We start from the raw sequence: 72089 nt of genomic DNA on the forward strand, positions 1-72089 counted from the left end.
TGTTTGTTATGTTTTCTAACTCTAAGGAGTCTATCTGAAACCTGATCTCTTTCTTTTCTTCTACTCAGCTTCCAAATGGAAGCTTAAGAAGGATAACATATACACTCAGCCATTTTGTCTCCCCCACCGCTCATAATCCCTTTTATTGTTTCAGGAATTCAAAATAAACCATTCTTTGAGAAACATATTCAACGAAGATGACGCTTCCAGAATGGCCTTCATTATTTCAGAAATGCATGCATGCTGTCATAAGACTTACCCTTCACAGTTTTATTTTTCTTGGAAAAGTGTTTTGAATGTGTGATAGGGAGCATTAAAATGTCCTTGGAAAACTTGAGGAATTTAAGCTTTCCCTATTCTGATAAAACACATTTTTATAAGTCTAAAATTTGATAATTAAATATACCAGGTGAATTTGTTTCTCTATTTAAAAGTAAGTAATTACTTTAGATTAAGCAAAGCGCTCTCTGTCCTCTCCTCTCCTCTCCTCTCCTCTCCTCTCCTCTCCTCTCCTCTCCTCTCCTCTCCTCTCCTCTCCCTCTCCCTCTCCCTCTCCCTCTCCCTCTCCCTCTCCCTCTCCCTCTCCCTCTCCCTCTCCCTCTCCCTCTCCCTCTCCCTCTCCCTCTCCCTCTCCCTCTCCCTCTCCCTCTCCCTCTCCCTCTCCCTCTCCCTCTCCCTCTCCCTCTCTCTCTCTCTCTCTCTCCCTTGCTGTTTGTGTGTATCTGTGCATGGGTGACTTCCTTCCCACACCCATACAAGCATATACTTACCCTCTCTCTACTGCAAACAACTAGCTATTTATGTTCTAGTGAGTATTTCTTGCAGTAAGATAGATGGCTCAGTTTAGAGTATGCTCTTTCAGAAGACCCCAATCAGCACTTTGAAATCATCTGAAGCTTTCTTCTTGTCTTTGCCGCCATCATGCATATCAGGCAAAATCTTCATATACACAGGTAAAAATAAGTAAATAATGTTTAGGTGATAGTTTTTTTTTTTCTTCAGTTCATAACCACCACTTTGGGTTTTTTTTAATTTTTATAATTAGATATTTTATTTATTTACATTTCACATGTTATCCCCTTTCCCAGTTTTTCCCTCTGCAAATGTCCTATCCCATCCCCCCTTACCCTGCTTCTATGAGGGTGCAACCCAACCCATCCACCCACTCCCACCTCACTACCTTAGCATTCCCCTTCACTGGGGCATCAAGCCTTCACAGAACCAAGGGCTTACCCTCCAATTGATGCCTGATAATGCCCTTTCAGCTCCTTTAGTCCTCCCACTAACTCCTCCATTGGGGTCCCTGTGCTCAGTCTGATGATTGGCGGTGAGCATCCACATCTGTATTGGTCAGGCTCTGGCAGAGCCTCTCAGGAGAGACCTGTATCAGGTTCCTGTTAACAAGCACTTCTTGGCATCTGCAATAGTGTCTGGATTTGGGGTCTGCATGTAGGATGGATCCCCATGTGGGGCAGTCTCTGGATGGCCTTTTCTTCAGTCTCTGCTCCATTGTTTGTCACTATACTTCCTTTAGACAGGAGCAATTCTGGAGTAAAATTTTGGAGATGGGTGGGTGGCACAATTCCTCAACTAGGGGGGCCATGCCTAACCTCTGGATAGGGTCTCAACAGGTTCTCTTTCCCTTTTTGTGGGATATTTCAACTAATCCACATGGGGCCTTGGGAGGCTCTTGTTTTCCTGGTATCTGGGACTTTCTGGTTGCTACCCCCAGTTCCCTATCTCCCACTGCTATACACCTCTGTTAAATTTCCTAACCCTCTGCACATCTCTTCCATCTCCTCCCATACTTGTTCTCCCAATATAATAGTGCCACCCAATGGAGTTCTTTTTACCTATACCATTTTCAATGATGTGTGTTGTTACTTAAGTCAAAATTGTGATGTTTTCTACATTGTGTACTGCAGTGTCTCACAAATAGTAATATATGTGAATGTATTTATTATAAGGATGCGTGAGTTTTGCTCACTCATCTAAACTGTCTTAGTGCCTTACCATCTTTGCATGAACAAAGGCTTATAGCCTTGTAAGTGTTCCCACAGATGTTGAAGCAAGTGCTGTAGAAATATCCCATGAAAGGAAGATTTATAACTGCTTTTCATTTCTTCTTTTGTTTGAGTGCCCTACTTAGGGAAGAATAATATAGTTCAAAGGGGCGTGAGACACCAGAGCATGGTAATGGAGAGTTGGAGCTTCATCAAAATAAAATGTTTACCTCATATGCTTTGTACAACAAAAATGAAATGATGCATGTAAAATCCTTAGCAAAGGACAAGCATATAATAAGAAGGCTGGATGCCAGAATGCTAATGAAGAACTTTCTTTTCTAATAAAGAAAGGCTTCCCTTGGCAAAGCAGCCTGAGAGTTATTTCTACTCTTACAGTAAATGACTTTAGGACACCTTCTACTTGAGACTGGTTTACACCCGTGGCCATTACATAATTGTTACTAGTAGGCCTTTGTAGCCTGAAAGGCTTCTAGTTTGAAACATAATTATAGGATCACCTTACTCACAGTCATTCTTCATGCCACTGTCACTGTTTAAATGTGCCATGGCAGCATCTGCAAACCATAGAGCTGTCTAGTTACTGCAATTCTAATAAACAGATGGATAAAACATTTTTTTCTCTTTAGGAAGAATATGCCTGAAGATTCACACTGGTGTATAGGAAAACACTTTGGTATATCCTAGAAATAATTTCATGAAAGTAAGAAATAATACTAGAAATAATTTCAAGTTTGCAAGAAATTTTAAATTCAAAGACAAGATTGTAAGCTTCTTACTAGCAAAAAATGAATTTTAAAATATGGGTTTCCATGGCTGTGAAATGAAAAAAAAATATTATTTTGTGTGTAGAAACTGCCAGTCTTTTTTTTTTTGAGCTAAAGTAGGTATTAATAGTCAAACAAACACAACCACAACGAAACAGTAATATAGCTATAAAATTTGTCCCCAAATAACTACTAAGAATATTCTTCAGGAATGTGGGGTGTTTTTAAATCTCACATAGTAGAAGTAGAAGCCTACCATAACTACTAATCGTTCTTTTCAATTGAAGCTTGGTGATGCACTTTTAAAAAGCCATTTTTTTGAGTTATTCTGACAGGTAAAATTAGGAAGAACGTAAAATCATATATTTACATATTTACACAACAATAATGGTCATTACATCAGGGCTTTATTTGAGATAGCTCAGGGACTCTAGAACTCAATAACCCATGAACTCTACGAGTAAGAAGGCCTTTCCCAGTACTTATTCTTTCTTTAATTAGAAATGGATTAGGCTCTATTTGTTTATTACATGATAGCTCATTTGCTTGTCCTATTGTTCCAAAGCAATGTACCAATATTTATTCACCTGCATTGAAAAATTGGGGTGTTAAAACAAAATGAAATGAAATTCAATGGATATTCTGTAGGGCAATACTTTAGTGTTGAGGGCAAAGGCTACTCCTTAACACTATGCTAACTGTAATCAGCTTGCAGTTTTATTGACTTTTAAAGCTGGCAATTAGGAAAAAATAATTATTTTCCATTTTGGTTTTCAATACTTCAGAGTTTTGGAGTACAGTGCTTCTAAATTTCTGTAAATTTGACAGTGGAAAGACTATAATCACAATCTATAATTTTATTCATTTAAAAATATATATGTAAAACAATGAAACACATTATCTTTCTATCTCTTCAGTTTGCTTCCACTGAAATTTTATGGTTTCCCTATATGCAATGAACCAATATTTCTTTGAAGCAATTGTTTCTAGATAGAGGAAATTTTGTGTTGTTTTGTTTTGTTTTTTTTTGTTGTTTGGTTTTTCAAGATAAGATTTCTCTGAATAGCCCTGGCTGTCCTGGAACTCACTTTGTAGACCAGGCTTGCCTTGAACTCAGAAATCCGCCTGCCTCTGCCTCCCAAGTGCTGGGATTAAAGACATGCACCACAGCCCAGCCAAGTTCTACTTTTAAAAGTTGGAAATTTTGGGCTATAAAGTGAGATGCATCAGTGAGTAAAAGTGATTGCCACACACATATGATGACTTGAGTTTCATGTCTAAAACACATGGTGAAGAGAGAGTCACCCACTTCTCAACATTGCCTTGCATATGTATCCTGTTCCATGCCTACACTAAGAAATACCCAGACATACAAGAATAATAAATAAAAATAATTTAATATTTTAAAGTTGAATATTGTTTAGAATGCCAACTTAAATTCAACAAAACAAAACAAAAACAAAATAAACAAAGAAAAATAATAACTTCATTTGTCTAGTATTTTAACTTTCTTACACCGAAGTATTTTCTTTTCCATTCACTGAATGATTGTTTTTGCCTCAAAGAAACGTATTACATATCCTGCAAATGTCATTTATTTTTAGTTTATTAATTGTTTAGGTATCATTTGTTCGCCTGATATAATTGTCATGTCTGAGGCTTACTGCCTCTGTCTGCTAAGCTAGGCATAGTCCTAAAAGTTTCCAGCCTCCATAGAATCTTATCTAGGCCTAGAATGTTTTCAGCCTTTGAGAATTACTGCTGAATAAACTCATCCTTTCTTGTTTTTTCTGAACACTGAATGGATGTTACAAGTCAGTTATTCTGGCTGAATCTCCTCCCGAAGCTAAATTCAATCTACCTTCTCTTTCAAACCCTGTCTATTTACTCTCGTTGGCTTCAAACTAACTCTGGTGTCAATCTGTTCTAACTTCTGGTTCCTTCTCTTTCCTGTCTTCACCTGTGTCTAGCTTGCTCTCTTTGAACCTCATCTCTGTAAAGCTCTCCCTGTAAAACTGCCTACTTCCTTTCTTTGACCCCCAATTAGCTTTCCTTTCCCCTCCCTTCTTGTGAGAGTTGAACATATCCTATTCTGTTGAACCTTTCCTTGATTTTGTCACTTTGTCACTTTATTAGACATCACTTTCAAACATGGGGGCTTCCTTCTACAATCTAACTTTACCTTCATTGCTTGCAATTCAAGTTGTGCACTAAGGGTGAACCACACCACAATTAGAAACAGGGTTTTCTAGTGAAGAACACAATCTTGGGGTTAACAGTGTGATTAAATATACTGCAAGAAATAATTAACTACTTTTATAGCAATATTCTATATTGCTATAAAATACTTAGCACAATTAATTTACAATAACCTCTCCATCTCTCTCTTCTTCTCTCTCTCCCTCTCTCTCTCTCTCTCTCTCTCTCTCTCTCTCTCTCTCTCTCTCTCGCTCTTTCTGTTGAATATTCATAATTGCAGGACATTATTAAACATCATTTTACAACACAACTGATAACTTTCATGGATTTGGGACCCAATATATTTAGTTAACCCAGGAAAGAAACAAGCGAACAAAAAGACTTCTTACCAGGAATGAAGAAAGTAGTGAAAAAAGACATTTTACCACAGTGTGCCTCTGGTAATGTAATACCACCCAGGCTTACAAAAACTTTTGGAGCAAATTACTTGCTCCTGGAAATAAATGCTAATGTATTCAAGTTAGCATTTTTCAAATTTTAAAAGATGAGATGATAGTGAGTCACATAATAAATCAATTTGGTTAAGACAATATAGACTTAAAATGGAATAAAATATTTTTATTGTATATGGTAAATACAATTTGGTAGAATTTCTGTATTCACTAGAAATATAAATTTTGAATAACATTTCTTTCTAAATGTGAATTTAAAGTACAAGAATAGACTTTAAGCTACACTGAGTGATGGTAGGGACAAATGGCAGTATGGCTATTATAACATATACCATGTACTTTGCTCAAAAACAAACAAGTAAACAAGAATCCAACTAGGAAGCCGAGCATGGTGGCACACGCCTTTAATCCCAGCACTTGAGATGCAGAGGCAGGCAGATTTCTGAGTTCACTTTCTGACCAGGCCAGTCTGGTCTACAAAGTGAGTTCCAGGGCAGCTAGGGCTATACAGAGAAACCCTGTCTTGAAAAACAAAAAACAACCAACAAAACAAAAAGAATCCAACTAGGTAAGAACCCATAAAGTTCATTCTCAAATATGTACCTAAAAGATATAAATTATATATATTAAAAATATATTCATATATCCAATAGAGCTTTTCACAATTGTCAAAATATGGAATCAACCCAAATGTACTTCAGGAAATGAAGAAATAGAAAAGCTGTACTGTATGTATATATGTATGCATAATTCATATATATGTATAATAGAATGTTATTCAACCATAGAAACAATAAAATGTTCTTACTTAAAGTAATTTGAAAAAGTGGAAATATTATGTTGTGCAATATAAGATCAACACAGAAAGATATATACTACACATTCTCATACATACAAGGAAATAATAAATCAGTCTTCTCACTTATGGAACTAAATGATGATCATTAGCAAAGATAAAGCGATGGGAAAGAGAAATGAAGATTAAGAGGGACAATGCCCAACAGAGAACTCTGAGCAATCGGGAATTGGGAAAGTGAAAGGAGAAAGAGGGGAGATAGACATAATTACTGTACAATGAATCCAAAGGCTGGAGTAAAGTCAATAAATATTAAGATTGCCATTGTAACATGTTAACATAATACACTATGGAAACTATTTCTCATTACACTTAATTTGATGCTTGAGGGCACTGAACCTTAAGTTGACCCTTGATCAACTTGGAATATAAGTTATATACTCTTATGAGAACATGCATGTTTTTATGGGAAGGTTAAAAAGGCTTTTATTTGTGTTTTTAACTAATTGTTTCTACTCACTTGTACATGGTTATAGATTCTAAGTTTTCAGAGATATAACGGGAATACTACTCGAAGTCTGATAAGGGCAGAGGGATCTGACGAGAAACCCCTGTGTTCCTAATGTCTCCATTATGCACTTGAACTTTGAAATGCTCTTCCACTAACTTTCTAGTTAATTGATGCAATGGCTTAATTGCTGAAACCATTTTACATTAGGTGTTTTAGGTTTAGAGTAAAAATTATTATGAAGACTACAGGTAATGCTATGAGAAAGCCCTAAACTCATCCTCTTTCTTCTTCAAGAGTTATTGTCAGGGTTTGTAATACTAAGAACTGAGAAAAGAGAGAGACAGATTAAGGAGTGCTGACCACTTACAATTATTTCACCACAAATTGAATGTACTTTCAATTTTTTTATTTCAACCTTTTCCTTTGGTCCCTGAAATCATAACTATTTTAACACATTCCACTTTTCTCATTCTCACAATGTACCTGTGCAAACTTCGACTACAACTTACAACACATATTTATTTTTATAGTAAATAGAGTCAAGGTAGGATTTAGTAAACTCTGCTGTAATAAATAGTTGCTGCACCACAAGAGCACACACAACATCTGCATACCAGCTGTGTCTCAAGCCATCTGACTGTTGTGAAATCCTGCTGCAAAAAAAATAAAGCAGATACACTCTTGAAAGCTGTGATGAACTTTGTAAATCTTCAGAACAGGTCTTTTATACTCGTTATTAGCTAAAAGACAAAAATAATCCAGACTCTTTAGAGGCTCATTTACTTCACTTTGAGACCCTGCCAAAAATTTAGTTCTCTGTCAACAGATGGAGGTATTGCCACCTTGGAAGGCTTTGGTCCTAATACAATGCCTTCAACAGATAACCAGAGGCTTATCTTGTTTGCATGCACATATCTAAAATTAGGATTTAAATAATGGAATATAAACTCTGATAAAATTATGGAAGTAATCCTACTGACTCAAGAGGTATGTTACTCAGATAATTAGAATTCTTCCTATCAGAAAAGCTTTAATAGAGAAACATCATCATCTCCATCATGTAGTCAAGGATCATGAAGGATAATTTTTTGTAATTTGGTACTCAATTAATGTATTATTATTTTTAAGGTGTTACAGTTCTATGAGCACAAGAGAAATGTTTGTCTCAAATTAGGTAGGAGACGATCTAATTGTTGAACGGGAAGCCTTTCTTAGACTTTCCCAGAGGCAAGTAGTGTTTTTTTGTTTTTGTTTTTGTTTTTGTTTTTTTATTTGCAATGAATTTCTCACATTTTCATGCACGACATGCTGCCTTAAAACTGTATTAAACCTAAGGAAAAGCATATAAAGATATGCATAAACTGTTCAATAAGTTTAATATAAAAAATTTGAAGGAGACAGATGGAGTGCATATGTATAACCTTTGTCATAAGAATTCAGAGCTATGTTTTAATGATGTGAGTTAAGTGAGACTGTAGTGCTCAGGTAAGAGAGAAAGTAGAGAATTTTACGGAAGATGATGGCTAGGAAGGTGAGCCTGAGGAATGTGGATAAAATAGATAATGTTTTGGATTCAATTTCTATGCAAGTTGATTATTTCCTTTTAGACATTTAATCACTTGTAAATTATATACATATTTGTTCATTAAGTGTGTGTGTGTGTCTGTGTGTGTGTGTGTGTGTGTATGTAGGATGCGTTTGTTTGTTTGTGTGTGTGTGTGTTGAATTAGAACTTCATGAATGCTAAGTAATTGCTCTATTTTTAAGCAATGTTCTAAGCCTTTTTTTTTATTGTATCATTAAGTTGTCAAGGTCGGTGTTGAACTTGACTTTCCAGGCCAGCAAGGCCTTGAACCCGTAATCCACATGTCTAAGCTTCCTGAATCTGTACGACTGAGCCACCAGGCTTGGAACTATTTTATTTTTTTATCATGAGCTATTCATCTTTTATTGGATATTATTTATATTCAGGAATAGAAAATATTCAGCCTTATTTAAGTTCTTTATGGACCACTGGAGGACAGCCAGTGATGTTCAGAAATACAGTGCCCTCCATAATTAGCCTTTTTCACCTGTACTTACATCACAGCTCACGTTCAACTTCCTTGTGAGGAATGAAGTATCTGAAAAATGCATGAGCTGCCCACACAGTGCTAGGTCCCATCTGGCTCACTTTTCTCAGGTTGACACACTTACTGTAATAATAATCATAACCTTTGGCAAATGCATCATTAATGCCTTTGAAGGTTAAACTCAATATCAGTACCAAGCTTTGTAACTCTGCTAGGTTAATGTCCACGAGTTTCTTCCTCGTTTGAGTCACACTTCATTGTAGTTCTTATGTCCACAGAGCAAAGTCTGTGTCAAGGCACATTTTTCCTAATAAGCATACAAAACAATAGGTTTCGTGTAACTGTATCTTCTTATATAACACCTCTGTATTCTGCATATGAGAGAAAAGCTGCATTATTTCATTTCAGGGATTATGATGGTATCTAAAAACATGAAAGCTGTTCTGGTAAAGTAGAATATGAGCACATGCTACAAGAAGTTGAATGCAAATGAGTTTAAAATTAATAACTATTATTAAATTTATGAACATAATTTTAGCTTACTAAAATTCATAAGAATAATATTTATAAATTGTTCAAGAAACCAATGTTTCTATATATTAGTATAACAGAACCCCAGACATTAGTAGGCCCCCAGAACTTAGCACAACTGACCCCATGATATAAATACCATTTAGAACATAAAACTCAGCATGTAGGCAGAAGCACCTGCCAAGCCTAAAACAAAGACCTAATCAATCAAAGTCCATAGTCCTGGGAAAGTCTCTAAATGTACTAGCCTTGCATTTTGGTGTCTATAGTTCTGCTTCTGGTTAACTGATCTTGTTACTTGAAATATGTCAACCTAGGACCTTGGATTTTTTGGTTTTTTGTTTGTTTTTTTGTTTGGTTTTTTATTTAGATTCTCATCCATAAAAAAGTCCATTGTACACTGAAATCTCAAACATAATGTATAGCCACCACTAGTTAATAAAGACTTTCTAGTGGCTTAAACTAGTACACATTTCTGGAGATTCCATTGGGATCTCCAGTGACCAGAGTGTGAGATCCCAGAGTCTCAGGTCCTCTAGGAGTGGGAAAGACTGTGGTGGTTAAGGAGCTCCTAGGAGGTGACTAACCTAAGTTTCAGGTTCTCAAGACCCCCTTTGATAAATTGCTGCCTAACACTTCAGGGAGATCTGAATCCTTCACCCCTAAAGGTAATAAATTAAACAGTTTTCCAAGTGTGTCACCTCTATGATATGTCAGAGGCAACTGTTGATCCAATGTCCTGAATCTGTGTGGGATGTCATCAGATTGCACATGTTATGTTATATAAATTGATGGCCACCCCTAGTTCTTTGTGTGTGTGTGTGTGTGTGTGTGTGTGTCTGTGTCTGTGTGTCTGTGTCTGAGTATTTTTCTATGTTTTAGTCAGTGTTGTGTTGTTTTCTTGACTTTCTCTGATATAAGACTGCCCTTACGACTCAAGCCCCCTCTTGTCAGAGGCCTCAATCTGTTTGGTTCAGCTAGATTTCTCAGAGAAACCAGAAAAACCTCTGCTGTTCTAATCCTCTAGTGCTCCCATTTTTCAACATGTAACTCTTGTTCATGGGGGTTGTGCTGGGTGAGTCTTGGCCCATGTGTATTGTCTGCTGAAGAGGGCCCAGGCCTCTCATTCAGGCCCCATGAACACAGAAAGGAGGAAAGAGTTCCCTTCAATGTGCATTTCCTTCTTCTCCTGCCTGCACTAAACAGTCCTGGAGAAGAAAAATATGTTTTACTCCTTCTGCCATGATTTAGGTCTTCTTTGCAACCAATGATGCTTATAATTGGAAAACTCAAAGTCCACCATTCTCTTAAAAAAAAAAAAAAGAATATCTGCCCACAAGTTGGGCGGGGTAGATGCTGCAGAACAAAGCATCCTGAATGGAACAAATTGTCTCTTCTCTCTAACACTGACCAAGGAAACGGTAAGCAATTTTCATGAGGTCATTTTTAGAATAATTAAATATAGCTGCTGAAAGATTTACTTTCTCACCCTGTCTGCCCCAGATATTAAAAAGAAATTACAAAGTTTTAAATAACTTAATGGTATAGGTAGGTCCCAGATGTGGAAGTTAGCTCAAAGGGTGGGTACTACAGAAACCCGATTAGGAAAAGACCTTTTGCATACACTGAAAGTCACCATCATTTCTCATCATCTGATGATGAGATACAGTTTTATTATAGATAACCAAAAAAATGTTGGTGTCTTAACTTCTGTTGGAGGAATATCTTAGCTCAAAGTTCTATCTCTAATGAAAAGATGCAGTTGGACTACCTTGCAGATTGAGAACAAAGTTTCTAAGAAGTATGAACAGCAAATAACAGCTCAGGACTGTCCAAACACCAAGTCCCTATAATGGTTTAAGTAATAAGTTCAGATACTCTTGTTCAGACTAAAATATGGCCAATGACCCTAGAATCAAAAGGGAAATGGCTGTCCATGTTTCCTAGTTGAAGAGACAGGCATCCTATTGCCCTGTCACTTACTCTGGAATATACTTCACCTGTCTATGAAGAAACCTGAAACATCTTGAGTCTCATGAGAGTGATTCTTCCAGAAAATTAGGTATACACTGTACTGGATTTGAAAGGTGCATTCATTAACCTCCATGAGGTAAGAAGCTGAGGAAGTCAACCCCTCTGCAGACCCCTCTGGGTCTGTTTGTCTTCTCAATGGACAGACCCAGAGGAAGGATACAGCAAGTAACTACCTGCATCAGGTTACCCTGAAGATTTACAAATTCTCCAACCCTGTTTGATAAGACACTAAATTCTGAACTCTTGTTCTTCTTTCAGAGAATTCCCAGGAAAATAGATTGTAAAAAGGGCCACCGAGGAACTCCTGCAAAAGTAAAAACCTTGAGATATTGACTGTCAGTGAAAAAAAAAAAAAAAGAAGCCCCACTTTGTACATCATAGGCTACCTATCTCGGCTACCAGCTGACAGGATGACAGGAGACAGAAGAACCCTGTCTTAGACTATGATTGCTGCCATCCTTCAGTTCCCACTTCCAGAGATTAAGAGACAGGTTCAAGAGTTCTTAGGTATAGTTAGATATTGCTGCCTCTAGATACCAAAAACCCTATATATCAGTGCAACAGTGAGCATAGCATCTCAACAGTAGACTGAGACTAAACAAAAGGTATTTGAGTCTTTAAAAATAACTTGGGTTTTCGCTCCAGTCTTACAACTTCCAGATGTCTCAAAATATTTTTTTTTCTGTTTTTCCATAAAACAAAAGACAAAAAGGGTTTTAACTCGAACTTTGAGGCCATGGAAATTCCTTGTGAAATAACTGTCCAAATGAGTAGAGCATGTAGCCACAGAATGGACCACCTCTTTCAGAGCTGTGATGGGCACTGCCAGTTTAAAGAAAGAAAGCAAACAAATAAATTCTGGGTTAGGATCTTATAACCGCAACACCCCACACCAATGATATTCTCCTATAAGGCACCCCAGAATGCTAGTTCTCTAAATTGATGCCTATGTGACTAATACTAGTCCACACTCTAGGCTGACCTGTGAGTCTACTTTAATAAACCCATCACTACAAATCCTGATACCCTCTTTTCTGATGCAAAGTCATGTACCAGAAAGCATAACTAATCAATCTGACCCATGCTTTCATATGAAAAAAAGAAAAGTCCACCACTGCATACATCCTCCACTGCTGTAATATATATATATATATATATAGATAGATAGATAGATAGATAGAGAGAGAGAGAGAGAGAGAGAGAGAGAGAGAGAGAGTTCCCTGGGGCAAGGAATTACCAGGATGCTGACCTGGCTGTCTGACAAATGGTCCTATGACCAGTAGGACCCACTGATATTCTGATGACATACTGTGTCCCAGTGTTGCCTGAGACTCCAAGGTACAAGTAAGAAGAAAAAGATGATGCAAAGAGAGAAATAATCAGCTTGAGCCCACAGATGGGTTGGTGGAGGATATCAGAGGGAAAAATCCTTCTTCTAGAAACAGTCAGAAAGAATTTGGTGGTTGACCTTCACCAGGCTACTTATCTGGGGTCCACAAAACTTTGTGAATTGCTCGGACCAAGACTTGTTATATCTAAACTGGATTGCCTGGCTTAACATGTCTCATACAGATGCCATTTTTGTGTTGTGCTCAAGTAAATCCTAAAAAGAGAGCCCTTATTCACAGAGGAATCCAAACGAGAAGTGAACACTCCAGCAAAAACCGAGAAACCTGACTTCACAGAGAAAATAAAAGTACTTGCTAGTTTTTATAGATACATTTACTAGGTTGGTAAAAGTGTTTTTCACCTGCACTGAAACTTCTCAAATAGCTTAAAAGCTCCTCTAGGAAGTGGTTCCTGATTTGAACCAGCTCTCTGCAGCGGGGTCTGAAAAGTACCTAGCTTTCATGGCCAATCTTAAAAATAGCTAACACTTTCAGCACAGATTAAAACCATCATTGTGTGCATAGACCTCAGAGTTCTGAGCTGGCATAAAGAGTAAACATAATGTTAAAGAAACTCCAACAAAACTCTCAATAGAGTCCAGTGCATGGTAGATAGACCTCCTTACTTGGTTTAGCATTTGACCCACTATACTCCATATAGTGAGGGATTTATTCCCTATGAAATTATGTTGGAAAGACCTCCCTCACTGATCTCTAAGCCCAGAGACCAGAAGTTAGCCAAATTTTCTTGCCTTTCTTTTCTAAATAACCCCTCCAGTCCTTCATATAGGCGATGTACTGAGACACTTCTGAGTCCTAGAATAGTTTTCTACTTGTTCAGGTCTAATGATTCCATCTGGGTCAAGCAGATAAACAAAGAAGCACTGGGATAAATTTGAAATGGGTCCTACATGGAGATTCTCTAGATCCCTATAGCTGTAAAGGGAGCTGGCATTACATCATGGATCTAGCACATCCAAGTTAAAAAGGCAGAGGCCATGGGTGTTACTGCCAAGTAGACTTTCTCCTGAATATGAACCCATTAAAATTAAGGTTTCATTGGTCCCTAGGCCTTTTCACTCACTCTATCCTTCTACCTTCTGATTCTTGTTCTTTGTCCTATGGGAATGAGTATAGTGTCATGGTCCAATTCCCACCACCTTCAGGCCGGGACCTGGGAACTGAAGAAAACAGATACAGGGGTTGAGGTTATAGTTCATGTAGGTATAGACCAGAAACCCATATTACTCTTTTGACCTTTGCTCCTTAAGGCCCATTTTAAGTGTCTGGTTATATTGGTGGGAGTAAAGATATAGGAGTACAGAGTACAATTCTATGCATGCCCTACAAATGGGACTCCTAATTCTCAGGAATGAGGGAGTTTCAAATGAAAAAAAATTGGTGCTGGAAAACTGAGAGACAATGTCATTAATCAGATAACTGGTACCAGTCTCTGTTCTCTTGGTCCCTCTGGCTAACTACTCTGCAATCAGCACTGGTTAGATACTTACTTTTCATTCTGATTAGATTAATGACAGGGCTATATATATATTCAAATATGTAGCCAATTATGTATCAGTTCAGTAAAGCTAATGGTCACTGGGGCCAACTACAATTCACTATAGAGTGAGTTCATCATATGACTCACTCTCTAAGACTGGTGGAGAATGTAATAGGTAGACTCTCATACCTCAGCACAACTGACTCCATGATGGAAATACCATATACAATGTAAAACGCAGCATGTAGACAGCAACTACCTGCCAAAACTAAAACGAAGACCTAATCCATCAAAGTCTATAGTTCTTAGGAAGTGTCTAAATGTACTAACCTTGCCTTGGTGATTTCTCTAGTTCTGCTTCTGGATAAGTTCTCTTGTTTACTGAAAACAAGTATGTGAGCCCAGAACATTGTTTTTAAAAGGATTGATGCTACACTAGAATCTGGAATACCCTGTGTAGTTGCAAACTAGTGAATAGAGGTTTTTATATTTGTTTAAACCGATGTCTGATTGCTATTCTCTAGTGAATATCCCAACACAGTGATCAATTATGTGCACCTCTGTTAAAATGCTTAGATGTTTAATTATATAGTGGTTATTATGACCACATATGTATATGTTCTTAAACCAGTTCGGAAACACAGTCATATCTTTTTAAATAGTTCTCTTGATAATAGGCACAAGGACCAGTGAATGCACATTTAGTGAACAAATAGGTTATTAAATCAATTTATTTAATAATGTAAAATTGTTTAAGACATATATATTCATTAATAATCATAGTTGATAACATTTTAAAGTGCCTTTAATTTTATTAAATGTGAACATAGCTAGTATTCTATGGGTAGAATGGGTAACTTTTGAAGATACTAGATGTGGTAACTTAGCATACCATAGCAATATTTGTATTAATTATGTATATAACTTACATCCTATGTCATCTAACATAAATCTATAATGTAATTTATTTATTTAAAATATAAAATAAGAAAAGACTCAACTCTTATCTGAGAGATTCTACTTACAGTTGATGGTAATTAAAATGGAGACCCACAAACTGGTCAAGGTGTAGACATTATATATATATATATATTCATATTCACAGAGCTCCCCCACTCAAGGCCCACAGATAGAGAAAGGAGGTAAATAATTGTAAGAGTTACAGGAAGTGCTTGACGACAAGGAAGCACTTTTTTTTTTCCTAGAAAGTGCAAGGCAGTTACACATATTAATTCAGAGTATTTGATACATCATGCACAAGGCCTGAAGGAGACATAGGCACAAAATCCCATACCTATCAGAAGAGCTATCAGCAAATGACAGCTTTTGGGAGATGAGAGTCAGTTTTCCTTAAGGATAGAGTCCTTGTTAGGTCACCCATGCTGCAGTGGAAGGCCACAGAAGCAGTTACATAAGGGCAGTAAAAACTAAACTTGGGTGTAAAAAAATCTGAGAACAAATAGTTGCATGGGAAAGGAAGAGGGGTTGGTCTGGGAAGAGTTTGGGAACATGGGATACATGATCAATACCAATTATGTAAAATAATCAAAGAACTAATATAATATTTTTTAGGTGGAGCTGGCAAGAATCTCAACATCTTAATAAATATGGACTCTTGCTGAGCCTGAAGACATTAATTTAATCCCCAGGACCTACATGACAAAGGAGAAAACTAATTCTTACAAGTTGTCCTCTCACATCCATACATAACTTATTACTACTCTATAAATGTTAGTAAAATTCATTTTAAAAAATATTAACTGATTTAGACAATCTCACTTTTAACTTGATTTTTGTTTTTACATGAAATCGTACTTTGGTGCTCACAGATGTAAACAGTAAAAGAATTCTTTACAGATTCTATACTTCAATATCTTTTGAATAACATAAAACTATATAATTATAAGTATTACAAAATTAATATTTCATTGCTCAGTCTATTTAAAGGCAATAAGTTACTCAAACAATGCTACTCATAAATAATAATACTTAGTAGTATTATAGTACTTAATTAAAATAGTATCTGAAACTGAAATATCTCAATAAGATTATATAATTGTGAACTACTTTTTAATTTAAGAGCTTATCTAAGTTCATTTATTTTTTCTGAACATTACAGCCCCTGGCTAAAGTTGTTTATTGCTTCCAAAATAAAATATTGCACCACCATCAATAACTGTGAAAGATGTGATGTGTTAGCAATGAACTCAATGAGAAGGATATTGGAATAAAAGTGAAAAACATTACAAACATGAAATTGCACACAACTTCAAAAATGAGTTTTGTATTTTGTAAATCTATTCTCTGAAGATTTGAAATTCAGCAGTGAATACAAAGTATTCCCCCTAATAAGCTTTCAGTGCTACCTGTCCTAGCAGAAGCTTTCCTGCTAATAGCGACACCGTCGAAAAGCAATTTGTTTTGTGGAATAAAAGGGAATCAGCAAAAGCCAGACAGAGAAATCCAATTTTATCCTCAGACAGGCACATGGCTATATGCGTTCCATTTTAATGACTGACAGCTTCTATTTCTTGATAGTAAATTCGTGAGAGAAATGAACACACTACCAGTAGTGTCAAGGTCCTCTCCGAAAAGATCCTGAGCATCTTTTATGTGGGCATCCTCACAAGGCACAAAGTGCATCCCAACACAGACAGAATGTGATACGATCAAACTCCACACAGAATTTCTTTACAATTAATTAATTTATTCATTTAACATCTGATAACAGCACCTCCTCTCTTCCCAGTCCTCTCCTCACATAGCCACTCCTCCTGTACCCCATTACCTTCTCGTCTGGGAAGTGATACCAATCAACCCTGACACTAAAGTCACTGCAGGACTAGCTGCATCCTGCCCTTCTGAGGCCAGACAAATAAGCCAAGTTGTGGGAATGGGATGTTCAAGCAGGCAGCAGAGTCAAGCAAGGAGTGACCCTGGTTTGGGTGGAGCAGAATGAAAACCAAACTGCACATCTGAGGCCTGTGTGAGAGGAACAGGGAAAGGGGTGTGGGTGGTGTTGTTCCAGCCTGTTCTAGCTCTGGTGGTTCAGACTCTGAAAGCCTCAAGAGTCTAGATTAATTGACTCTGTTGGACTTCCTGTGGAGTTGCTGTCCTCGTTGGGTCCCTCAACCCCTCCCCAAACTCTTCATCAAGAATCCCAGTGCTTTTTTTTTAGTGTTTGCCTGTGGATCTCTGTATGTGTTTGTGTAAGGTGCGGCATGGAGCCTCCAGAGAACAGTAATGCTAATCTCCTGTCTCCACACAGAATTTCAAAACACAAAACAAACCAAAAAACCAGCAAGAACTAAAAAGGAAACAACAAAGTGTTGTGATAAAGCTTTGCACCAAGAAGTATGTCTAAGTGGGAAAATAAAATGAGAGAGAGAGAGAGAAAGAGAGAGAGAGAGAGAGAGAGAGCACAAAACAGATAGTCAAAGAAGACTAAGAGGGTAAAGAGATGCAGAAAGCAAAGGATGATTGACTGAGTGCAGGTTCTACACTGACGATCCTTAGTTAAATGGACAGAACTGGACCATATTAGGTAAAGTAAATCAGACCACCACATATCACAGATTTTCTTTTATCGGTGGTTCTTTATTTCACATACACATTTTTTTTTAAGTAACAAACCTTATGTGCATGCCTATAATACATGAACACTGGAATTGAGACTGTGGGAAGTGAAATGGAACAAGAGACAAGGAAGTGGGAAGAGATGGAAACATGCATGCATAATTGGTCAAATTGTGTTGACATGTTTGAATTGAAATGTCCTTAGGAAAAAGGTCAGTATGTATGATAAACGTTTGCAAAATTAATCTAAGCATTTGATGAAGACTTTCCCGATGAAGATACTGATCAGTTCTGTGACCTGAGAAGGTATTTACAATAGAAAGGGCAGCATATGCAAACAGGGAAGAAGTATGATGAGGGGAGGCCATGGTGAGAGGCATGCTGAAATAATTACTAGGAATTGAAGAAATCCTCAAGATGAATTAGAAGTGAGAATTGGAACAAAATTAAGCTTCATGAGTCTCAGACCTATTTGAAGGAGCTACTGTAAATGAGAACACATCCCTCTATCTGATACCTCAGTTTTGGTATAATTTCATTAGCTTCATTCATAAGACATAGAGTTGTAGTTATAAATTCATGAAGTTAAAATATTTAGTTGCCAGCTCCTTCACATGTGTTGTTCTATTAGTCTTTTTTGTCTGTTTGTCTGTTTGTTTGTTTTTTGTTTTGTTTTGTTTTTCGAGGCAGGGTTTCTCTGGGTAGCCCTGGCTGTCCTGCAACTCACTCTGTAGACCAGGCTGTCCTTGAACTCAGAAATCTGCTTGCCTCTGTGTCCCGAGTGCTGGGATTAAAGGCGTGTGCCACCATGCCGGGCTCTATTAGTCTTCCTAGACAATACTTGACAGAGTCCCAGCATTTTGTAAAGGGGCATATTAACAAATGAGTGTTTGAAGTTATGAATCCCACATTACTGAGTTTAGAAATAAAGTAGTAGTAGATTTTGTTTTAAAGAGACTAGGTACACATCTAGAATGTGGCTCAAGTTTCTCTCTCTGTTCAGAAACAATTCTGGTGGCTAAATACATTGATTTTTTTTTTTTTTTTTGCCAATGGTCCAACTTTGGATAATACACTGCCTTTTATACTCTTTGGTTGTTTTGTTTTTGTTTTTATTTTTGGCTTTGTATTTTTTTTCAGGTCTGTCCTAGGGTTTCTCTTGCTGTGATAAAATATTATGACCAAAAGCAACCTGAGGAGGAATGGACTTAGTTCAGCTTACAGTTCCAGAGCACATTACATCACTGGAGGAACTCAGGGCAGGGATCTGAAGGTAGGAGCTGATGCAAAGGCCACAGTGGAGAGTCAGTTATTGACTTGTTCCTCATGGCTTGCTCAACCTTCTTTGTATAACATCCAAGAATGCCAATACAGGGATGTGGCACTGCCCCTACTACCCCAGTGATCTGGGCTTGAACAAAACAATCACCAATCAACACGTGTGTGTGTGTGTTTGTGTGTGTGTGTTTGTGTGTGTGTTTGTGTGTGTGTATGTGTGTGTGTGTGTGTGTGTGTGTGTATGTTCTCTTCTCTGATTCCTATATTTATGGATGTATATTTTTAAACTCATATCTTAGCTAGTGTGAATCAGGATAAAATAAACATAAGAATGCTCACAACTGTTGTATGTGCTGACTTTCTCCTCTTTGTACTCAAAGCCAACAGTTAGATCACTGGTTATTTACAATGTTAGTACTATGCTTATGTTTCGAGACTGCAATGCTCTTTTTCCATAGTAACCAAGGTGTAGTACTTCTTCCTTTCTCTTCAGTTCCTCACTAGCAATTGATATCACCCATTTTTTATGGCAATAGCTATTCTAATGGGTGCGAGAACATAGCTCTTTGATTACTGAAGTAGTAATAGATCAGTGGTTACACAGGGCTGGGTTTAAAGATTTAGAAGATTCGAATGCTACTACATCAATGGTGCCTCTGCAGTATAAAGAAAACTCAGTGGCTCTCAAAAACAAAACAAGACAAGGGGGTTGAAGAGAAGGCTCATGCCCAACCTAAGTTCAGGCCCTCAGAAACACGTGGTGGAAGGAGAGACCTGACTCCTGTAATTCATGCTCTGAGCACTACCTATGTGCTGTTGCATGCATGTTCCCACACATGTAACACACACCTGACCTCCATACACGTGCAGTGGTATCAACATTGGTATTACCTACACTAAATAATTTAAAATATTACAAATATTGTTTTATAAACTATAATAACAGTCATGAATGTGGGAAGAGGGCTTTGAGGAGAGAAAGGGAAACAAATGGGAGAAGGACCTGGAGGAGAGCAGTGATCTGAATGCACCTTGTACATCTATGAACCTTTCAAAGAACAAACTCAATACAAGGTTTTAGAAAGAAAACTTTAAAAAAAATCACCAAGAAGTGAAGAGATGGCTCCAAGTTTACAAGTGCTCACTGGTCTTGCAGAGGACTTAGGTTCAGTTCCCAGCACCCACATGATGCTCAAACCCGTAACTCCAGTTCCAGAGTCCCCAACAATCTTTTTGTGACCTCCAAGGACACAGTGCACATACATGGTACACATACATACACACAGGCAGATAGACAGACAGACACACCCTTACATATAACAATTTAAAAATAGATCTAAAATTATTTAAGTAAAAAACTTAAAAAAAAGCGAATAAAATGAAAACTCCAGGAACTACATTATTTAGAAAGAATATAAGAGCCAAAGTCTAGATGTATAAAATATAGTCACTTAGAAATGATTTTCTTTCTAGGGATTGGTTTCTTTTAAACTAGTGTATTGAGTTCAGTTTTAATTATTCCTTTTCCTGTAGATACTTCTGGAGTGTTTTCAGTCATCTGTTCCTGTTCAAGTGTTTGTCAGACATTAAATATGTGTTTTATGATTCAACAGTTTTCCCATTAAAGCATGATATCATCTATTGTTGAGGCTGAAGTACAACTTCATACACACCACTTGGAGTAAAAACATTAGTGCATTTGATCGTTGGAAATGCCTGTACTACTCTGAGAGTGAGTTGCCCTACGGGAGTATTAGTTATTCAGGGACAGACATGAAGCTGACGTCAGTATGGGGATACTGCCAGCAGATATTTGGAGTGTCAAATGTTAAATAATTTTATTGTAATGTCTGCTTACAATCTCTGATTTTTTTTCCTACTCTACAGAATATATGAAAAGTATAAGGTGAAGAAAGGATTATTGAGCTTCAAAAATATTTTCAAGCATAATTAAGGATCTAGCCTGAGAATGTTCATTTTCTAGGATAAATATTCCCATTCCAGAACTCATACAGGTTTCTCTAAAATGCAGAATCTAGAAAATAACTGTAAAGAGAAATTTGCATTAGGAAAGTGGGGACCTGTTGGATGGTGAAACAATGCCAGGAAACTGGGTAAGGTAGAGCTGTTGAAACCTGGAGACTCGGTGGGCAAAAACCTAAGACTTAGGTGACTCCCTCCTCCTCGCCAGATTCCTAGCCTGGAACATGATCCACTCTTCTCACATAAGGAAACGTGACCTGTGGTCATATAAGCCCAGAACCCAGTCCTCCATGCTAATGAGGTACCTAGAGACCCTAAGGGCTTAGCCAATAAGCTTCCCTTCCCAGACTTTCCTCCCTGTGACAGGTATTTAATCTCAGGTCTACCCAGGGAGAAACTGTACTGGTACAGTATGCATCCATTTCAATAAACAGTTTAGAACCATAGACTGTCTCTTTCATCAAGATCTTTTGTGGGAGCCAGGCAGTGGTAGTACATGCCTTTAATCCCAGCACTTGGGAGGAAGAGGCAGATGGATTTCTGAGTTGGAGGCCAACCTGGTCTACAGAGTGAGTTCCAAGACTGCCAGGGCTACACAGAGAAGCCCTGTCTTGAAAAACCAAAAAAAAAAAAAAAAATCTTTTGTGGGGAACCATGGATAAGACATTCACCTGCAAAGCCCTAGCTTTAATCTCCTATAGAAGGCCTCTGTGCACTTCTAGTCTGCCTCCCCCATGCTAAGGACATCACCACTGGAACAAGCCAGAGTTCCTCACTTTCCTGGCCCCATGCTAGACTCTGTGCCCATTCCAGCAGTGACTGGATTTCCAAGAATCAAAGAACCCCATCACCCTGGCCTTGTCTCAGGTTCAGGACAACTGAACCAGCTGTTTTTTCCACATCTCAGACTGTACTTTCCCACCCATGAAGTAGTGTATCTGTGCCTCCCTACAGCCCAGCATGCCCAGGCAGGTCTGGGATAAGCACAGTCAAACTCACTGTATTCCCCCTTCCCAATATTTGCAACATACCACAAAATTAAATTGGATTGTTTCTGTTCTTTTTAATTTACTTATTCTCCTTTTTCTAAAAAGAAATACAGAAGTAACCAAATACAAGTTACAGAAAAAAAAAACTAATGATGTATGCTATATCAGAAGGTAAAATTATTCCTTCTTATACAAAAATGAATATTGATACAATAGTGATTAAACAAATGTTATGTAAAAGTTCATGTATAGCAATCAGTAGTTATTTTTCTTCTCTTTTTACAAAAGTCATCTCTTACCTTTAGTACCTACCTTTGTTAACATTAAGTTTATATACTTATAAACTTTTATACTTTAGTATCTTCATTTGTATTTTGTTTCATTTCCTACTGTCCCTTACTTTCTTTCTATCTTTCTGCTTCTCTGTCTCTCACTCTCTTCTCTTGGATTAGGTTATGAAGGCACTATATATATATTAATCAAATAGTAATCCTTTATTTTCAGTAAATGTACAGGAAGTTTTACTGAGTGTTTTCATATTACTGTCCTGTTTTAGATTCTTAGTTTGATACAAGAGTTTCTTTTCTTTTGTTTTCTTTCTTTCTTTCTTTCTTTCTTTCTTTCTTTCTTTCTTTCTTTCTTTCTTTCTTTCTTTCTTTCTTCCTTCCTTCCTTCCTTTCTGATACTTATAGGGTATTTTATATTTTTAATTAGATATTTACTTTACTTACATTTCAAATATTGTCCACTTTTCTGGTTTCCCTCTGAAAAGCCCCTATCCCCTCCCCACTCTCCCTGTTCAACAACCTACCCTCACCTGCTTCCTGGCCCTAGTATTCCCTACACTGGAGTTTAGAGCCTTCACAGGACCAAGGACCTCTCCACCCAATGATCACCAAGTAGGCCGTCCTCTGCTACATATGCAGCTGAAGCCATGAGTCCTACCATGTGTATTCCTTGATTAGTAATTTAGCCCCTGGAGGCTCTGGGGATACTGATTAGTTTTTATTGTTGTTCCTCCTATGAGGCTACAAACCCCTTCAACTCCTTGGATGCTTTCTCTAGCTCCTTCATGGGGGACCCTGTGCTCAGTTGAGACCAGAACATTTCTTTCACTCTTCTAACTATCCATAGGCCTATGCTTGGAAGCTCCTAGCCTTCTTACAGTAAATCTCATTTTCCAAGCTGACTGATTCTATCTGGTTGACCTCTCTTTGCTTCTGAATAAATTGCTCTGCCTGGTTTCATGCTAGATTTGGCAATATGTTCTAATCTTCTGACTCCTTTTCATTCTCTGACTCTTTTTGTCTTCACCTGTGTCTAGTTTGTCCCCTCTGCCACCTCTCTCTGTAAAACTATCCCAGTAAAACTGTCATAAATACACCCCCTCTTCTCTTTCCCTTTGCTCTTAAGTAGCTGCTCTTTCTTGAGCTGATCTCCAGAGAGTTGATCATGTCCTATCTTTGACTCACTCTGTCAAATCTTTCTTTGATTTGTCACTTTGTCTGCCCAAAATTAGATGTCATTTTCAAGCATAGCTGCTTCCTTCTACAAACTAACCTTACCTTCACTGTTACAGATAGAAGCTGTGTAATAAGCGTGAGTCTGCATTTCATCCAAATCATACTGTATTCCAAAGCATGCCTACAAAATGCCTGGATCATATAGGCCTAGAAGATCTTTGGATGTGATGCCTTGCCAATGCATCCATTCCTATACATATTATCAATAAGTATACTTTATTTCCTAAAATTTAATAAAAATTTTATATTATTTTTATAAAATTAAATCTTTAAAAATGTGTCATCATCTTACTGTATATTCAATTAGTCTTGAGAGTCTGTTCTATATTATTTTAACAGAAATTAATATCATATTACTTAAATGATGTTATAATAATTTACTTCATTTTATGTAGATTAGTATTTAATAGCAATGTAACCTTAAAAATCTACTTAATTTATTTTTAACACTCTAGTGTAGTTATCTTTATGTTAGGAACAGCAATGCAGTTGGAAATCAGAGTTTATTATGGACCCAATATTACTACATTTGACTTAGAAGAAAATTAAAATAATAAAAATTGAGAAACAATGGATGACTATATTTGGAGGTCTTGATTTGTCAAGAAATACTCAAATTATTTTTAGTGATTTAGACTAGGCAAATATCTCATCAAGTAACACAACCCATTGTTTTATCTTAATAAACAAAATTGATAAAATGTGATTATAATTGTATATTTTAACAAAATATTGGCTTAAGAAATTTATCAAATACATATAGTTTTATGAGATGCATTACTTTATATAGGGACGTATGACACTTTAACTAGGAATTGGGTTTTGTAGTAAGAAGTTTTAAGCTAATTATTATAACTTTGTATTCAATACACTAAAGAAGTATATATTTATTATATAATGAATACATGGATTCACGTAATACAATTCTTAAGATTATGCATTTTAGCCGGGCGTGGTGGCGCACGCCTTTAATCCCAGCACTCGGGAGGCAGAGGCAGGCAGATTTCTGAGTTCGAGGCCAGCCTGGTCTACAAAGTGAGTTCCAGGACATCCAGGGCTACACAGAGAAACCCTGTCTCGAAAAACCAAAAAAAAAAAAAAAAAAAAAATTATGCATTTTTGCAATTAGCATGATGTAAAGTTTTAAAGAGTATTTCTGAAGCAAGAGAACAGTATTTCTTCTGGAGTCAATCATCAACTGATTCCTCTGTAGAGCTAATGTGCTGACTGCACTCTGTAGGATTGCTCTGTTCACTGATACCTTCAATCTTTGGGTTTTGATTGGAATGAAATGTATGGGACATTTTGTACGTTAGCACATGCTATAATGATAGCATAGGTTTTTGTTTTTGTTTTTGCTTTTCTGTAAGGGGACAAGTTATATCACATTTTGGGGAAGGTCACCTCACTCTTTTAAGTATCCTTGGTACAAAGTTCACAACTAAAAAGTTTCAGTCATAAAGAATGAATTGCACATTATTTGTAAGTCAAAAATACGAAAAGAAAGCAAAAGAACTGAAGAAGGAAAGAGGAAAGGAAAAAAGAAAGAAAAGAGGAAAAATTTCACTACCCAAAGGTGTAACAGATTTTTGCATTTTTACATTATAAACTTGATGTATTAAGGTATTTTTATGGTCTTAATTAATTTAAGGAAAATACAGCTTAACAAACACAGAACTCAAATAATAAGGTAGGTAAGTAGTGGCTCCATTCTCAGCAGCTTCTGCAGTGTCCAAGAGCTAGAACCTACAGTCCCTGGCCTCTGTGCAGGCCCAGGGACCTTGAGCCAACTCCAGCAGGTTCCCCAGGGACCACAGACTGTATTTCCCCACCCCTGGAGCAGGGTTCTGTGGTTTCTCATAGCTAAACACCTGCCTAGTGGCTGCATGGCGTTCACACAATCAAACTTCCCAGGTCCTGCTTTGTCCGAAGGCCAGAGCCCCTAGTGGATGTGGATCCCATTTTAACACACAAATTGTATTTATAATGGATATTATACATACACCTGATATTAAGTTAGGGACTTAATAACTTAACTAAATAATATTTCTTAGTGAATTAATTTTTTTAAATGTATTTTTCTTAAGGTAGTAATTTTACTAGTATTAAATTGATTAAAATTTAGATTAGTGACACCAAGTAGTCATTTAATATTTGGTGTTGTTTTGAATATATTAGAAAATATATAAATACAAGGAATATTTACATTTAATTTTATAGTAGTCTCAGTCAGTTTTATATGTAAATCTTTACATCTTAATAATTAAAAATTATAAAACAAATATATAACAGCTTTTTATTATCAAGTGTGTAAGTTTCTTGAGCTGCCCTGAGCTCTTCACTTCTTTGCATTAATTCTGTGCTATAACATTTATGTGGATGTTGTTTCTAGCTATGTGATTCTGGAATATATTTTCCTTTAGGAAGCCAAAGTTGAGAATCTAGTGTTATGATCACATATGCTCAAAGGTCTGTACCACACTAATTTCAGTCCATGCCTGAAACCTAACCCAAACCCTACAAATCAAATAAAAGACCGTTAGCACAAGACAAATAATTCCTTTGAGGGCACAATTTCTTCAGAAGATGCAGTTTGTCTTAAATATATGCTGATAATTCAAAAAAACTAACACATTGAGCTAGCTCTTTCCAAAGTAACTAATTACAAACAGAACTTAGAGCAGAGCAGTTTGTGAAATGGTAGAAAATAGACCCATATTTCACCGTTTCAGAGCACCTGAGCTGAGTTCATGCACTCTATTATCAGTTTTCATGAAGACTCAACAACTCATCGACATAACATATGAAGCAATTCATTACTCCCCCTGCTTCACATGTAAAACAAGATGAAAGGGAGGTAGTAGAATTTCTTGTGTAGTTCTGGATCTTGAACTCTTGTATAAACACACATGTTTAGGTGGAAAAAAAAAACCTTTCATCCAAAAAAACCTAAAACAAAAGAAAAGTTTAGACGATATAAATTATTTATGTGGAAACTTTACAATAAAGATCTTTCCTGCATTCTTAGCATCTGGTGAAGAACATGAAAATTTCTTGATGATAAACGTAAGACTGTTGCTCAGAGTTTTATGCTGGAATTTACCCTAAACCCTGAAAGGTTAGACCCATGGTGTGTTAAATATTTCTGTAACTGTCTGTTACTAGCACTGATTGTTGCCAAAGTTATGTCATTTGTCTTACCTGTGAAGTCTCCTTCCCAGTATTTTCCCTTCCAAATTGAAAGCTATGGCCATTGCCTGATCTCTTAGCCCTGTACTAGCTGAAAAGGCAATAGAAGCAATGTTACAGAGCAACATCAGACACACAGGCTTAGATTTACCAACCAATTCTGGTTAATTTCTCATTTATGTTTTGTTTTAGTTAATTTAGAAGGCTGGTGTCAATATGGAAGCATTTGTTATTGCATTGTTGTGTTTGTTTGCTTGTTATTATGTTTGTTTACATTTCAAATGTTGTCTCCCTTTCCATTCTCCCCTTTGCAAACCTTCCATCCCATCTCCTGGTCTCCTTTATCTCTAAGAGGGTGCTCCTCCACTCACACACCCACTCAGGTCTCACCCCTCTAGCATCTCCCTATTTTAGGGCATCAAGCCTTCGTGGGACCAAAGGACTCCCCTCCTATTGATGCCAGATAAGTCAATCCTTTGCTGCATATGTATCTGGAGCCCTCCATGTGTACTCTTTGGCTGGTGGTTTAGTCCCTGGCAGCTCTGAGGCATCCAGTTAGTTGATATTGTTCTTTCTATGGGGTTGCCATTGCCTTCAGCTTCCTTCAGTCCTTTCTCTATCTCTTCCATTGGGGTCTCCAGAAGCAGTATTTTGGTTGGCTGTGAGTATTTCCATCTGTCTTAGTCAGGTGCTGGCAGAACCTCTCAGGGGACAGGGGACACTTTTCTGAACTGCTGTCTAATGTCCAATATTTCCTTCAATACCCCCAAAATGACTGTCAATTGGAACGTATATTGGGGATTCCAAAAGCCTCAATATTTATCATGTTTATTATTTACCATTGTCATATTAGTTAGTAAATCTGAATTTGGTCTAATTGTATTGGGCCATATAAATGTTGGATCATGGAAATGGATGATTCAGAGATGATTTTACCTTTAGAGTCATGTTGAATGAATAGTATTTTAGATCAGAATCTTATCTCACATTCTCAAGGTATTAAAACTGAAAATATGTACTAATGGTCATCTACTTGTCCCATTTCATTGCTAAATTTGGGTAAGCTTTAAAATCAGGACACTTTTCAGATATGTTGGACAATGACGGAGATTAACTTTATTGGTTACCAGGAATTGTTGCATTAAAAAAGATTTAAAGAATATTTAAATCTAAATTACTATTTTGCAAAGCCATTTTGGACTAGATAGGTGTTTTGCTGTTTTGATTCCTCTTCTAGTCTTTAAGTCTCTCATTAGTAAGATTTAAATGTAAACATGGCTAGGTTTTGGTACAGTTGTCCTCAGACGTTCTACATATGGCTTTTAGGACAGGACAAGTAAGAATGATTTACAAATCTCTGTGCTAGTAGAATACCTTTAATAAATTATTTTTCTCTATGATTTAGGTAATCAGGGGTGATTTCAAAAGAACAACACCTGTACATAAGTTCTACTGTATATTTGTCCCCTCTCATACCTGGCTAATGGTTTATTCCAGTATAGAATATAGATCTTTGGATATTATAAAGCTAAGATATTTTCCCATGTTAATCTATTTTTTCTATTCAATGGAGAATAGTTAAGGCTTCATATAATGTTTACTATCTTAGACCCATACAGCTATGCTAATTTTAAATCTGTTACAACATTTTATGTGATACAAAATAAATGGCAAATTATGTAACTGTGCATATTTCCATATATGAGTTTGCTTATACACATCAACATAAGGAATCAAATGTATTTGTTTTCTCTGTGTGAATTAAAGTCTGTTACCCATGGTTGGAGTATGAGTCCCAAAGTTTCCTCCTTTTGTAGTCATTTAGATACACACAGTCAGATTTTTATTACCATTTATTTCAGTGTTAGGAGAGAATATTACAATCTATACCATTATCAATACTTAATGATTTCCAAAAGTCTTACACTTATGGATAATTTGGCTAGATTTTTCCCATACCAAACTGCTTGTATAAGGATGATAGTCTCACAGGCAGATTTACAGTCAATTTATATCCCATGTTTACAGGAAAATGAAGCCTTGTATTAAGTATGTGGGCATCTTTTCTTTTCCACTCACAATCAAGAAGATAGCTCACTTAGCATGTGAACTCCTAGAATAAATATAGATAGTTAAACTTTATTACATTTCATTAAGTACGTTTGATGTCAAGATGAAGTCTAGATATGCTTCTAATTTATCTTCAGTGCAAGCATTGAAAGATAGAAGAAAAGCTATCATAAAGCTAGAACCATTAAAATGACTTCATATCCTTTGGGTAAATACTAAAAGCACTATAGCTGGGAAATATGGTGTTTCTATTAAATTTCTGACAAATGTCCATACTGCAGATGTTCAAACAAATCCTTACCTAATGTACATGAATTTTTTTTGGTAGCATTTGCTATACACACCACACCACACACACACACACACACACACACACACACACACACACACACACACACACACATTCTAGGTGCAGTAATGTGAAATTCCAATTTACTAAGTTACTTACTTAATTATTTTTTAATGCTGAGGACTGAAACTCTTTTTTTCCTCTTATATTGGGCAGGAAAGTCTACCGCCAAAATATGTGCTCACCTCATTTCAAGCACTAATGTACTGATAGGTGAAGATATTAACTTGTTTGTCATGTACCTCTTGGTGGAAATTTATTCTGTTCAGCTCATTCTTCTATTTTTTATTAGATTATCCACGTATATGCTGTCACTGTACAAAGCAGCTAAGATATGGAATCAACCTGTATGCCCACTAATGGATGAAGAAATCTATTTGTTAGGGATAAAAATAAACCTGTTGTATATTTTAAATCTCCATCCTGTTTCTACCCTAACTTGATCATTCAGTTCCTGGATAAAAGACACCCACAAATTTTATATTTACAACAGCTTTCATAAGTGCCAGAGCTGGGCAGACATCTACCCTCCATGATATTAAAATATATGCCCTATTGAGAACCCTGAGTTATTTCTTACTAGGTTTCATCTGGACTTCTCTTACCTCCATTTGGCAAGTCCTGAGAGCCATCTTTTCTAGACTCTTAACCCATGGTGACTTTCTTCCTCCTCAATTTCTTCTCCACTGTTGTTCTCCTCTGATCCCCAGACCCAGAACCTTAAGACCACTTATGTCTCTTCTGCCCAGCTATTGACTGTTGGCATCTTTATTCACCAATTAGAAATAACTTGCACTCACTGATAAATGGATGTTAGCCCCAAAGCCCTGAATACCCAAGATACAATTCAGACAACATGAAGCTCAATAAGAAGGAAGACCAAAGTATGAGTATGACAGTCCTTCCTAGAAGGGGAAAAAACACTCATGGGAGCAAATACAGAGACAAAGTGTGCAGCAGAAACTGAAGGAAAGGCCATCCAGAGACTGTCCTACCTGAGGAGCCATCCCATATACAGTCACCCAGCCCAGACACTATTGTGGATGCCAGGAAGTGTGTGCTGAGAGGAGCCTGATATATTTCCTGAGGGGCTCTGCCAGAACGTGACAAATACAGAAGTGGATGTTCACACTCAACCATTGAACTGAGCATGGGCTGAAGGAGCTGAAGAGGTTTGTAATTCCATAGGAAGAACAACAATATCAACCAACCAGACTCCCACAGAACTCCCATGGACTAAAACAGCACCAAGGAGTACTTATGGCTCTAGCTGCATTTGTAGCAGAGGATGGCCTTATCTGGCATCAATAGGAGGAGAGGCCCTTGGTCCTGTAAAGGCTCTATGCTCCAGTGTAGGGAAACACGAGGGCAAGGAGGCAACAATGAATGGGTGGGTGGGGGAACTCCCTCATAGAAGCAGGGGGAGGGGGAATGGCATAGGGTGATTTCTGGTGGGGTGGGAAAAGGGATAACATTTGAAATGTAAATAAAGAAAATATCCAATTTAAAAAAACAAAGAAATAACTTGGGGACAATGTCGCATAGGTCACATGGGTCTACATGTAGCCTCTCTTGTCTCTGGAGCAACCAGGTTTTGGGGAAACAATATTGGTATTAGAATACAAGCAGAACCAGGTCAATCTAGTACAATCAGTTGTGAGATTCTTCAGTGTTCCTCCTGTACTAGAACAGCAACATATGACTGAGATGAAGAAACAATCCTGTCAGGCCCTAGTCTACACCACTGTGGCCTAGCACTGAGAGTTCCCTTGTATAGTTTCCCATATTTCTAGCCTACTTTGTGCACACATTAAAAAATATATGTTTTATTCAAGCACTGAAACTGCTGTTATTTATTTTTATTTTAGTTTGCTTAGCCAAAGCTATGGTGATATGGGTTTTATTGCTTTTTAAAATTCATTCTAGGAGTTTACGTGGGTTTTCCCACCTAAATTTAATCTAAAAACAAATTTCCAGGGACTTGCTGGAGATTTCTCTTGAAGATGACTCTTGATTCTATCAAATGACTAATCAATGCTAATATCACGTCACTGATTTGTAACAAAGATGAGAATCGGGTGTGGTTCTAATGAATGTTGAGAATTCTCCAGATTTTAGTGAAACTCCCTATTTAGAATGACATTAGGTATAGGTTCATTGTAGATTGTCTTTGTCTTGTTGATATACATCCTGGTATCCCTGGATTCTTGTTGGACACCATGATTTGGGTGAGCTACTCTTCTCAACATTGTCATTTCTGCCTTGATGGATTGAAATTGGTGTGTTGCAGAAAAAAATGCCATGTCAGCAGGATATGCAATTCAGTACCTGCCCGTCTAATTAAAGTGAAAGTTGTAGGCAATAAGATACTTGTGAAAATGTATTATTAGTAGGCCATCTACAATAGTCTTTCATAGAGGCTGACTATAGAAAAATGCTGTGCTCACTTCATTTTAATATTATGGTTATTCTTTAACCTTTTACAGTCCAGTCTGCTTCTTGGTATGCATTGTGTTCCACATTCCATGCCTTCCTACCCTGTGTCTCCACGAAGATGTCCGCACTCCCTACTCCCATCCTACCAGAGCTTTCTACTCCCAGCGCCCTCAATTCTCTAGAGGGTTAGATGTGTCTTTTCTCACTGAAGTCAGATGAAGCAGACCTCTGATATATATGTGTCAGGGGCCTCATATCAGCTTGTGTATGCTGCCTGGTTCATGGCTCAGTGCCTGAGAGATCTCAGGGGTCCAGGTTATTTAAGATTGCTGGTCTTCCTATGGGAACACTGTTCTCCTCAGCTTCTTCCACATTTTCCCCAATTCAACTAAAGCTGTCCCCAGCTTCTGTCCATTAGGTGGGTGTTAAGTATTTGCATTTGACTCTCTCAGCTGCTTGTTGGGCCTTTCAGAGAGCAGCTATGCTAAGCTCCTGTCTGGAAGCACATCATAGCATCAGAAATATTGTCAGGCCTTGGAGCCTCCCCTTCAGCTGAATCCCACTTTGGGCCTGTTATTGGACCTCCTTTCCCTTATTCTTTTTTTGTTTGTTTGTTGTTTGTTTGTTTGTTTGTTTTGCTCCACTATGTTCATAGCAGCCTTATTTATAATAGCCAGAAGCTGGAAAGAACCCAGATGCCCCTCAACAGAGGAATGGATACAGAAAATGTGGTACATTTACACAATGGAGTGCTACTCAGCTATTAAAAAAGAATTGAATTTATGAAATTCCTAGGCAAATGGATGGACCTGGAGGGCATCATCCTGAGTGAGGTAACCCAATCACAAAGGCACTCACACAATATGTACTCACTGATAAGTGGATATTAGCCCAAAACTTAGGATACCCAAGATATATAATACAATCTGCTAAGCACATGAAACTCAAGAAGAATGAAGACCAAAGTGGGGTCACTGTACCCCTTCTTAGAATTGGGAACAAAACATCCATGGAAGGAGTTACAGAAACAAAGATTGGAGCTGTGATGAAAGGATGGACCATCTAGAGACTGCCATACCCAGGGATCCATCCCACAATCAGCATCCAAACGCTGACACCATTGCATACACTAGCAAGATTTTGCTGAAAGGACCCTGATATAGCTGTCTCTTGTGAGACTATGCCGGGGCCTAGCAAACACAGAAGTGGATGCTCCTTTCCCTTAGTCTCTTTTCTATTTTTATCCCTGCAGTTCTTTCAGACAGCAACAATTCTGGGTCAGAAATTTTGGCTCTGGGATGGCAACCTCATCTTAATGCCCTCTCTTTCTACTGGAGGTGGACTCTACAAATTCCCTCTACCCACTGTAGGACATTTCATCTAAGATCCCTCACTTTGAGTCCTGTGAGTCTCTCACCTCCCAGGTCTCTGGTACATTCTAGAGGGTCCCCCTACCTCCTATCTCCCAAGATTGCCCATTTCCATTCTTTCTGCTGGACCTCAGGGATTCAGTTCTCTCCCCCAACCCTAATACCTGACCATGTTCCTCTTTTCCCCTCCCTGTTCTCTCTCTGATCCAGGTTTCTCCCTCCCTCTACCATCCCCCTTCCCCTGTGATTACTTTTTTCTCCCTCCCAAGTGGGAATGAGGCATCCTTATTTGGGCCCCTTGGCTTGTTAACCTTCTTGAGTTCTGTGTATTGTATCCTGAATATTCTGTACTTCTTTGGCTAATATCCACTTATTAGTGAGTATATACCATGCATGTCCTTTTGGTATTCATAAAATTGATATAAAATTTTAAGGATAAACATTGTTAAATATTTTTTAAATAATTAAGCAGAGCATTGCTATGCAGAATCATTCTCTTCAAATTGATCACAAAATATAATAGATTAAAAGCATAAATTCTACTAGCAACAGAAACACAGAGCTTACAAATAAATATCAAAATATAGATACTGCAGGTAACATAACAATTGCTGCACCTCCTACTGTATTTGGGTCAAGAGAAATTATGTTTAAATTTATATCACTAGAACTTGATTATCAGACAGAGTGTAGCAGAGGAAAGCCAAAATTTTTGATATGTTATTCCTAACGATAGAATTAGAGCCAACAAAATTAAACTTGCATCCTAATGAAATTCATCTACACATTCACCAACATCACTAGCAATATTAGCATCCATTCTAAGTGACTTTGGTTGAAGCACAATCTTTCAGAGAAAATTAAAAGCTTGCATGTATGCATATAATCTCATGGTCTAACAACCCAGTACGTGAAAATTAACATATATATTAGCTCCCATCTGCTGCTTAACCTAGGCTACCACTTAGAATTTAAAGTAAAGGAAACTAACAAATGGGTTTGCCCATCAGTGACATGGATCTCAAATAAGCTTTAAAAATAAAGTACATTAAAATACTTTGAAGTAAAGTAAAGAATTAAAGATTTAAACCTGAAGCTGTCTGTTCAACATATCCCAGTTTCTTTTTTGAATATCTTTTTTTTTTCTTTTTTAAAATTTAAGTTATTTTATTTATTTACATTCTAGTCATTGCCTCTACTCAGTCCCCCCTCCCACAGTTCCTCAACCCAGGGGGTGAGACATTCTTGGGATCTATCCCAATTTCTTTAAAATGCTAAGGATAACCTTAGCAATTTAAGAGGTTAAGATACTTGTAAACACCAATCAAAAGAATGATAAAGTTAAATATATTACGTATATGAAATTGCAGATTCAATAAATTAAATCCTTAAATTTGGTAAACACAAATATAAATCTAAAGAAACTATTGAACAAAAGATTGACTATTTACATAATATTGTATCTGACTTAAATGCTCAAAAGATAAGGTAAAATTCATATTGGCAATGCTGTAAATTACCGAGCTGAGTACCAAATGTAAAAAAAAAAAAAAAAAAAAAAAAAAAAAAGTCATAAGATGAAGAAGCACAGGGCAAGAAACACCCAATGCAACACTTAGTTAGAGTGACTGCTCGAATATTAATCCAGAAATGACTAGTAGAGCAAAGCTGAATTACTCTTGAGAACAGAAAGTGGAACGGACAAGACAGGCACTTAAGGTACACTGCACGTGACCAATATCCTTTGACAGGGAACCAGCTAATACTCAGTGAAGCTATGACCTACTTAAGTTGATAATCTATTGTGTCAGACATATTCTTTGTGATCCAATGGACTATCAAAATCTTCTTAAATAGCAACCAAGCCTTTAACCCATGATCATTGGAGGAACATTTCTAAATACAATTTTTAGCATTATTCTCTGATCCCCAAACATTCATGCTCATTTTAATGGAAAATACATTTAGGTCACCTCCATTATGCTAGAATTCCAACAGTTATAGCACGTCTCAAAATACCAAGTTCAAAGTATTGCCTGACACAATGGATCCCCTGGTTTGTCTTTGTATATGCCAAAGTGACTGCAAAGAAAGCCCTTTTCTGTAGACTATGTATGAGCAGGACACTGCACTACAAATCCCTTTGAATGCCTTAGTGTCTTTATATGCCTGAGCCAATTCTGAAAATGTCCTAAAGGCATCTTTCTTGTTCAAATATAAAACTTTGCTTTTTGGAGAAGTGGAATATTTTCGTCTTCAGTTCTACAATATTTCCCTGCACTTAATTTTGAGTATGCTTCATTTCTACATAAACTGAAAGCTTCCATATCTTTTGCTTTATGTTTTATCGTTCTTCATTTTTGTTGTTGTTGTTGCTGTTTTGTTGTTATTGTTATTTTTGTTTCTGACTTTCACTGTGAGATTTCCTGTAATGTAAAACTGGCAGCAACACTGATACCACAGACGGTATGGGGTATTCTTTCTTCTACAAAATTAAACAGTCTGTCACCTTTGAACTTTATTTCCTAGAAAGTCTTAGATTAGAAACAACATTTACAGAAGTTCTTTGACAAAACAAAACACGAGTTTGCCCCTGTGGAATCTCTAACACAGTGCTCACTTACAGGTTACAACTCAGGAGTGCCCTCTTTACCCTCTGCAGTGATTTAGTATGCCAGTTTTCTGAGACCCCTATTGAATTGTCAGCTTAGGATCTCTAATAACTGTGTGTGCTTTTCATGACCTGTTTCTTCAAATGTTTTCTAATGCTTCCCTCAAGACTACTCCAAATGCTCCTGAAATACTTGGATGGATAAGATCACAGAAACAACCTTATTTCTTACTATTAATAATTTAAACTAGCTACTTAAGGCGATAAAACCCTTGATTTAAAAACTATAAAGGTTGAAATATTTACCTTGTCTCAGGGCTTGAAAAATTTTTGTCCACAGCCATGTTGCTCCATTTTCTCAACACAGAAAGGTTTTTGGTGGTTTGTTTTTTCTTTTTCTTTTTCTTTTTCTTTTTCTTTTTCTTTTTCTTTTTCTTTTTCTTTTTCTTTTTCTTTTTCTTTTTTTCTTTTTCTTTTTTTCCTTTTCCTTTTCTTTTTCTTTTTCTTTTCCTCTTTCTCTTCTTTTCTTTTCTCTTTTCTTTTCTTTTTAAGATCTACATTATGTAGTCCCACAAGACTATGGTCTAAGAGAACAACTCACTTCAACTGAAAAACACTTCTGGAAAATTTCTACCACATCTACGAATTGTATCAAATTATGAATGTGTCATTAGGCACACCCACAGATGAGGGTAGAGAACCTGCCGTCATCTATTAGAAAGTTTTCCAGTAGCAATGGAATTACCAAGTCACTGCAAAATGAATTTTCCATGTTCTATTGTTCACTTATGTAGTGTCTTCCCACATAGGGCAAAATTATGGTAGCCAAAAGCAATGACAATAGCATGTAGCATTTATGGAATCATGGGGATTCATTGGCCAATAACAACTCTCAAAAGATATAGCCCATTCCTGGAGATGAGTATTTTATTTGTTAACCTGTGGTGTCTAAATGTTTTGTCACTGTTACCTGTTTTTGAGGTTATAATGAGATATATATATATATATATATATCTCATTATGTTAGTATATCACACACACATACACACAGCATCTAGAGAAGTGGCTCTCAAACTTTCTAATGCTGTGAAACTTTAATACTCTTCCTCATGTTCTGTTGACACAAACATAATATTTTTGTTGTCACTTCATAACTGTAATTTTGTTACTGTTATGAATCATAATATAAATAATTTTGGAGATAGAAATTCACCCAAAGGTGTCACAACCATCGGCTTGAGAACTGCTAGTCTAGAGTAATATATATCCATTCGACTCCTTTCCATAAAATTTTAGTGTTAACTGTTCCTCTCCATTTCCCTTCCTTTACTGCCCCCCACCCCCATCTTCAACACTATTTAATGCCTCCAGTTGCATCCTTTCCTTTTAACTGATATACTACAACAGTGCATTTTCCTCTATATGCATTGCAAATTGAACAGAATTGCCTAAAGACTTAAGAGTAACATCCTATAGTGAGAGACAGCATGACACATTTGTCTTCTTGTGTCCACTTTGTTCTTGTCAGGAAACCATACTACCAACTAAGTTAAATTCTTAACCCTCTATCCACATTTTTACTGAATTCTACATTGAATGTTGGGTTTTTAATCTTAGTAATTCTACAAATGTGCATGAGCTTTAGATTTGGGCTCTGTCTTCACACAAGAAACTGAAGGTAGAATGTGGAGTATCCTGTTTTCATTGTAAATTGCCATAACAATATGGGAAATGAATTCACAGTAAATTCCACTTAGGAATATCGACAACATGTCTTACTGAAAAATTTAAAAACTACCTCAATGTGGTAACAAGTCTTGTTGTAATTTGAAACTAAATGATTAATAGTGTGATCATTTTATTTGAGAAAAATAAAATAATTTATATTAGATACATATCAAAATATTTTAAAATTTCTTAGAGATTTAAATACAGAAAGGGATTTATATTGTAAAAGAACTGTTTAAAAAACCTACAGCAAAGGCCATATTTCAGCTTATAATTTCAAAACTATCCTGTTTATGTCTAAATTTCAATTTGTTATAATATCCAGAACAACAATGAATAACAGAGGCAGAAATAAAAGGTAGTGCAAGATGTTTCATTTTATCAGAAATTAAACAAGTAATTAAAAATACTCAGTGAAAATAAATGCCAAATAATTATTTAATTTGACAATAAATTCCCATTTCAGGTGTAGAATTAAAAAGGGTACCAAGAATTGAAAGTATATATTCTAAGAATATATATATATATATATATATATATATATATATGGCTATAAACCAAAATTAATATTTTCCAATAGGAATTAACATTCAAAATATAATTGTGGTAACAAGGATTAATAGTACCAATCTAAAGAAAATGTAAATGAAATGAAAATAAACAATTTCAATATAAACACTGATTCAATGAAAACACCATGCAAGTTCATTGAGTAAGAAGAATGGGCTCGCTGAGGCACCTGGACATGCCAGGCTGCCCTGAGCAGCCTGCTGTCCAAAGAGGACCTCAATTCTCATTCACCTCTCTGCCTACCTTCATAATATCTGAGGTTCCTGAAACATATAGACCTACAGATTCAGACGCATAGAGCCCAAGGCTACCCATAAAAGGCCTACCAGACCATGATAAATTAAGTTCAACCCTCATCCTAATACCTACTACAACAGGAATATTTAGAGACCAAGACCATCAAGATGGTTTAAGGCCTTCAAAAGAACAAAATCCATAATATGACATCCTTAGAGAACAGCTACCCTACTACAGCAAGCCCTGGATATACTAACACAATTGAAGCCCAAAGAAGTTACCTTAAACCAGTCTTATAAAGATGATAGAGACCTAGAAGAAATGAATAAATCCTTTAAAGAAATACAGAAAATACAATCAAACAGGTAGAGAGGTAAAAGAGGAATCAAACAAACAAACAAAAAATCCCAAGAAATACAGAAAACACAATTAAATATGTGAAGTAAATAAATAAATCTGTGTAATACCTGAAAGTGGAAGCCTAGTCAATAAAGAAAACACAAACTGAGAGAATAGAACAGGAACAACAGATGCAAGCATCAGCAACAGAATGCAGGAAATGGGAGAGAGAATCTTAAGTGAAGAAGATACAGTAGAAGAAATTGATACATCAGTCAATGAAAATATTAAATGTAAAAAAAAAAATCCTGACACAAAGCATCCAGGAAATCTAGGGTATCATGAAAAGAACTAACCTAAGAATAATAGGAATAGAAAAAATATGAAGAAATCAAGCTCCAAGGCCATGAAAGTATTTTCAACAAAACTATAACGGAAAACTTTCACAACCTAAAGAAAGAGACACCTATAAACATACAAGAAGCTTATAAAGCATCAATTAGACTGGGCCAGAAAAGAAAATCATCCGGCCACATAATAATCAAAACAGAAAATCTACAGAACCAAGAAAAATATTAAAAGCAGGAAATGGAATAGATGGTACTAGAAAATATCATCCTGAGTGAGGTAACTCAGACCCAAAAGGACATGCATGGTTTGCACTCATTAATAAGTGGATATTAGCTAAAAATAGTACAGAATACAAAAGATATAGTCCATAAAACTCAAAAAGGTCAATGAGCTGAAGGGCCCAAGTGAGGACACCTCAGTACCACTTAGGGGGGAGAAGAAAGCAATCACAAGGGTGGAGAGAGGAACCTGGGATGAAAAGTGGACAGGGGCCGAGGTATGGAAGGGTAGAACATGATCTGGCATTGGGTCAGGGAAAAGGACTGAATCCTTGAGGGCCAGCAAAAAGAATGGGAAGAGGCAATGTTGGAAGGTAAGAGGTTGGAGGTGGAGGTTGATATATATGTGTGTGTGTGTGTGTGTGTGTGTGTGTGTGTAGATAAATAGATAGATTAGATAGATAATAGATAGATAGATAGATAGATAGATAGATAGATAGATAGATAGATAGATAGATAGGATAGGATAGATAGATAGATAGATATTAGGAAAAAATCAATAAGCAGAAAGGCAGAACTATCAAAATCATACAAAACTTCTCACCAAAGACTCTTAAATCTAGAGTTCATGGGACAGATACCTTGTAGCCTCTAAGAAATTCCAGATTCCAACATAGATTACTATAACCAGCAAAATTCTCAATCACCATATATGGAGAAAACAAGAAACTTTAAGACAAATCCAACTTCAAACAATATATATTGATAATTCCAACCTTACTAAAAATGTTAAAAGAAAAACTTCAAGCCAAGGAGGATACTATATGCATGTAAACACAGGCAATGAAACAATTCCATACCAGCAAAAATCAGGGAAGCATACACAAACACACAAATGAACACCACCAACCTGAAAATATCAGGGAAAAAAAAACATCACTAGCCATTAATATCTCTCATCAATATTGGACTCAATACCCCAATTTAAAGGCAGGCCAACAGAATGAATGGAAAAACAGGATTCATTATTCTGCTGCATACAAAAAACACACCTCAGCAATACAGATAGATATTACCTCAGAGTAAATGCTGGAAAAGTTTTCCAAACAAACAGACCCAAAAGCAAACAGACCCAAGAAGCAAGCTGGATACCTAATATCAAATAAAATAGACTTTCAATCAAAATTAATCAAAAGAGACAAGGAAGGACACTTTGTACTTACCAATGGAAAAATCTACCAAGATGATATCTTAATTCTGAACATCCACGCCCCAAACACAAATGAATATACCTTCTTTTCATGGGTACCTCATAGATCCATCTCAAAAATTGACCATGTAGTTGGTCACAATTAAAGACTCAACAGATACAAGAGAATTGAAATAACGCCTCGTGTCTTATTAGACTGCCATGGATTAAAGCTTTATTGTAAGTGAACCCATACAGACCAGTAATTTCCTCCATATTGAAATTCGTAATAAGGAAATTGAAGATGAACAGGATATTGAGGTACCACATAAAAATACACAGTGCAAAACATTATGCTTTTTGGAAAGAACTCATATATAAAATTTTTAAAAAGGAGAGAGAATATAACTAGTGTTGGTTAAAAATAGTCCCATAAAAGAGATTTTAATTTAAAATGTCCACAGTGTGAAATGTGCACAAATAATACAAATGTACTCTGGTTTGTTAAATATTGTATTTGTTCCATGGGATAATCTAAATTAAATGCCACAGTTGAATGTTGAGACCAGAACGTGGTTCTCTCACAGTTTTGCAGACGAAATCTTAAATCACCATAGCCACCACTGGGACTCTGGGTAGAAACCTTTCTTTGCCTTCTTTCTGATAGGACCTGTTAACTCTTTAACATCTTGGCTAAATGATACCCCATGTCAGTCTATAATTTTCAATCACATCTTCCAATCTTGGCCTTTCTTGTCCAAAGGCTCTAATTCTGACAAAAGTTCAATACTTCACTGAGAGTCTAGGTTACCATCATATAACATTATTTGAATTTAACCAATTATGTCTAGCTTACTCCCAAATTATGTCACATTTTCATGGACTACAAGGTTAGGTCTCCCATGACATGGAGTGAAAACAATGAAATATAATACATGTGCACATTTATTACACACAAGTTCAAAAATGTAACTTGGAAGAAAATATATAAACATTTCAGATGTTGTGAGACATTTTTATATTTTTAGAGATAAATATAATAATTGATAAACTCTTCTACAACTATATGCTTCTACATGTGGAAACAATTAACTCTTTGACAGTAACAGCTTAATACTCAGTAAAATATAGAGAACTCATATTGCTCAAGGAAGCAGTAAACCTGTTCTTATGTAAAAATGATAATCACATTAAAATTCATAAATATGATCAATGAATTCACAAAAGATGTTGAAAATAACTATAAATTCTAAATCAAATTTCAATAAAGTCTCAATTTGTAGTCATTGAATTTTCAAAAATAAAAAGAGAGCCTTATTTCACATTTCTGTTTGCAAGCATGCAGAAAATGACCTTTTTTTCCAATGATTTTTTAAAAATTTTCTTTACATCCAGAATCCAACCCCACTCCTTCCTCTCTTCCCAGTTCCACCATTACAAAACCTTCTCACCATTACCTTCACCCCTGTTCTTCAGAGAAGGGAAAAACCTCCCCCACAGATAACATGACAACCTGGGACACTTTGGCTCAGCAGGACTAAATACATCCTTTCCTACTGAGGCACAACAAGGCAGTCCAAGTAGGGTAAGGGGATCCAATGGCAGACAACAGTGACAGAGACTGCCCTCTCCTCAATTGTTTGGGGAACTACATGAAAACCAAGTTGTATATCTGCTACAAATTTGTAGGAGGCCTATGTCCATGATTGAATGCTCTTTCATTGATGGTTTAGTCTTTGTGAGACCCCCTGAGCCCAGGTTTATTGACACTGTGGCGCTTCTTGAGGTAGGTATCCTTGAACCCCCACCCCAATACTATCTCCCTCTCTTTCATAAGATTCTCTGAACTCCATGTTCCTCCTGTGTTTGGTTGTGAGTTTCTGCATCTGTTTCCATCAGCTGCTAAATGAAGGATCTCAGGAGATAGTTATGCTAGGCTCCTGTCTGCAGACACAACAGAATATTATTAATAGTGTCAGAGGTTAGCTCTCTCACATGGGATGGGTCTCAAGTTGGGACAGTCATTGGTTGCCTGTTCCATCACTCTCTGTTCTATTTTTATCTCTACAAATATGGAAGGCAGGGCAAACTTTGGATTGAAGATTTTATGGGTGGGTTGACGTCCCTATCCCTTCACTGGAAGTCCTGTCTGGTGTGAATCTTCCTCAGAAGGGGAAACAAAGTAGTCATAGGAGGTGGATGGAGATATAGAACTTGGGAAAGGGGGTGAAGAGGGAAAGGGAAATGGCAATCAAGTGTACAGAGAGAGTGGGGAAAGGTCTGTGAAGAAGAGTGGAAATTGATCATGGCATTAACTAAATCCAGTCTCAAAATTTAAGAAGAGAAGTGCACTCAACCACTTCAAAAGGGAACCTATTGCTGTGTATCAAGAGCCATGAAATGGGACAAAGCAGATAATATTAGACATTGCATAAATGGCAGTAGTTTATCTTAGTCATGGATATCTACACAGGTTGCACAGGTAAAATCATAGAAAAGCAAAATAATTCAGATACCCACTCTAATCACAAGACACTGATGTGTTGGTGGAGGGCATCTGTGGACTTAGCTGGGGTCCAGGGACAGGGAGGTTATGGAGAGTTCATAGGGGTGACCCTAGCTGAGATTCCTACCAGTGGGGATTATAGAGACAGAATGAAAGTTTTATGAGTCCTCAAGTGTGTACAATTATTTTAAAATTTGAAATTGTAGAGATGGTTTACATGATGACACATGATTAATGTTAAGCCTAACAATGGGAGCTTTTTTTTTTCCTGGACCCACATGATTGAAAAGGCTAACACACCCATAAACATTATACTTTTGAGCTCCAAACACTCAGTGTAGCAAACCCTGCATTGTATGTGCTCATATTCATACACACACGTTCATACACAGGAAGGAAGAAAGTGAGAGAGAGAGAGAGACAGAGAGAGAGAGAGAGACAGAGAAACAGAGAGAGTTTAATGTGAACATGGCATCATTCAATTTCTTTTGTTTCTACAACTGTAATAAAAATTTATTTCTTCCTTTTAACTGAGTCATTAAAAATGAAAATCATTCATGTTAATGGATCCTAGGCCAACTGTGTCATGGATTAAAAAAAAAAAAACTGGATTTGCAGAGAACAGAGGACTAAGGAGCATACACACATCCGAGGCCACTTAAAAGAGCTCATATATCAACAGAATTATCTATATGTCACTAACTAAATCCAGTCTCAGAAGTCAAAAAGAGAAGTTCACTCAACTGCTTCACAAGGGAATCTACAACTGAGAATCGATTGCCATGAAGAGAGGCAGAGAGGAAAATGTTAGACACTGCATAAATGTCAGTACAGTACCTTAGTCACAGTTATCTATATAGTTTACACAGATAAACTATATAGATAAGCCAAAACCATCCAAAGACACCCATTGTAATCACATTAGGATTGAAGTCAAAAATTTTGTGAAAAGTAACAATTTTGTATTATTTATCCAGAATACAAAATTATAGCTGAATAAAAATGTTCTTTCAATATAAAGTGATAGAATGCAGTACGATTGCCATTAGTAAAGCACTTGAATTTAGGAATATTTAGGTTAATGACAACTAATTATTCATTTGTTTGTAACCAGAAAATCTTGCTGGAAAGATGAGGTCATCATAAGAAATTATTATTTATTAATTTGTTTGGAAAGTGATACCTTGTTCATTTTCAAGACGTGCTAATGGATGGTGTGCTGATCTGATGTTTTCTCTAGGGAAATGTGGTGGCTTGAATATGCTTGGCTAAGGGAGTGGCAGTATTAGGAGGTGTGGCTTTGTTGGAGTAGGAGTGGCCTTGTTGGAGGAAATGTGTCACAGTGAGGCTGGGCTTTGAGACCTTCCTTCTAGTGCCCGAAGGCCAGTCCTCCTGTTGGCCTTCAGAACAAGATGTGGAACTCTCAGCTCCTCCAGTATGATGACTGCCTGGAACCTGTCATGCTTCCCACCGTGATAATGAACTGAACCTCTGAACCTATAAGCCAGCCCCAATTAATGTTTTCCTTTATAAAAGTTGTCTTCATCATGGTGTCTCTTCACAGCAATGGAAATCCTAACTAAGACAGGAGTGAGTTTTTTTCTGCCACATTGAGGTATTCAGGAATCAAGCTCTTGGCCTGTGTGCAAGTTTCTCTTTCCACTGACTATATCCTAAGTCAAAAAAAAAAAAAAAAAAAGAAATGGATTTGATTATACTTTAGTTTTAGTTCCAAATACAATGTTACCATTTATTTCTTTGCAGTTCCCTTACTCAAACCTTAAAGATATCCTTAGCAATCCATCACTTTTCTTGGCTAATTTTTAATACTTGCAAACATGCCTTTTGAGAAATGAATACTTTCTCTCTGCTTCTTCATCCTGTTAGAGCTGCAGGCTCTGATAATGTTGTTGTAATCTTAAACATCCCAGCAAAGGGCATGTTCCATACCTTAGAATATAGGTCTTTTAACACTCTTGATTTGTCTTGGAATTACTGCAGTTACCTCTACTCAAATTTGTGTTCATAACAGTTTCAAAGACAGCTTCTTCCCTATGGTTTTAATTATAGACTCTCTCTTTTTTTATCTTGATCTTTAGATAAACATGTCCTTATTTCTTTGGTGAATCATTGTGCACAAATGAAACATCTACTCACCATCTAAATTAGTTCAGTGAGTTTATTGAAGTACTTTCCTATTATTTATTTTGTCTGCATTTCCACATTATCTGTATCCAAATTTGGCAATGGTTTATTAATTGGAGACATAGGAAATAATATAGTGTTTCTTTTCACATCTGTAAATTTCTAGAATCCATATACTGTCTCTAAATTCTTCATTCAAACTGTTCAATTTTGGTTTTGAGTATATCAAACTCCTTTAAGCAATTTATCCTATGGAACTACAAGTTAAAAGATTCAACATTTTCATATGAATACAATTTGTCATCAGTTTATCTGGTACATTTTCAATCATTGCATTTAATTGCAGGGTATAGTTACATATACTTTATTATAAATTGACATATATTTAAGTGTGTAATACATCTATCTAAAGGTACTTAGTAGTATACCATATACATTTTCTGAATAAAACACATGAAAGACTAAAGAGAAAATTAGGTACTCCAGATATAAAATTTTGAAGTAATAAAAGTGATGTGCCAGATATGTGAGATGTGCTTGCTGCCAATCCTGAGCATACGAACTCAATCTTCAGGACCCATCTAACAAAAGGAGAGGTCTAAGATTGCCAAGTTGTTTTCTGGACACCACATATAAGCAGCAACATGAGTGTGTTCACATGCACATCACCCAAAGATAAGTAATGAGTGGGGAAAATGTATGACTTCTAAACATATCTCAATGCCAAATGTAAAAGTTTTAAGGAAATTTTATTCTATAGTAAATTATGAATGCTGAACACTATTCGCATTTCTAGAATTTTAATATGCAAAGGAGGATCTACTTCAAAGATCTTAAATCATCCTTTATTTAGAGTAAAGGGAAATGTGAAATGCTTGACTGAAGTTTATAAATACCATTTCATGTTTGAATAATTTCTGGACTAGCATGACAAAAAGATAAGTATCTAACAATTATACAAATTTTATGGGAATAAAAATATCCTATAGATACTATGAACAGATGTATTTTTAAAAATACATCAATGTTGCAAAATTAAAAGAAATTGCAAATAACCAAGTTTAACAAGCTATAACATATAAAGTGTTTTGTACTTAATAAACAGCATGAGAGAAATAAATCTTCAAGTCACATGAACATTTTATAATAAATGAAATGCTGTGTAACTTGGTCAAATTAAAATTTGATGATTTCATATGAATAGTTTATATAGTTAAATAATTTAGAACTTTAAAAACACTTGGTTAAGTGACTAATAGCTTAAAAGTGTCTGAAATACTATAATTCTTTGAATCAATAGACACTTCCTAAGTTTGAAATATTTTCATAAAATAAGTGGGGTCTCTTTTTATTTTGTTTGTGTTCATTGGCTTTTTACCATCCTCTCTGAAATTAAGTTATTTTAATTATGATTGCAAAATATTTCCAAACCCTAATGTTTTATATAGTAACTTTTATGGTCTGGACATATAGCTGAGAGGTAGACTGCCTGCCTGCATTTGTGAAGCCCTGAGTTCTATCTACATCACTCACAGAAAATATGACATATGCAATCTCATCATTATATTTTTACATATTTTCTGAATCCTATCATTGCTAAAATCAATAAACCCCAATCTCATTGAAAGTGGGCTCTCTATCAAAGTATACACACGTATAGGTCATTATATTATTTATCCCTTTGGAGTAGCACAATCGTTCATTACTGGGTAACCCAGTATTGAATTCTGGTTTCATCATTTCCCACTTAGTTGTCCTGGGTAAACATGCAATATGCTAACCTTCCATGTCTTGTACTTTCCTTGGGAATTGGGTTTGTGATTGATATGTATGCTATTTTAAATCACTATAAAAATCACACTGCACTCAATTTAGTAATAGTCAGACTATTTTTTATTCTTGAATTATCAGCTAACTCTTGCTTGGACAGAGACTCTAGGGAAAAATTAGAAGACAGAGAAATACTTCCCTAGTTACCCATTGCTGTCAAGCAGTCCTCTGCAATCACCTTTTACTCTTATAGGGGCTGTCACTTAGGTTCTACTCCCAGCTTCAGGATCCTCATACATTTCCCCGAGACTCCTAATACGTTATCAGCATCAACCAGACACTTTCTTCTTCACATACTTGTCAGAAGCAGCTGCTCCCCAACCTACACAATATTTTCAAAGGATGGTATTTATTTTACCAGTTCTGGGGGTACAATCTTCACAAAGAGGTGTTTTTTATTTTGTTGTCATTAATGCTCATTTAGTTGTTAGTTAGTTGTTATCTAGAATTAACTAAGAATTCCAACTGCATTCTTAACATTACCAAAACGCCTATAATTATTTCTTCATGTTAAGTTTATATCTAAGCATGGTTTCTTTATTATTATTATTATTATTATTATTATTATTATTATTATTATTGGGTATTTATTTCATTTTCAATTCCAATGCTATCCCAAAAGTCCCCCACACCCTCCCACACCCACTCCCCCACCCACCCACTCCCACCTCTTGGCCCTGGTGTTCCCCTGTACTGAGGCATATAAAGTCTAAGCATGATTTCTTATATAAGCACAGGCTAACTTTTTAGACTTTATTAGATCTGAGTATGGTGAATCTGATTCATGCCATGTGGCAAGAACTGGAAGTTTTCTTCCTACCATTAAACATTATGGTGATGTCAACATATCCAATTATTTTTTTCAATGGGTACCATAGGTGCAAAAGGTTTTCAAGAATAATTTTTATTGTGACAGTTATGATTATTTTCAGTGGGTTATTCTGAGGTTTCCTTTTTGAAAAACAAAACCAAAATTAATTAGTTGAACAATATAATTCCAAACACATTCCAATGAATTTTGTTCTAAAGCTAAAGATTTTGGGTTTTTTTTTTATGGGAAATTACATTATATGCTTATTCAAAGGTAAAATCATATAGTATAGCTCTAATGTTTAATGAAGTAAAAGAAAATTAAGCATTTTTCTAATGCTTAAAAATACTTAAAATTTGATTTTAGTGTTATAAAGATAACCAAATAGATAAATTATTTATAGCTATTAATAAACCATCAATAGTGTTTATAAGAAAAGGCAAAAATACTGAGAGCTCAACATACCATAGAAGAAAAGCAAAGAGTGATCTACTGTAACCTGAGATTTTCTGTACATTTATAATGAGAGTATAAAAAGGGCAAAATGATAAGAACATTGAATAGAACAGTCAAAAATCCTAGGAATAGATTCACACTAGTCTTCTAAGCTTTTCATTGAAGGTGGAACAAGAACACATCAACAAGAAAAAGATTTGCTATTACAAAAATTGGTGTAGGGCCAAATTGTATCCACTTGCAAAAGAAGTCACTGCAGATATGCATGTAACACACACACACACACACACACACACACACAAATACACACACAAATACATAAAGTAGATTATAGATTCAAATAAAAAATTTGAAAGTTTACAAATTTCAGTTCATAATTTTGGATTCATTCAAACACTTTTGAATTCAATGGAATTACAATTTGAATTAGAAGAGTAGCTAAATATTCTTAATTAAAATAGAAAACTTCCCCCTTCCACTTGGTCCTTTCTGCTGGGGCAGACTCCTAGTTGGTCTGCTCCTGTGAAGGCACCATATCCTGATCCATCCTAGAGGGCCCGCTGCACTCAGAGCAGTTGAGTATCTGCTGCACTCAAGGTAGTTGGACAACAACTTGACAGCTCCACTGAACACCCAACAGTCTGAAGGCCTCCCAGGAGATCTACTGCAGCAGGAGATCTGTGCAACAGATCAGCAGCTTCTATGCCTCTGTGAAGAGCTCCAATCTGGAAGGCCCCACAGGTGGTCTGATACAGCCAGGGGTGCAGATCTACCAGGAGACCTGAAGCAACACAGGGACAAAAGAGGCAAACTCCATAGAGTCACTCAGACCAGCAAATACCTGGGATATCCAGATGGCAAAAGGCAAACACAAGACCATAAGCAACAGAAGTCAAATATGTGGGCATCATCAGCCCAGTTCTCCCACCACAGCAAGCCCAGACTATACTAACACACCTGAATATCAGGAATCCATCCTAAATTCATATCTCATGAAGATAATAGAGTTCTTGAAAGAGGTCATCAATTACTCACTGAAATAAATGCAAGAAAACACAGGTAAAAAGATGAAGGAACTAGATAAAGCAACCCAAGACCTAAATGTGGAAGTAGAAACAGTAAAGAAAACACAAATGGAGGCACACCTGGAAATGGGAAACCTAGTAAAGAGGTCAGGAATTACAGATGTAAGTATTTCCAACAGAATACAAGAGATAGAAGAGAGAATCTCAGGTGTAGAAGATACGGTAGAAGAGATTGACACAACTGTCAAAAAAAAAAAATTCAAAACATAAAATACTCCTAACCCAAGGCATCCAGGAATTTCAGGACACAATGAAAAGACCAAATCTAAGAATAATCAGAATAGAGGAGAAGGAAGATTCCCAACTCAAAGGACCTGAAAATATCTTCAACAAAATCATAGAGGCAAACTTCTCCAACCTAAAGAAAGAGGTGGACATAAAGGTACAGAAGCATATAGAACACCAAATAAATTTTGACAATTTACAATGTTTCTTTGATATATGTTTAACTAAATATTTTTATATCATTATTATCAGAGAAACATTTGCATATTAGTAACATAAAAATTTATTACATGTTAATTCATATATTTTTTGGAAATAAGATAGAACTATCTATGAAATTTTGAAGACAGTTTTTATGACTGAATGTTTTATGTCAGAAAGTTATCCATGTGGGTGTAAAGATACTACTATGAATATATATCTAAACAATTCATCTCTTCCAGTACAGAAATGTATTGTCATACATTTCTTAAAACTAGAACTAGACAATTAAGTTGTTAGCAGTATATCTGAAAGAATTATTTTCTTCCGTCTCCAACTGTCTAGTTGCTGCCTTTATCTCATGTATTTCTTTTGTTTACAGATGCACTAATCCAATCGACCTTTCTTATGTGATTGCTAGAATCACCTGTCTGCTGTTATAAATGCAACATCTTTATATGATAATCGAGATAGAACTTACAAGAAGATGTCTAACACTGTCAAACTCGCACATCGTATGAAAATACACTTAGAAATTTGGGACTCTTTTTTTTTTCAAGTAAATACAGTAGTCTTTCAGTGAATTCATTTTTTTTTTCTGATTCAGCACTACTTCTGATGGACCTGATACATAATTTTTTAATGGAAACATTCGTATTTACTAATTCCTGATTTATAGTTAATATAAACCCCAAACTTCAGTATGTGCAGTAATCAGCTGACAGCAATGACAATGTGACTATTTAGTGGATCCTTTGTAGCAAACTTAAACATTAAAAGGTGCTCATCATTATAAACAATACTTTCAGATAGTTACTTTAAAGTAAGTAAAAGATTGTTTTAGACTATAATACTTAATTTTATGTATCGGACTTCAAATTTCTAAAACTGCTTAATAATATCAAAATAGTGTGGATCTGAGAGTCAAATGACTTAATCCAATTTAATATTTAATTATGTGCTAAGGGCCTTGTAAAAATTATATCTTTTGATCTTTTGGTCAAGTGTAACAAAATTGTCACTTCAAGAAAAAACTAGGTCTTGAAAGAAGATGTTGTACAGTGTGGTTTAAGTTATATTATTTAAGTTATTGACTTATAATTTATGGAAGAAATTACTGTGGGTGTGGTCATTATAAAAATAGATAAAAGGATTCATGGACATTAACTTGAAAATGTAATTTGTGTTGTTTCTGGTTTGTTGCATTCAAAGCTCTCTTTCAACAATGTATTTGCAATTCCCTAAATAATTTAAATAATTAAAATAAAATAAAGTAGCAAAAACTTGGTAATTTTCTGAGAAACTATAGCATATATATTTCTATAGCATCATATAATTAAATATTTGTTAATAAGGTTAACAATAATCTTCTATTCCTAATTTAGAAATTTAGGTGTAAAATGCTTCAGAAATGTGCATTTCTGCTGATGACTTCCATAAAAATAGTAGTTAAATTATGAATTATTATGAGAATGTATGTGCTACTCTTAAATGTTCAATGGCTTGAAAATCAGTTTATTCCTTGATGTAAATTAAGATAAAAGTGTATTTATTTTGCCTTTTCATGAAATGCATACCCTCATAAAAATAGATATGTCACTTAATGGAACAAACAAAGCATACGAGTCAGAGAGTAACACAGATTTGAGAAAAATGAGAGAAAGAAGATTGTTTCTGAAAGTATTTAGACTACACTAATTACTGAGACATATGTGTCCAGAAATATGGTACCTTGAGTCATTATCATCTGTCATAGGAGTCCCCCTTCCCAGGGAATTGATTTGGACTAGTATAAACTGCACTGCACATTTGTGGCCTAGGGTCTGAGAGTTAACACAGATATGGGAGGAGTCTAAAAGAGCAGGAGCTGGATTGTTAGTGAATTGTGATCTAGAGGAGGAGATCTAGAATCCTCATACCTGTGGCCATTGCACATTTTAGAATTGAAGAATGGTTTAACTATAGATAATGTTACTGAGATGCTGGAGAAGATATGTCCAGTCCCTACTTTGGTGAAGACTTAAAATAGTATTTTTATAAACATATTTCCTGTAGTTATTTTATTTATTATGCATTAAAATCCCAGAGAATAATTCAAATACTCAATGAATACTTAAAAGCACATCTACTATTTTTATAAATACCTCAGAGAACTTATTCATCTTTTTTCCTATAGTGGTCTTTGTATTTCTATCTCCTTAGCTGCAGTTTTATGTTACTTTATCTAAATTAGTAAAGTTAAGTTAATTTGTATATAACATTATATGTACCAATTTATAAGTTGATATTACTGCTTGCCTTAATTATAGGCATTATCAATATTTGTAGATCATAATGAATAGGTACATTAAAAATATCCATGTTTGCTAATGTTATATAATCTCGTCTTTTCTGATTGCTTCTGGAAATTATATGGATATAAATTGTATTTATACTGATTATTATAACTGAATATAATAATTGATTATACTGATTAATAATTTGCAAATATTAAATGGTGCATTCCTTCATTTTTTGTTTCAATTGCAATAAAAATTTGTCTTACATAAAAAGAAAGATTTAATATTACTCTGTAAATTTTGAAAATAGATATTTAATGAATTTAGCATAAATTTTGTAATCCTGTATATTCATAAATTTCTAGTAATAAAATTAATTACTTTTATTAAGAAAATATGTCACATAAAGCTAAAAACAACATGGATTTTATATTTATTTCTTTATTTATCTATTTATGATCAGCTTAACATCTAGTAATTAGTTTAAAATTTCTCAGTGTTTCCACATTCAGAGAGAAAGATGACACTATAACTTATGAAATAGTCACTCAAATCAGGGCACTTTTTCTTAAGAAACCCCAACATAAGCTCATCTAATTTGTTTGTTTTTCATACAGATATGAATGGATAGCTAAAGAGTTGTAATCTTCAAGCTTCATCCTTTTGAAGTTAACAGGATGCCTGCATAGTTAGTAATGGATCACCGAATTATAGCAATCCAGCTATAGAAGGTGACTGCTTTGCCCTCCTTCTTTAGGTGAATAACATCATTTGCAGAGGAAAAGATCAAGATTCAAAACCTAAAATATAAAATATAGTATTGAATGGGTCTTGATTCTCCTTTATCATATTAAAGACATATGTTGAACATTGTAATTTAGAAACTATTTTATCATTGTTAGAGAAGTGTTGTTCTTTATGCATGTTAGCATAAATATTGATAACAATTTAAATGTAAGGACAACACTGTTTGAATGAATTAAAAATTCTTTATTTTTATTTATTTATATTTTGCACTCCAGATTTCATTCGCTCCCCCTCGCCCCATCTACCCTCCAACTGTTCCCCATCCCATACCTCCTCCACACACCCCTGTCTCCATGTGAATGCACCACCCCACCTGACCTCTAAACCCCCTGGGGCGTCCAGTCTCCTGAGGGTTAAGTGCATCATCTCTCATTGAACACAGACCTGGCAGTCCTCTACAGTATGTGTGTTGGGGGCCTCATATCAACTGGTGTATGCTGCCTGTTTGGTGGTCCAGTGTTTGAGACATCTTGGGGTTGACATTAATTGAGACTACTAATCCTCCTTACAGAGTTGTTCTCCTCTTCAGCTTCTTTCAGCCTTTAACTCAATCACAGGGGTCAGCAGCTTCTGTCTATCGGATGGGTACAAATATCTGCATCTGACTCTTTCAGTTGTTTGTTCTATCTTCTGGAGTGCAGACATGATAAGTCCCTTTATGTGAGTGCTCCATCACCCCAGTAATAGTGTCAGGCCTTGAGACCTTCTTTTGAGCTGGATCTCACTTTAAGCCTATGGCTGGACCTTCTTTTCCTAAGGCCCCTCTGCATTTCCATCCCTGTAGTTCTTTCAAACAGGTACAATTATGGGTCAACGTTTTGACTGTGGGATGGCCACCCATTCCCTCATTTGACACCCTGTCTTCTTCTTCTTACTACATAGTTCTCAGACTGTTTTTTTTTTTTTTTTTTGCCTTGAAGCAACACCATATCTTGAATTATTTATTAATTTACTAACTTTTTTAAACGTAGTCCTATGTATGTCCTTACATGAATTTATGTGCAACATGTGAGTTTTAGAGTAATCAGAGTGTAAAACAATGTGCAATGTGTTATATGCCTTGGAACTGAAGCTGCAGATAGTTAATGAGGAATCAACATACCCTATACATTAATATTGGGAAACTTCACCACTTTCATGAATTGACAAGTCATCCAGGAAAAGAACTACACAGAGAAATAATGAAACTAAAAGACATTATATATCAAATGGACCTAATAGACATCTATAGAATATTCCACCAAAACATAATAGAATATAGTTTTTCAGCCCCTCCTAGATCCTTCTCCAAAATTGACCATCTAGTCTGAAACAATGCAAATCTCAATAGATTAAGCAAATTGAAATAATGCCCTGTATCTTATCAGACCACGCTGTACTAAAGCTAGACTTCAACAACAACAGAAACACTGAAAAACCTAAACATAATGGAAATTGAACCACTCCCTACTTGATGATCTCTGGGTAAGGGAAGAAGTAAAGGAAGAAATTAAAGATTTTCTAGAGTTCAATGAAAATAAAGACACAACATGAAAATTTATCAGACACAATCAATGCAGTGCTAAAAGGAAAAACTTCATAGCACTAAGTGTTTCCATAAAGAAATTACAAAGTTCTCATATAAGGAATTTAAAGGTACATCTCTAAGCTATTGAAAAAAGAGGCATGCACACAAAAAAGGCAAGGAAGTCAGGAAATAATCAAAATTAGGGCTGAAATCAATCAGTTAGAAACAAAGAAAATAATACAAAGAATCAGTGAAACCAAGAGTTAGTTCTTTGAGAAAATCATAAAGATAAACAAATCCTTGGTCAAACTTACCAAGCGACAGAGAGACAGTATTCAAATAAACAAAATCAGTAACAAAAAGGGAGAGATAACAACTGACACTGAGGAATTTCAAAGAATCATTAGGTTTTACTTCAAAAGCCTGTACCCCACAAACCTGAAAAAATCTTCATAAAATGGAAAACTTTCTGGAAGACAGCACCTACCAAATTTAAATCAAGATTAGGTAAACTATTTAAACAGCCCCATAACCTCTAAAGAAATAGAAGCAGTCATTATATGTCTCTAAACCAAAAAAAAAAAAAAAAAGCCCAGGGCTAGATGGTTTTAGTACAGAATTTTTCAGGACATTCAAAAAGCTAATACCAATAATCCTCAACCTTATCCCAAAGATAGAAACAGAAGGAACATTTTCAGGGAAAATTTTGTCACAGCATGAGCCTCTCTGAGAATGTTGCCGACCATCATAGCTGACAATGCAGATCTGATGGCACACCTCCAAGCTGCTCACAGTGAAAGCCATTTAACTGCTGGACTGGATATGAAGAAAGGTACCATAGGTGATATGACAATACTGGGTATAACAGAGAGTTTTCAAGTGAAACAACAGGTTATTTTGAGTGGGGCTAAAACAGCAGAGGTAATTATATGAGTGGACAACATTATCAAAGCAGCACCAAGGAAAGGTTTCCCTGATCACTACCCCTGTTAAGCACTGCCATTTTCTGTTGGACTATGGACCAGTTCACAGCAAAGTTGTATTTGAAAGACTTCAACCTTTTAATGAAGACTGTGGAATTGATATGTCTATGATAGCCTTAAGTTTGAACATATAGCTGACCTTCTGTGTTAAACATGAGTCCAATTTATTTGCTATTTCTTCATTTTCCATACAATTCAGGAGACTTACAAGTTCATTTATCATACTGTGTATTAAAATAAAAATCTATTTACTTAAAAAAAGAAACAGAAGGAACACTGCCAAACTCATTCTAGAAGCCAGTCACCCTGATACCTAAATCACACAAAATTCAACAAAGAAAGAGAAAGTCAGACCAATTTCTTTTATGAATATTGATGGAAAATACTCAATAAAATACTCAAAGATTGAATCCAAGAACACATTAAAGACATCATCCACCAAGATCAATAAGGCTTCAGCCCAGGGAGGCAGGATTGGTTCAACACACAAAAATTTATCAGCATAACCACCATATAAACAAACTGAAAAAAAATCACAAGAATATCTCATTAGATGATGAAAATCCCTTGGTACAATCCAACACCCTTTCGTATTAGAGGTATTACAAAAATCAGGGATACAGGGTACATACCTATATATGATCAAAGCAATATACAGCAAGTCAATAACCAATGTCAAACTAAATATAGAGACATTTAAAGCATTTCTATTAAAAGTAGGGGCAAGATTAGGCTGCCCCCTTTCTCCTTAGCTATTCAATATAGTACTTGAATTTCAAGCCAGAACTATAATACAATTACAAGAGAACAAGCGGGTTAAAAACTGGGGATGAAGAAGTCAAGTATCAATATTTTCATTTGGATGATAGTATACATAGGTGACCCCAAAAATTTTACCAGAGAACTCTGACAGATGATAATCACCTAGAGTAAAGTATCTGGATACAAAATTAGGTTAAAGACATCAGTAAACCTCCTTTATACAAATGATTAATGAACTGAGAAAGGAATTAGGGATACAATACATTTTATAATAGCCACAAACAATATAAAATATTCTGGTGTGACTCTAAGCAAACAAGTGAAAGATATGTGTGACTTCAAGTACCTGAAGAAAGAATTTGAAGAATATATCAGAAGACAAAGATCTACCATGATCATGGATCTGTAGATTTAACATAGTGAAAATTATTATCTTACAAAACACCACCTACATATTCAATGCAATCCCCATCAAAATTCCACATAATTATTTATAGACCTTGAAAGATCACTTCTTAGCTTCATAAAAAAAAAAAAAAAAACAGAAAATTAAAGCAGGGTATCCAAAATAATCCTAAATAATAAAGGAACTTCGAAGGGTCACTATCCCTGACCTCAAGCTGTACTACAAAGCAATAGTGATAAAACCTGTAAGGTACTGGTACAAAAACAGACACTCTGATCAATGGAATCAAATTGAAGACCGAAAATAATCCCACACACCTATGGACAATTGAGTTTTGATAAACAAAACCATACAATGGAAAAATGGAAGCAACTTCAACAAATGGTGCTGGTCTGACTGGATGTGTACATGTAGAAGAATGAAAGTAGATCCATACTTACTATCAGCCTGCATGAAACTCAAGTACAAGTGGATCAAGGACCTCAACATAAAACTGGATACACTAAATCTCAAAGAAGAGAAAGTGGGAAATAGCCCTGACTGCATTGGTAAAGGAGACAGTATCCTGAACAGAACAGCAATGGCTGTTCTTAAACAATAAAACCAACAATTGATAAATGGGACCTCTTGATGTAGAAAATCTCTATAAGGTAAAAGACACTGTCAATAGGACAATCCAGCAGCCTAGGAATTGAGAAAGGATCTTCACCAACCCTATATTTGACAGGAAGCTAGCATCCAAATTTTACAAAGAACTCAAGAAGTTAGACACCGGCCGGGTTAGTGACTCAGGCCTTTAATCCCAGCACTCAGAAGGCAGAGGCAGGTGGATTTCTGAGTTCAAGACCAGCCTGGTCTATAAAGTAAGTTCCAGGACAGACAGGGCTATACAGAGAAACCATGTCTTGAAAAACCAAAACAACCAACCAAACAAAAAGCAAACAAACAAACAAATAAAGAAGTTAGACACCAACAATCCAAATAACCCAATTAAAAATGAGTTACAGAACTAAACAGAGAATCCTCAACCAAAGAACCTCCAATGAATAAGTAGCATTTAAATAGTTCAAAGTTCTTATTCACTAGGGAAATGAAAATCAAAACATCTTGAGGTTACATCTTACCCCATCAGAATGGCTAAGGCAAGGATGCTGGCAAGGATGTGGAAGAAGGGGAACACTTCTCCATTGCTGGTGGTAATGCAAAATTGCACAACCACTTTGAAAATCAATTTATCATATTCTCAGAAAACTGTGAATAGTTCTACCTTAAGCCCAAGCTATAACACTCCTGGGCATATACCCAAGAGATCTTCCATTTTCCACAAAGACACTTGATCAACTATGTTCATAGCAGCTTTATTTGTAATAGCCAGAAACCAGAAACAACCTAGATGTCCCTCAAACTGATGAATGGATAAAGAAAATGTGGTAAATCTATACAAGGGGATACTATTCAGCTGTTAAAAAGAAAGGCATCATGAATTTTGCAGGCAACTGGATGGAACTTGAGACTATCATCCTGAGTGAAGAAACCCAGTCCTAAAAGGACATGCATTTATAAGTAGATATTAACTATAGAATGCAATTGCCTTGTTACACTCCACAGATCCTAAGAAGCTGAACACTAAGGAAATCCCAGGAGAGGAAGCTTGAATCTCACTTAAATAGGGGTAATAAAATAGTCCTAAGAAGCAGATGGAGGGATCTGGGAGGGAGGATCAGATGTGTTGGAGGATAGTAGAGACAGCTAGATGGCCATGAAAATGAATGGATATCTGTAACTGATGGGTTGGGGAGGTGGTAGGCATCTCCAGGATGAGACAGAAACTTGGAATAAGGGATTGGCCCAAGAGTCAATGCTGGTGACATTAGCTGTGACTCACTACATTGAGGATATAGTCAGCTCATGTAACCAGACAGAAATCCCAGTGAAGCTATAGAGACACAAACCTACCTATAAAACTTTTAACCCCAGATGTATCCAGTCTACAGGAAATGCAGGCCTGGAGGATAAAGAAAACACTGAGGGAATGGCTAACAAATAACTGGCCCAACTTGAGACCCTTCTCATGAGCAAGCACTAATTCATAACACTATTGCTGATACTTTGTAATGCTTACAGACAGGAGTAAGTTGTCCTCCGAGAGGCTCCACCCAGCTGCTTACCCAGACAAATATGGACATTCACAGACAAACAATGAGTAAACCTTGGGCCTTCTTATGGAAGAATATACAGTCCAGAAAGCTAGAGGAACTCCACAGGAAGACGAAGAGAGTCAACTAAGATGAACCCTTTAGACTTTCAGAGTCTCAACCACCAAAGAACATACATGGGCTAGACCCAGGTCTCCTCTCACATATGTAGCAGATGTGCAACTTAATCTTCATATGGGTCCATAACAGCTGGAGGGGGGCTATCTGAAAAGTTGTTGCCTGTAGGCAGGATATGTTCTTCTAGCTGGGCTGCCTTGTCTGGCCTCCCTGGTAGAGTAAATGTGTAGACTCTCAGAAAATTGAAGTGCCAGGGTATAAGTGTGAGAGATGCCCAGAGGGGAACCTACCTGCTCAGAGGTGAAGGGGTGAGGGATTCAGGAAGGATTGTAGAAGGGAGTGATTGGAAGGGCAGTAGGCTTGATGTAAATTGAATAAGTAAAAAACAAACTTATATTAAAATTTAAACAGTTAAATGAATCCTGAAAATCACATGAAATGACAATATAGTAAAATGTTTGTAAAAAAATTAAAAAAACACAATCATGGCCTATTTTTATTTCATGTTTATTTCATGCTTCTCAAACATTAGTTCTGTTAGTAAATGACCCACTCTCACTAAACTCATACTGTGATTATCACACACTTCATTTCATCCTGATCGTTCCATAAGTCATGAGGGGATATGTACTTTTTAAAATGTATTTTATGACATTAGTAAACCTTCAATAGCAAATTTAAATGTTTTAAGTTTTAATAAGGGTGCTCTGTATCATATGGGTTCTTTTTATTTTTAGATAATATTCTACTAGTTATGTACATTAAAATAATATCTCACAGTATAAGAACATCTTTCAGAGCTTTTCTGTGTTACTATCATAAAGCATTTATTTTGTTCCAGAGTATAGATACATTGTGGTCATATTTACCAAGGAACATACTTCACATTTTATCTGGTGTTCAGATGCTTTGAAATGTCTGTGATCACAAGTGGAATAATTAAATGAAATAAAAATGTTTGCCAATGTGAGTATATTTTATGTGAGGCTTTATAAATGGTTCAAAATCATTTATTTTGGCTATCTGACAGTATTCTGCCTACAAAAGGGAATATTAGACCAATGTTTAGTAACAGAAGAAAGCAAACAAAGCTTTGTGCTTTTGTTTGCTCTACCTCTGGATTTTCTCCTCCTTTTTGAAGTTGTAAGCTATGTGCATCAGTAGGTAAGCTACAAGGAGGAGTATGGGAAACCTAGGACAGTGGGAATGGTTAAATAGGCTCTTCAAAAGAAAAGGAAAATAAACTCAGTAGATATTTACAGTAAATATATTTAAAATGTGTATTCTAAATTGGGGAGGACTATTGCTGGGGAAGCCTAGAAACAGTTGCTGAGGGAAGCCTGGAAACTGTTGCTGGCTCAATGCTCTTGCTTCAAGCCAAGTGGTATGGCATCTTCTGATGGCCTGGAAGCTTCTGATTAAGTGCCCTGGCCTGTGGTTTTACCACAGGACTTGGCTAATTCTAGGAAACAGAAATTTAGGGCTAGTCTCCTGAGTTGCCAATTTGAAGTCTGTCATGGAGTCAGCCTGTCTCAATTCTCTCATATATAAACCTATCACTGGTGTATTCTCCATACGATATAGAGTTTTCTTATTTTTTTTTCTCTCTGGTGAGAAAATGGATCTTAGTATATACCCTAACTTTGTTGCTGTCTTAGTTTTGATAATGGCACAATGCTAGAAATGTATAGATTTCTATATATAAGTGAAATTAAGATGAAAGAATAATATGAGAATATATTTCAACATGCTCTTTAATAACACTGCTTTTTTTTCTTACACCTCATTTTAATAAACACAGTTTCTTATGTTTCCATAACTAATGCCTCTGTCTTAGTCAGGGTTTCTATTCCTGAATAAAACATTATGACCAAGAAGCAAGTTGGAGAGGAAAGGGTTTATTCAGATTACAATTCCATGCTGCTATTGATCACTAAAGGAAGTCAGGACTGGAACTCAAGCAGGTCAGGAAGCAGGAGCTGATGCAGAGGCCATGGACGGATATTAGTTTCTGACTTGCTCAGCTTGCTTTCTTCTAGAACCTAAGACTTACAGCTGGATCTCATGGAGGCATTTTCTCAACCAAAGCTCCTTTCTCTGTGATAACTCCACCCTATGTCAAGTTGACACACAAAACAAGACAGCACAACCTCCAAATGTAAATGCCTAATAGGCATGTTAAAATCAATGTTCTTATAAGACTCTTTAGATTATTGTATTTAGAGAGATGCTTCTCTAAGACAATTAAATACAGGATATTCTATGTGTTATACATCAGATGCCCCAAACTCTTACAGAGCAAATTTTTTTTGTAGCTTTCCAAGAAATGATTCCCAATCTGAGGGTAAGTTCAAAACCTATTTATTGAAGAGACATCCCCATTGGAAACTAGGGATGCAGTGTAGGAAATAAGACAGGGAAGGAAAGAAACCAAGAAAAGATGAAAAGCCAAGATGGGTCATGCAGAGAGTAGCTAGATTCTTATCCCAGGCAGATCCATGAAATATAAATTCTAGCTATAATAAATCTGACCTAAGGAAACGGTGAATATTCCTACTTTTTGTCATGTAACTGGAGTGTCCTATGGTACACTAGAATAAAACACATTCCCTAAATTCTTCTGTTTAACCTTCAGAGAATGTAAAGAAAGTGGGATCTAAGAGTCATTAGGAATACATGAAGAATGATAGAAGGTTCCCAAAAGACTTGGTGGAGTCTCATTTGCAACACACATACACTGTGTTGTGCTCTCACAATGTATTACACTACATTTTTGAGAAAAACTTATTTTTTATTTTCATTTATTTGGGTTCCTTCTTTCATGTAAGTTTTCTTCTAAATGCATGTTGAACTTGCACATATTGTCTCCAATTCATCTTATAATGGACAACTTAAAATTGTGTATCAGGTTAATCATTTCTACAGTAGTATGTATTATTCCATACTACTAGAGAAAGAGGGATAAAGGCAGGGGAAAGGAAGAGGGAGATAGGTTTAAGTGGAGAAAGGAAGAGATGGAAGGATAAACAGAAAGCACAGTCTAACTCTCTCAGCTCAGACCAATCCAAATGGAAACTGAGCTTCATAACAAACCATCTTTGCTTAATGTTAATCACAGTGAATTACAAGACAGCTACTATCATTACAGGCTACACATCAATAAAAGATGCATTGATCAGCAGAGACTATTTAAAATTAAAGGGGAAAGAAACCAAAATTTGGTCCTTTTAGGTCACTCAGTTGTGCAAGACACTGTGTCACTGACTTCCTTTTTGCATAAAACCCCTTTTTAATATCATATAATCAAGTCATTCCCTGAATCTATCACCCATTCTGAACAAAACAAAAAGAAAAATTGTTCCAATGACCTCATTTGAGCATGCCTGGCATTTTTAGTGTTTTTGTTAATACCTTCTGATATTTGTCAACTTTAAATTATTATAAATCTACCTTGGTTAAAGCTGAGTGTGATCTTTATTTTCTGTTTCCCATTCCTTTTCTGTTTTTGTTGCGCACTAATGCAACTGAAATGGGAACATTATCTTACAGCAGCTGATCATTTGTGGAGTCAACTTGAGTTGAGTCTTAAGCTCTTACATTAGCTTTGAAGCTGCACTCACTTCTTAAAGGCTTGGCTAAGGGCTGTGAAGTCAGTGTAATCTACCTGAAGCACCCTCCCTTTGTAAAATTTATCACTCTTTATCCCTGAGTTTCAGAATGAATTATTTTATACTTCTTGTACACATCTGTGTTCTATAATGTAATGTATAAATGAGTAAAATGAAAAGAACACAAGAAGGTGGACTCCAGAAAATCAAATAACCCCATTAAAAAATGGGGCTCAGAGCTAAGCAGAATTCTCACCTGAGGAATACCGAATGGCTGAGAAGCACCTGAAAAAATGTTCAGCATCCTTAATCATCAGGGAAATGCAAATCAAAACAACCCTGAGATTCCACCTCACACGAGTCAGAATGGCTAATATCAAAAATTCAGGTGACAGCAGATGCTGGCGAGGATGTGGAGAAAGAGGAACACTCCTCCATTGTTGGTGGGATTGCAAGCATATACAACCACTCTGGAAATCAGTCTGGCAGTTCCTCAGAAAATTGGACATAGTAGTACCAGAGGATCCAGCAATACCTCTCCTGGGCATATATCCAGAAAATGTTCTAACCGGTAAGAAGGACATATGCTCCACTATATTCACAGCAGCCTTATTTGTAATAGCCAGAAGCTGGAAAGAACCCAGATGCCCCTCAACAGAGGAATGGATACAGAAAATGTGGTACATTTACACAATGGAGTGCTACTCAGCTATTAAAAAAGAATTGAATTTATGAAATGCCTAGGCAAATGGATGGACCTGGAGGGCATCATCCTGAGTGAGGTAACCCAATCACAAAAAAACTCACATGATATGTACTCACTGATAAGTGGATATTAACCCAGAAACTTACAATACCCAAGATACCAGATGCAATTTGCAAAACACATGAAACTCAAGAAGAACGAAGGCCAAAGTGTGGATACTTTGCCCCTTCTTAGAATTGGGAACAAAACACCCATGGAAGGAGTTACAGAGACAAAGTTTGGAGCTGAGACAAAAGGATGGACCATCTAGAGACTGCCATACCCGGGGATCCATCCCATAATCAGCCTCCAAACGCTGACACCATTGTATACACTAGCAAGATTTTGCTGAAAGGACCCTGATATGTGAGGAGCGGGTGTGGCGGCAGTCCCAAGTCCTATGACTTGCACCTGACTTCCTCATATAAACCACAAACATCTTGAGAGCTGTGCAGGTGTACCAGGATACTGGTAAATCCATTTTGATGGAGATATGTCCCTGCTTCCCTGATTAGCTGAAGCTGCATGCCTGGTGAGGTGGCGTGGCCTGCTGTGCATGGATGAGAACTGAGAGTATTTAAGAGTGAGAGGCCCAGGGCTCGGGGGGAGATATAAACAAGAAGAAACAGGACTGAATAAACTGCTATTAGAAGGACTGCTGGTCATGTCGTTCTTGCTGGTCGAGAGCAGATGTGACAATTGGTGGCTGGTACAGGGAACTGACTCCCCCACCGAGTTCAGAACTTTCAGCAGTCAGTGGTTGCTGGCAGGGTAAATTCACAGTAAGTGAAACTTACAACCCCAGGAGTTTGGGAAGGACCTCGGATAAAATAGAGGCGAATATAAAGTTGCCAGGAAGCAGGCACAAAGTAACGATAAGATTCCTGGTTTTGAGACAAGTTAAGGTTCACGGTTTTGGGACAAGTTAAGGAACTATGATAACCTCAGTGTAGTGATCAATAGATTCTCGCTGTGTAGTTATGCTTTATACTCCCATTGACCCTTTGTGGGTAGGTTTGATAGTTTTGGTCTTGTTTGTTCTGATATATGGACTCTGTTACTGTTTGAATCAAGAGGCAGTCAAGACCGGTCAGAAAATCCTTATAGAGTAACAAGAAAGTATGTCGGAAGAGGAGAAGGGCTTAAAAAGAAAAAAGAAAAAGAAAGGAGACACAGTGTTATCAGGTGGACAGAAAGGACAAAATAAAAGAGCCGAGGTGGAGGACGAAGGCGAATTAGCTTCTGCGCCCCCTCCCTATCCCTCCTCGGCAGCTGCCTATATGCAGACCTTCTGTCTGGAGGATTGGAGAGAGGTTAGATTCTCCTTGCTGGGATGTCCTGTTTTCACTGACCAAACAGGGCAGAGATATCATGAGCCTCTGGATTTCAAGGTAATTAAGAATTTGGGTTAGTCGGTATGGACATACGGCCTGAGTGCTTCCTATACTGTGGCTCAGGTGGAGGACTTGAATAGACACTGCATGACACTGTCCGATTGGGCAGGCTTGGTGAAGGCATGCCTTTCACCTGGGCAGTATTTAGATTGGAAAGCCTTCCTTATTGAATTTGCAAAGGAACAGGCAGCTGCTAATGCTGTTGCAGGAAATCCAGCATGGGATAGGGATATGCTGCTTGGTCAAGGTCGATTTGCACAACAACAAACAGAATATCCACTGCAGGTGTTTGAGCAGGTAAATCAGATTGCCATAAGGGCATGGAAATCATTGCCCAACAGAGGGGAAGTTAGTGGAAACTTTAACTAAGATCATCCAAGGTCCCACTGAGCCGTTCTCAGACTTTGTAGCTAGGATGGTTGAGGCAGCAGGAAGAATCTTTGGTGACCCTGATACTGCTATGCCCCTGATAAGGCAGTTGGTTCATGAACAATGTACCCAAGAGTGTAAGACTGCCATTACGCCCTTTAAAAGCAAGGGTATCGAGGCATGGATGAAGGCGTGCTGAGAGCTTGGTGGGCCATTGACCAATGCTGGTCTTGCTGGAGCTGCCATGCAGTTGCAAAAGAGAAAGAGGGATGTGCCTCTCGGAGCTTGCTTTAGGTATGGCAAGCAGGGACACTTGAGGAAGAATTGTCCTGAAAAAGGAAGTGGCTCCAGGGGAAGTGGGACTCGCCCCCCTGGAGTCCCTTTGTGTCCAAAGTGTAGGAAAGGGAACCACTGGGTTAGTGAATGCAGATCAGTCAGAAACATCCATGGCCAGCCTCTTGGATGAAAGTGTGTGGTCAAAAAATGGGCAGCGGGGCCCTCGCTTCCAGGGCCCACAAATATATGGGGCAGTGGACAATTTCCAGGGGGAAGAGGAGACCTGACCAACATTGAGACATCCCCACAACCGCGGAGAGCCACTGAAGGTTCAGCAATATTGGACCTCCATTCCACCACCAGACTCGTATTAACTCCACAGATGGGCACACAGGTGATTGAGACAGATTTTAAAGGTCCTCTACAAAAAGACACGGAAGGATTGTTATTTGGCCGCTCCTCGTCTGCTTTACGTAGGCTCATTGTCCATCCAGGAGTTATTGACCCTGATTATCAAGGGGTAGTTAAGGTTATGGTCTCATCACCATGAGGTATTGTGTCCATCTCCCCTGGGGATCGAGTAGCTCAAATTGTACTTTTACCTAGCCTTCATGGGCTCTTCCCCTCCGCTGGTAAACAAAGAGGAAAAGGAGGGTTTGGTGCCTCGGGTGTAGACCTGACATGTCTCTCTCTCCAGATGGACCAGCGTCCAGTTCTGGAGTTGAAGGTGGATGGCAAAGCCATCCTAGGGCTCCTAGATACTGGAGCTGATCGCAGCATCATAGCACAGAAGGATTGGCCCCAGGGATGGCCAGTGCAAAATTCTAATCAGATGCTGCAAGGCCTAGGGTATGCAAAAGCTCCGGATATGAGTGCATGGAGTCTGAAATTGAAAGATGCTGAGGGCCATTCAGGGTAAATTCAGCCTTACGTGCTGGAGCTCCCCATTTCTTTATGGGGAAGAGATCTATTAAAAGATTTAGGCTTGAGACTTACCAATGAATCTTCTCCTACTTCTCGACATCTGATGCAGGATATGGGGTGGCACCCTTCCTATGGGTTAGGGAAATATTTACAAGGAAGAAAGTCCCCCATGATACAAAGGAAGAAAATGAATACTGAAGACCTGGGTTTTTCCTAGGGGCCACTGAGGAGGGCATTCCCATAACCTGGAATAAGGGGGATCCAGTGTGGGTACCTCAGTGGCCCTTGTCTAAGGAAAAATTTCAGGCAGCTAAAAGTTTGGTTGAGGAGCAACTTCAATTAGGCCGTATTCGTCCCTCTGTTTCACCATGGAACACACCTATTTTTGTGATAAAAAAGAAGTCAGGCAAATGGAGATTATTGCATGATCTTCGAGCCATCAATGCACAGATGCAGGTTATGGGGTCCATACAAAGAGGCTTGCCATTGTTGTCTGCTTTGCCTCAGGATTGTCCCATTATAGTAACAGATATTAAAGATTGTTCCTTTTCTTTTCCACTTTGTGCCCAGGATAGTGAACGTTTTGCCTTTACTCTTCCATCATGTAACCATGAAGAGCCCGATGGAAGATATGAGTGGATTGTGTTGCCCCAAGGCATGGCTAATAGTCCCACCATGTGCCAGTTATATGTTAGTCAAGCCATAGAGCCAATTAGAAAAGCCTTTCCCAAATTGTGTTGCACACATTATATGGATGATGTCCTCTTGACAGCAAAGACAGAAAAATATCTTCATTCAGCCTATATTGCCTTGGTGAAAGAGTTACAAAGGTGGAAGCTGTATATAGCACCTGAAAAGGTTCAACAAGATCAAGTAGTTTCCTATTTAGGTGCCAGGATTTCTCTTACTGAGGTGCAGCCACAAAAGGTTCAGTTAAGATTAGATTCTTTACATACTCTTAATGATTTTCAGAGACTATTGGGAGATATTAATTGGATTAGGCCATATTTAAAGATACCTAATGTTGTATTAAAGCCCTTGTTTAAGATATTGGAAGGAGATCCAGATTTAAATTCGGTGAGGAGTCTGACCCCTGAGGCTAGACAAGCCTTATCCATTGTAGAAAAGGAGCTGAGTAAAGCGCAATTAATGAGATGTAAGGAGGGAATGCCCATCAACCTTTTGATACTGCAAACAGAAATGCATCCCACTGGTTTAGTTTGGCAGGAAGGACCTTTTCTCTGGATTCATCCAAGAATATCCATGGTTAAGACCATGGAACATTATCCAACTGCAGTAGCAAATTTGGCGTTGGTAGGAGTTCAACAATGTTTGCAGCATTTTGGATGCCAACCGAGTATGCTGGTTACTCCCTATGATAGTCATCAGCAAAAGGTTTTGGTAGCCACAGTGGATGAATGGGCCATTCTATTTTGCAGCTTTAATGGCATAATAGATAATCATTATCCAAAACATCCATTGGTTACCTTTTATAAAGCTCATGCTGTTGTGTTTCCTAAGATAGTGCAGGAAAGGCCCATTTCAGGAGCGGTGAATGTGTTTACAGATGGGTCCAAAACTGGATGTGGAGCCTATCTTACTGAATCTCAACAACCAGTTCTTAGGCAATATCAACCCGGAGCACCCCAATTGGTGGAGTTACAAATTGTATTACAAGTATTTAAAAATTGTCCTTTTTCCTTCAATTTAATTTCTGATTCTCAGTATGTGGTTAATATGGTTAAAGGATTAGAAGTTGCAGGACAAATTCGATCGCATAGTCCTATATTTGAATTGGCCACTACATTGCAGCAGCTCATTTGGCAGTGCTCCACTCCAGTGTATATTAATCATATTCGCGCCCATACAGGGCTCCCAGGACCTTTGAGCAGAGGGAATGATGTTGTAGATGCCTGCATGCGAATGCAATTTGTGTTTCTATCCACCACCTTAGAATTGGCCAAAGCCTTTCATGATAAGTTTCATGTTAATTCTAGTACCTTGCAGAAAAGGTTTCATATCTCTAGGGCTGAAGCATGAGACATAGTTGTCTCCTGTGGGCATTGCGCCGTGTTCCAACATCCTCCTTCTTTTGGAGTGAATTCTCGAGGCCTATTGCCCCTTCAGGTGTGGCAAATGGACCTTACTCATGTTCCTGAGTTTGGAAAGCTTAAATATGTTCATGTCTCAGTGGATACCTGCTCAGTTATTGTACATGCCACACCTGTGTCAGGGGGAAAAGCAATTTATGCTATCCAGCATTGTCTCCATGCCTGGGCTGCCTGGGGTAAACCCCAACAGCTTAAAACAGATAATGGACCTGCTTATACTGCAAAGACCTTTATGTCCTTTTGTCAACAAATGGAAGTGCAAGTGAAGCATGGCTTGCCCTATAATCCTCAAGGGCAGGGGATTATTGAAAGGACCCATAGAACCATCAAAGAGATGTTATACAAACAAAAGGGGGGAATAGGCTATAGCCGCACCCTTAAGATGAGACTTTCTTTAGTTCTTTATACTTCAATTTTTTAAAATTTGAATAAAGATGGCCATGCAGCAGCAGATAGACAAGTTCAAAGAGTGCCTGGCCTACAAGGATATGCCAGGTGGAAAGATGTGCTTACAGGTACATGGAAAGGACCAGATCCTGTGTTGACGTGGGCTAGAGGGTCTGTTTGTGTTTCCACAGGACCAGACAGAACCTCTTTGGGTGCCGGGGAGATTGGTGAGACGCTGCAAGAATGAGGCTCCTGATCCAGTTGCCCCTGTGGATGTGGTAGATGGTCCCACAAGCACAAACGATGGAGCCGAGATGGGAGATCCTTTCGGTGTTCCAGAAGCCGATACCAGCTCGACATGACATTCAAATTTTTCCACACCTTTTTGATCCCTGAATTCCCCTTAAAGAGATATCCCCTCTGGCTATCTATCCCTTGCTTCAGGAAAGATGAGTGGGGATGAGAGCCCTGGGATGTAAGCTTGTTATAGTGTGTGTGTGTTGTGTGTTTGACACATGTGTCAGGTGCAGTGTGTGCAGGCCCGCACTTTCTCCATGGTAGCGTAGGCGTAGGCTTTTGCTGCAGTGAAGGCAGGACAATCTCCTCAGATTCGGTTTGCCACTCTAAAAGAAATTATGCTGCGTTATGCCGTGGGGTGCGAGGCTAAGCACTGCACAGAGGATAGCTTGCTGTTGGCATCCTCTGGAAGGCACGTCTGATTACATGAAGATTCAGTGTCCTAGTTCCCTTCCCCCAGGAAAAACGACACGGGAGCTGGCCAAGACCTCTCTGGGTGATGAGCCCAAGAGATGGTTTTGTGTAGGGCCCCAATGCTTGTACACTGGGGATCAGACCTCTACCTTCACCCATGAGGCTTGCTTGCAGCAATTAAGATCTGGCCATAGATTAATCAACATCCTGGCCTTTTGATGCACCTGCCGCAAGCAAATCACAATCTCCCCAGGTGTGGCTTGGCATGATAGAGAGGTAGTCAGTGATAAGACTCCCTGGGCATGTCACCAACCTAAGACAGGGATCAAACCAATGCTGTTTGTCTCCCAAGGACGGGTAAGGGGCATGGCTGCGGGAGGCTATCTACAGACATTCTCTCTGCCACAAAAGAAAGAAGGGGGAGATGTGAGGAGCGGGTGTGGCAGCAGTCCCAAAGGCGCCAGGGACTGCAGCTAAGTCGTATGACTTGCACCTGACTTCCTCATATAAACCACAAACATCTTGAGAGCTGCACAGGTGTACCAGGATATCGGTAAATCCATTTTGATGGAGATATGCCCCTGCTGCCCTGATTAGCTGAAGCTGCATGCCTGGTGAGGTGGCATGGCCTGCTGTGTGTGGATGAGAGTATTTAAGAGTGAGAGGCCCAGGGTTCGGGGGGAGATATAAACAAGAAGAAACAGGACTGAATAAACTGCTATTAGAAGGACTGGTGGTCGTGTCGTTTTTGCTGGTCTAGAGCGGATGCAACACTGATATAGCTGTCTCTTGTGAGACTAAGCCTAGGCCTAGCAAACACAGAAGTGGATGCTCACAGTCAGCTATTGGATGGATCACAGTGCCCCCAATGGAGGAGCTAGAGAAAGTACCAAAGGAGCTGGGGGAATCTGCAACCCTATAGGTGGAACAACAATATGAACTAACCAGTACCCCTGGAGCTCATGTCTTTAGCTGCATATGTATCAGAAGAAGGCCTAGTCAGCCATCAGTGGAAAGAGAGGCCCATCAGTCTTGCAAACTTTATATGCCTCAGTACAGGGGAACGCAAGGGCCAAGAAGTGGGAGTGGGTGGGTGGGGTAGTGGGTGGGGGAGGATGTGGGGGACTTTTGGGATAGCATTGGAAATGTAAATGAAATAAATACCTAATTAAAAAAATATATAAAAAAAGAAAGTACTATGCCGGGGCCTAGCAAACACAGAAGTGGATGCTCACAGTCAGCTAGTGGATGGATCACAGGGCTCCCAATGGAGGAGCTGGAGAATGTACCCAAGGAGCTAAAGGGACCTGCAACCCTATAGGTGGTACAACATTATGAACTAACCAGTACCCCGGAGCTCTTGACTCTAGCTGCATATGTATCAAAAAATGGCCTAGTCGGCCATCACTGGAAAGAGAGGCCTATTGGACACACAAACTTTATATGCCCCAGTACAGGAGAACACCAGGGCCAAAAAAAAAAAAAAAAAAAAAAAAAAAAAAAAAAAAAAGGGAATGGGTGGGTAGGGAAATGGGGGAGAGGAGGGAGGGTATGGGGGACTTTTTGGGATAGCATTGGAAATGTAATTGAGGAAATACCTAATAAAATATATTAAAAAAAGAAAGTAATAATGATTTCAGGCTATTAACAATATAGCTTATTATTTAGAGGAATGAAGTGTAAAGATAAGAGTTAGGCTTTTGTTTCATAGTTCTAATTATGAACTCATACTTTTATTAAACACTGAACAGTTTATGTCTGATTGACATTCATTTCCAAGTTTTATAAAAAAATATAAAATATTGATATACAGATATGACCATGAACACTCAGTATTAGCTATTGTTAATAGAATTATCAGAGGTCCTATTGCATCAGGGCTTTTAAAAAGACCACTGAAATTTCAGCAAAATGCTTCAGAGTCCCGGTTCATTCCAATAATTTCACTACCAAAGCAAACAAGTGGATTCTTGTTTGTACCTGCTATTTTCCCAGATTATGCTACATTTACTTCCTAGAAATTCTGTAGAGGGTGTCATATATATTTTGCTTTTTATAATCATGTATCATTGGTACAAAACATAGATACATATTTTAGAAATGAATTTGAATAAAAATCGGAACAGAAAAGTTTAATCCCTCCATTCACAGAATCTTATCAGTCCTGAAAATCACACCATTTCAAACCCTTTATTTTGTGCCAAAATGAACTCATATTAAACACATTTCCCCATGTTAATATTCTTAGGCTTAGCAATACAAAAATTTTCATCTTAACTGTGACTGTGCCATATTCAGGTGCCCCTTTTTGCTTTTAAAGTCTTTTTGCTGCTCTTTGTACAATGTGTCCAACCCAAAATTATCATTGTGTTGACTTGTTATTCCTGTTATACACTTTCCATACCTTAGCTACTTTTAGCTAAGCATCCCCCTACCCCTGGAAGCTACTTCTCTTAATATTGCTGCTTCCTTTTATCATTAGTTCACTGTTTCTCTACACAATTAATATCGTACAGTGATGGGTCTGGTATAGATGTTCCATTTAATACTAAGAAGTCTACTGTCTTTTTTTTTTTTTTGTATCTTCTCTATGCTAACTGCATAGTATATGTGGATCTTCATGCTAAGGGCAAAAAAGTAAGCCTTTTGATGTACACTGAGACATGCAGCAATCTGGGGATATCTCAATAAGTCATTAGGAGCCCTTTTAATACTAAGTCCATTTAGCAGAATACTACAGGTTGATTATCCCTTATGAATCTATGACCCATCTAGACTCAAGTTCTTGGTGTCAATAATGGTATTCAGTATAAGTTCCTTCTTGTGGAACAACTGCAATAACACCAACAATAAAGTTTCTCATTGCTCCAGTAATATTCATTCCATTATTACAATAGTGTGAACATTTTGTTAGGACAGTTCACAGGGTTTATAGCTGAGCAATAATGACTATCCCTTTTCTTCTCAGGTAGTATGCATAGCATTTCCCAACCCTATGAAAAGTAGA

Source organism: Mus caroli, unplaced genomic scaffold (genome assembly GCF_978045245.1).
Source record: "Mus caroli unplaced genomic scaffold, Mus_caroli_1 scaffold_9, whole genome shotgun sequence".
Classification (NCBI taxonomy): Eukaryota; Metazoa; Chordata; class Mammalia; order Rodentia; family Muridae; genus Mus; species Mus caroli.